The 70,844-nt window shown below is 46.1% G+C and overlaps 2 protein-coding genes, 1 long non-coding RNA gene, 2 other non-coding genes and 1 pseudogene across 8 annotated transcripts in view; 1 reads left to right on the top strand and 5 right to left on the bottom strand.

Annotated features, from left to right (window-relative positions):
• NCL (nucleolin) overlaps window positions 1-7,707 on the bottom strand; it is a 9,062-nt gene extending 1,355 nt beyond the window's left edge. The window contains exons 1-12 of the mRNA XM_036912321.2: window positions 7,514-7,707; window positions 6,299-6,415; window positions 4,699-5,182; window positions 4,130-4,324; window positions 3,940-4,026; window positions 3,622-3,763; window positions 2,942-3,066; window positions 2,222-2,345; window positions 1,575-1,732; window positions 997-1,120; window positions 613-746; window positions 1-32 (exon numbers count right to left, since the gene is read on the bottom strand). The exon at window positions 1-32 is cut by the window's left edge and continues 95 nt beyond it. Of these exons, the coding sequence (XP_036768216.2) occupies window positions 1-32; window positions 613-746; window positions 997-1,120; window positions 1,575-1,732; window positions 2,222-2,345; window positions 2,942-3,066; window positions 3,622-3,763; window positions 3,940-4,026; window positions 4,130-4,324; window positions 4,699-5,182; window positions 6,299-6,415; window positions 7,514-7,531 (1,740 nt within the window). The 5' untranslated portion in view covers window positions 7,532-7,707. The remainder of the gene's footprint in view (window positions 33-612; window positions 747-996; window positions 1,121-1,574; window positions 1,733-2,221; window positions 2,346-2,941; window positions 3,067-3,621; window positions 3,764-3,939; window positions 4,027-4,129; window positions 4,325-4,698; window positions 5,183-6,298; window positions 6,416-7,513) is intronic.
• LOC118927798 (small nucleolar RNA SNORD20) lies at window positions 409-488 on the bottom strand. The gene has a single exon (XR_005030977.1). It is a non-coding gene; the product is annotated as a small nucleolar RNA SNORD20 (small nucleolar RNA).
• Window positions 3,835-3,902, bottom strand: LOC118927795 (small nucleolar RNA SNORD82). Its single transcript, XR_005030974.1, has one exon. It is a non-coding gene; the product is annotated as a small nucleolar RNA SNORD82 (small nucleolar RNA).
• A 33,399-nt stretch (window positions 7,708-41,106) lies between the features above and the next one.
• Window positions 41,107-52,712, bottom strand: LOC118925401 (uncharacterized). Of its 4 annotated transcripts, XR_008998144.1 has the most exons (5): window positions 52,575-52,712; window positions 48,572-48,774; window positions 44,870-44,990; window positions 44,082-44,204; window positions 41,107-41,194 (listed from the first exon to the last, which is right to left on the bottom strand). It is a non-coding gene; the product is annotated as an uncharacterized LOC118925401 (long non-coding RNA). The 4 variants fall into 4 exon arrangements; XR_008998143.1 differs by lacking the exon at window positions 44,082-44,204; XR_008998145.1 differs by lacking the exons at window positions 41,107-41,194; window positions 44,082-44,204 and adding an exon at window positions 41,206-41,717.
• A 2,488-nt stretch (window positions 52,713-55,200) lies between these two features.
• On the top strand, window positions 55,201-55,824 carry LOC118925927 (T-cell leukemia translocation-altered gene protein homolog; annotated as a pseudogene).
• A 1,979-nt stretch (window positions 55,825-57,803) lies between these two features.
• Window positions 57,804-64,755, bottom strand: NMUR1 (neuromedin U receptor 1). Its single transcript, XM_036912287.2, has 3 exons — window positions 64,532-64,755; window positions 62,015-62,906; window positions 57,804-59,767 (listed from the first exon to the last, which is right to left on the bottom strand). Exons 2-3 carry the CDS (start codon window positions 62,865-62,867, stop codon window positions 59,385-59,387), a joined length of 1,236 nt encoding a protein of 411 aa, XP_036768182.1. The 5' UTR covers window positions 62,868-62,906; window positions 64,532-64,755; the 3' UTR covers window positions 57,804-59,384.
• Window positions 64,756-70,844: the final 6,089 nt, after the last annotated feature.

The raw sequence follows: 70,844 nt of genomic DNA, 5'->3' as shown, positions 1-70,844 counted from the left end.
CAGACCTTTGACAAACAAAGTTTTGGATGGCTCTGAGAAAAAAAAATGAAGATTTGTACATATTACTTAAAGTCACAATGCATAATAACCAGGTACTGGCCTTGCCCTAATATCCAGTGTATGATTACTGGCCAAGAACGCTGAGCAGAAGCTAGCCTCTAACCTAAATCGTATGAGAAAACGCAGGTAAAAGCAATTCAGCCCACTAGTGCTTTATTAAAAACAGCACCCATCAACCACCATCTCAAGTTTACACTGATCACCAGAGCATGGAAATCCTGCCTTGGGATCTTTTATGGAAAGCAGCAGCAGCATCTCAAACAAGTAAGAGAATAATCCTAAAGCAGGCAGCTACAACCACCATATAGGGCAGTAAACCATGGGCCAATTGCGCTGCTCAGAGAAAAGCTGGATCAGAACTTGACTATCTAGAGGAATTTTCTTGGCATTTCATCAATTATTTCTCAGATAATCAATCATCATATCCAACATTGCTCACTCAGCAGCAACAGAAAAACACATTAATCTCTAGATCTGACATTTAAAAAGTTCAAGCACGGTATTAAGGAGGGCTATCCCCTAAACCACAACACTCAGGTAATAGCAACTTACGGCTTCTTGCATTAGGGGATCCTCTGGGTCCTTGCAACTCCAGCCTGATTGCTCTGCCCTCAATTTCCCTTTTATTACAGGAATTTAAAGCTTCTTTAGCATCCTCGAATGAAGCAAATTCTATAAATGCATACCTGAGAACGAAGTCAATACCTAGAGTAAGTTACCAAGAACATGACTTCTCTATCGTATCTGATGCCGAGCCTTTTATTTTACCTCAAGCAAGTATTTAAATGATGTTATTTACTTTATACCAATTTGTGTAGCTAAAATGATTCATCTTCTAATATCCAGGAACACATCATTTTACACTTTTTTTTTCAAGACCTGTGCAGAACAGTTTTATAACCCACATTTGACAACAAAAGATAGTAATGACTTTACCCTTTAGATTTGCCATTTTGGTTCTGGGGCACTTTGATAAAAGTTGCCTTCTCAAATACTTCCTGAAGAGTTTCTTCTGTTGCATTGTAGGAGAGGTTGCTTAAAACTAGAGTTTTTGATTCACCTACAAATGAAAAGATGTAAATGAAGACCCTGAAACAGCTTCAGTCACAGCTGTACCTTGTTTAGGAACGTGTGTGCCTGGGCCTAGGGGGGAACAAGTTGATGATGCCTGCGGAACTCTAGTTGTTATTCAACATATCAAGATCTATAGACCGTTAGGTCCTGCTTCCTTCCACTCCTGTTGTTCAGATGTGTTAAGCGGACTACTGCTCTGTCTTCCTAGAACAATATTCTGATTAAAAAATACACATGACCTAAATCATTTAAAGTACAAAGGAAAATAGATTTGTCTACATTCTGATGTGAAGTCACTTCATACAGCTCTCACGAACTACTACAAACAGAGGATTTGCTTCTCTACAGCTACATCCAATCAACCAACTTAATAAAGCACAAAGATGCAAAGGATTTCCCTCCATCAATTCTGGACCTTGTAGGAAGCTCTAAATTCTTACCACTCCAAGTGCTATTTTTTCCACCTCTGAAGTCTTGACTTTGACCTTTCTCTCCAGTATAGTAAAGGGAAATAGATCGCCCATCTATTTCTGTTCCCTGCTTTTCCTCCAAGGTTTTCTCTGCATCAGCTTCTGTCTTAAATTCGATATAAGCAAACCTACAATAGAGAAAAAAAGTTAACTTGTTTCTAAAAACCATATTCTTTAACACAAATATTTTAACCTCAGCAATGAGTGTTTCGGATGACTACAGAAAAATATCCTTTGTTTTATACAGACCGAAATGTCTGAGGCTTCTGCCATCTTCCACTTTTCAATTAAAACTTCTCCCACTAGTTTGCCCAATACTTACAGAAAAACTAACTGTTCATGGTAACCCCACCTCACTGCGTAACTATTACTTAAAAAAGCACTTATGACCCAGGCACACTTCACAGTTCTTTGTATGTAACAGCCCATCTTTAAAAGTCACTATGAATTAAGTTATCTCCACCATATAGATGAGAAATCAAAGTATAGGTTATAGGTTGGTTCATTTGCCCCAAATCACACACCTAGGAAAACTGGATCAACATTTCTCTTACAAATCAAGCAAGTACATTAATCTTGTTAAAACTCGTAACATTCCAATAGATAATAAAACATACCCTTTACTCTTTCCATCCTTGCTGACTAATCTGATCTCCACAGCATCTTCAAACACTTCTTTTAATTCATCCTGAGTAACTTTGTAAGGCAGATTTTTAGCCAAAAGTGTTCTTGCATCTCGATCTAGGTTAAATTAAAAAAAGCTGGATGGCTTAAATGACCCCATTCCTCAAACATCAAAAACTGACGAATGGAAAAGTTGTTTCAGTAATTTGAAAGCCTGCGTATAGACAAAGCACTCCGCTAGTACGGCGACGCACAGTGGCAAAAACAGCTGCCACGAACACTGAAGCCACACCGAGTTGGGATACTTAGAGCTCAACCTAGAAGAGGTGCTCAGTATTTTTCAATTAAATACAAAAATCATGCACACACACTTTGAAGCATTAAGTATATAGAGAAAAGGTGATGATACAACAAGAGGAGTTATAGTGACCTAATCTACTTCCATTAAGGAAAGGCCTACTCTGTATTAACCGTTTTCTTTTTTTTTCGAGGAAGTCTACTTCTGCTCGCCTGACCCAAGAATTTTTAACACCAGCAAGCAGTGCCAGGCACTGTAAACCTTTAACATTCTAACCCATTTACTACTCACATTAGGCAGAAACCAAGGGAAAAAGAAACGACCTTGGCTGACTACTCAAGTCCACTTTAACCTATGTACATAACCATTAGCAAGCTGCTTATCAGTACTGCGAATTACCTGAGGCCTTACTCACCTTTCTTACTGTCTTTCCCCTTTGGTTTCTCTAGTTTAATTTCATTGCCGAATACTTTTAAACCAGTAAGTTCCAAAGCCTTTTCCAGGTCTTCAGCAGATTCAAAATCCACATAGCCAAACTTCCTTTAAGACGAAGGCAAAAGCACAGGTGAAAAGACGGCCAAGTAACATGCACTCTGGCTGAGCAGTTAACAGTCTGGGAGTGCAAAAGAGGATTAAGTAAAAAAGCACCTACAGTATTAACATAAGTCAAGGCTGAAGTAGGACAACCAGATTCAAGTTCACCTTTGAGGTCTTTGTTAGCTACACTGCTCTTAACAACTATAATAGCTAACAAAAGAACCTGTTGAAGCACTAAGTTCGAGAAGCCTGTCTGGTTACAAGCTTCTACCATTATAGCTATTCACACCTAACGACTTTAGATATTTCTAATAGAAACATCAAATACCTTTTAAGTCATTAAAATTTTTGGGCCATATCAAAAGTTAAGGAAGATTATGGAAACTTCAAATTTTGGGGGTTTTACAATTTGATAATGACTTAATTTATTAAACTCTAGTCTGAAGGCATTTACAAATTCCCGTTTTAAAGCTCTAAAAAAAAAAGGGGAGGGAAAATGCATGAGTGGACCCAGGAGTAACGCAGCAGCAGCACCATGGCCAACTCCCCCATACTTACCTGGACACACCAATTCTGACATCCACAACAGCAAGATCATTTTTAGCAAAAAGGTCACTGATACCCGTTTTTAATTCAGGAGCAGATTTGCTGAAGTTCAGGTTTCCAACAAAAAGATTGAAAGATGTAGTTGGCTCTGTGGCTGTACAAAAACATGAACACACATTGGTCTATAAAGTAAACCTAATTTCCAGCACAGAATTTCTACATGCAGCACATCAGCACACTGTGTGACATCAGGGCTCAGCATTAAGTCCCTTCGTTTGCTCATCACTTGTGCTCCTGGGCACCATACCCCAGTCCCAATCCCACTGTCACCTTCCACTTTCTGTTTCTTCGCTTCAGGGGCTGCTTTCTGTTTGGCCATTTCTTTCTTTCTTTTTCCAGGTGCTTCTTTGACAGGTTCTGGATAAGATTTCAAACAATCTGTCACACATGAGTAGCCACACATATTCAAGTGCCTCCTTTAAACAAAACTCGAGTCAATGTACTTCAGAATCTAAATTACCTTCCTCCTCTTCTTCCTCCTCCTCCTCCTCTTCCTCCTCATCATCTTCATCCTCCTCCTCCTCATCGTCGTCGTCCTCATCCTCATCGTCGTCGTCTTCATCCTCAGCTGTGCTCTTGGCCTTCACAGTAACTGCTTTTGCAGGTGGTTTCTTCCCTTTGGCTGGTGTTATCTCCATAGCTTCTTCTTCAGAGTCTAGAAGAGAAGCCACAAAATTCAAAAATCTAGACTTCTCCCAAAACCAGAATTCTAGGAAATTCTAAATGAAGGGAACTGTAACCCTGCCAATGCCACTGTGTTGAGTAGCTATGCCAAGAACAGATCACTTGAAGCAAAATTCTGCGTCACAAAAAATATTCCACATAATGCCACTCTAAGCATTTTCAGGGGCAGGCAAACGTTTATGGATATTAAGTCTAGTGTGCCACAAATGGTCCAGAAAATCCCCAGAAGGACATTTAGCTAAGCCCATGTGGTCATGGAAGGAATGTTAAGCACTGCTCCCAAAACCTCACCCCAACACACCTCACATAAAGAAGAGCCCAAGAACCACAAAGCACACGCATTACCATCCTCCTCATCGTCGTCGTCGTCCTCATCCTCTTCATCATCGTCATCCTCGTCCTCATCCTCCTCCTCATCATCGGAGGCAGGGGCGGCAGCTGCTGCTTTTATAACTACTGGCTCAAATTCGTCCTCATCTTCATCCTCGTCTTCATCCTCCTCTTCACTGTCGTCATCATCTTCCTCATCACTGTCTTCCTTCTTGGCATTCTTACCATTCTTTGCCCCCTTGGCTGGTGTAGCTACTCCCTTCTTACCGGGAGTTGCTACCAATGCTTTGGCTGGTGTGGCTCCCTTCTTGCCAGGTGTTGCTACTGCTTTGGCTGGCATAGCGGTCTTCTTGGCTGGTGCAGGGGCTGCCTTTTTGCCAGGGGTCACAATTGCCTTCTTGGCTGGTGTGGGAACTGCAACCTTTTTTGTTGGAGAAACCATCACCTTCTTTGCTGGAGTTGTGGTAGCTTTCTTGCCTTTTTTCTGCGGGATGATAACCTCAAAGATAATGAAAAAAAAGAAACCTAAGTCTGTTTGCAAACCCCAAAAGAGAGCCTTGATCCCATGAATGAGTACGAAATTCGGGCACTGGTTCTGTTCAAGCCCACATGCACTAAATATGCTAGCCATCTTAAACTGTAGTCATGTCACATGTCCTCTTGCTTACCCATGAAATCTGCCCTCAAATACGTCAGATAGGAACCCCTCAGCAATTCAAATACCCCCTAATTCCTGCACCTCATATTTTAAAGTAGGACACCCTTACACGGACCCTGAAGATAGACTGGATACCACCTGCCACTGTAAAGCCTTATACAAGGTTTTAAATCTTAAGCCTCCACCTTTTATTTCCTTATCTAATAGTTAGCTGCACCACCCTTATATACTGTTTTAAAGGATTATGGGTTGATATATGTACTGCCTTCAAGTCTTGTACATAGAAAGCTCTATGTGGTAATTGTTATTAAATCACACAGGGCTCTTACAGTGGGTGGTAGAATAAAGTCCACTGAAAACTCATTCTTAGGACCAGGGATAAAATGATCAAATAGGCTAGACTGTCAATCTGTGCAAAATTAATACAAAGCAGACTGGGCATGTTGGCTTAATAAAAAACATCATTATCTACATTTAAGTCATGCTCAAAGCCACTGTCAACATTAACACAAAAGGAGGTGGCAAACCTCAATCCACACCTAAAGTCACCAATAACTAGAATCACAAAGCTCACATACAATGGAACAATCCTGCTTGGAGGCTGGGAAAGGAATGTGGTAATGCTAACTTCTGATGCAAATATGCTCAGATCTGCCACTTACTGGACAGCTAAACTGCCCAGGCTGTTTCCTCATGCAGGATTTGGGGCTAACATGCCAAAACTGGAAAAATCGTAATGATTCAACACAACATAACACCACGACATGAAGACAGCACGTGAAAACTTGAGTTTTCTCTGCAACTCACTTAAAATACTCACCTTTTCCGGTATTGCCAACGAAGAGCTCTTTAAACACTTAACCATTAGAACAGCTCATCTATCTTATCTTTGCCAGCATTTTCAGATACCCAGTACCACCTATGTTAACTCTTCTGCGTTAAGTTGTGTATAATTACCTCTTCTCCACTGCTCTCATCTTCTTCATCTTCTGACATTTCTTCATCTTCACTATCTTCTTCTACCTCCTTTGGAGGAGGAGCCATTTTCTTGGGGTCACCTTGATTTTTACCAGCCTAAATAAAATAAGATGCTTATTAGCACATTACACCTCCAACATTCCAGATCATTCATATTTGCCATTATTCTTCACGGTAGTCGTTTTCCTTTCTTAGAATACACTTTTCATCCCACATATCTTTTGTCGGGTTTACAAAACACCCTGGGATGAAAAGGAATTTGAAGGAAAAAAATCTTTTCCCTTCTGATTTGTTGAACAGAACGGTTTTTTCAGCTTTACATCCAGAGTCAATAACTGCATCACGCTCGATTTTTTACTTCTCACTAGCTTACAAGTGGACAACTTTAACGGCCCCAACAATCCACAGCCCTTCATTAGGGATAAAACTACCTTTGAGAAACTTTTGGTAAATGATGGCACCTTACTCTGCTACTCCCGTCCGAATTCAAATTCGGGTGATAATCTTTAATAAGACAACCATTGAAAAAAAAATTTTTTTTAAAGAAACACACATCTTATCAGCACCTCTGGTCTCTCGTTTTTTTCTACCCACGGAAACCACTCCTCCCCTTCCAGACCTCGCGGAGCCACGTGGGGGTACCTAGCGGTCCACCACGTGCGCAGAGCGAAGCTAAGAAAGCACGAGGCCGGGCCTCCTTCCGAAACGCACCTCGTATCTACCCGCCTGGCCGGAGGAGATAGTAGTAGGCCGCCGAGCCTCAGACAAAAGCCACCCCGCCGCTGTCCGCGTCACGGCACGGTCCCCTCTGGAGGCCGGGACTCACCAGCCACGGGGCTCACGTGGCGGGCCGTGCGCCGCGGCACGTGCGTCAGGAGGCGGAGCCCTACCCGTGCGCGTCGCAGGAGTTTTACCTCACTCTCCACCCCGAGGCCTAGGCCCCCTCCCCGCGATCTGTCCCTTGCTCTTTCCCCGCCACGCGAGCCCTCCGCACCTGCCTAAGCTCTTAACCTCGCCACCATGTAGCAAAACAACGCGAGACCTCCCCCCCCCAACAATCGCGCGAGACTTCCCGCAGCATGGCGCCCTCGAACGCGCCCGGGACGGCGCGCGGGCCCTCCTCGCGGCGCCGCGCGCGCGCTCCTCGCGAAGCAGGCCTCAAACGTCCGTGCTTGCGCAGGCAAGGTTTCTTACTTTTGCGAGCTTCACCATGATGGCGGCTTGTGAGGGCGGAGTGTGTGGCAGCCTAGTGGCGCAGATGAGCCCAAGGGAACCGAAGCAACGTCGATGGCGGCCGCCGATACTGAAGATCTCGGAGCGCGTACGCTTGGCTACCAGCTAGAGCTCGAGACTGAGGCGAAAGACTGAGCCTGCCCAGTAATCGCCTCTGGAAAGGCGACGATGACACCCTCGTGACTCTATCTCGACCAACCAGAGTTTGCGCCTATCGATTGAGCCAATAGCGAGCCTCTACCAAGAATGGCGCGGGGCGGGGCGCAGCTGGAGTGGGAGGGCTGAGGCGGAAAGAGGAGGGGGAGGGGATTCGATGGCGGCGCCCTGGAGGCTGGACTAGCTTTGTGCAAGGCCAGCGCTGATTGGTCCGTGCCCTCGCGGTTCCTGAAGTGCCCCTCCGCGGCCCGCACTGGCGGCGCCTGCGCCGTGGGACGGACATTTTTTTGGCGCGCGTGTACTGCTTCCCGGGCGGTGGGTGCAGGCGGTTTGTGACTCCCAAACTTTACGAATCCTGTGGACTAGAGCGGCTCCACGCGCGGCCTCGGCCCTCACTCTACAGTGAACCACCCAACGACCGTGGAAGTAGTCCTTCGATCCTGCTTCCCTGCTTAGGAGCCCAAGAACCCCGTAAATTCAGGGACCACAAGGTTCACAAGGCCCGCGTCGGTGGCCCACCTCAGCTCCCGAGCCCGCCAACTAATCGGGGGCCACACAATTCCTCCCTCTGCCAGTGATTCTCTCCCGGATCACGCGCCTAAAGGTGCCTCCTGCGTGGTGATAATAAAGATAGTTGCTTGCACTTGTGAGATTCACTGTGAGTAATGCACAAACATCACATTTAATCTCAAGTAACATGTGCTAGGTTATCTCCCAGTGGGAACAGGCATGGAGAGTTGTAACTGGAGTAAGAAGACAGGTCGATCAGAGTCAGTCCTATGACTACTCAAAGTCCCCTTTTTAATTTGGGATTAAAACACTCATTAAAATGTGGTTTGAAGTCGGGTCAAAAGAGTCTAAGGAAGGGTCCCCTCTGGTACAGGAGATTCTTTGTATTATGTTTTTGCAATTATTCAGATGGATCACTGGGCAAACCTTACTGGGTGCCAAGTTTAACGAAGAGCACTTCAGTTTAGAACCTGCCTAAGATAATATCCTGGGCATATGGTACCTAAACGTTTCTACAAAACCAGGAGACTTTCGGCTATGACGATATTTCCCCAACTGAACTGATGTTCAGAATGACCTCTGGAAATTCTAATTAAAGACATCTGGGTTGGGGCTCAGGATTTTATATTTTAACAAGGGCCCGTGAGGATTCTTGTGAGCACTTAAATTACTCTGCGATTCTTACTAGAACACTCCTGGGACTGAGTGTATAGAAAACCCACAGCTACTCACTAGGGTTCTCTGATCAGGCTGGGGACAATTCTGTGGTCTGTACCCTGCTTTCTGGTCGTCTGGAGAACCTCTTTAGAGGTTCATGTTTTAAACTCTGGGATGGGGGCCAAGGAGACACTGGGTGACAGGCGACAGAAAAAACATCATGAGCCAAGTCATGGTGGGATTAAGACCCCTGGTATTTCCAAGCAGTTTGGCAAACTTAGGCTTTCTTGGGATGAGGCTGCAGGGATGAGCACTGGGCATGATGGGAGTGACAGGGATGAATTCTAGAACTATTAGCATAGTGGCTCCTTGTTATTCAGATCTCAGTTCATATCACCTCTTAAGAGGCCTTCTCCCAGTACAGCACAGAGAAGACAAGTAATGACTCTATAGCATCTTACTATGCTGATGGACAGTGATTGCAATGGGGTGGTGGGGTCGGGGGAGACTTGATAATATGGGTGAATATTGAAACCACGATGTTGCTCATGTGAAACCTTCATAAGATTGTTTCCCAGGGATACAGTAGAAAACAAAGTCTGCATTCTCATGGCTGGGAGGGAGCAGACAGACAAAAAACAGTCCAGAAAAATGCCAGATAGTGATAACTACTTTAAGGGCATTGAATTAAAGTGATGTGATAGGGAGTCTCTGGTGGCACTTCTCACTGGACAGGTGGGGAAGGCCTTTCTTTTTTAAATTAAGATATCATTGATATACAATCTTATTATGAAGGTTTCACATGACCAACATCGTTTCCACAAGAAGTGGTGGAAATTATTAAGTGAAGCGTGAAGCATTTAGGTAAAAGAAGAAATGGGGAGGCAAAACTGGATAGCTAGATGTAAGAGAATGAAAGTGGATTACTGTCTAACTCCATACACAAAAGTAAACTCGAAACGGATCAAAGACCTGAATGTAAGTCATGAAACAAAAGTAAACTCGAAACGGATCAAAGACCTGAATGTAAATCATGAAACCATTAAACTCTTAGAAGAAAACATAGGCATAACTCTCTTGAATATAAACATGAGCAACTTTTTCATGAACATATCTCCCTGGCAAGAGAAACAAAAGCAAAAATGAACAAGTGGGACTATATCAAGCTAAAAACTTCTGTACAGCAAAGGACACCATCAGTAGAACAAAAAGGCATCCTACAGTATGGGAGAATATATTTATAAATATTCATAAATATTCACCTGCAGCAGTGCTGGGTGCAGGTTCCCCTTGTAGGAGGCACTCCTGGGAGGCATGATGGCCCTACCCATGCACCTGGGGGAGGAAAGTGATCATTCTTATAACCTATGAGGAGGGAGCCGGTGGAAGGACAGTTGGAAGGTGAGAAAAGAAACAAGAGGACAGGATTTAGTGAGGAAGGATTCTTGGGGGCCACCCCTTGGTCCAGACCAATTTGAGAGTAAAGGTAAGAGTGCTTGTGTCACACACAGTAAGTGTAAGCCGGATCACAGCAGGCTGGCAGGGAGGTGGGGTGGTAGGAGGGGGGCAGAGGTGCGGTGCTCGCTGTCAGTCTGGCTCAGTAAGTACCTCCTAAGTGCACAGACACTGCCTGGTACATAAAAGATGCTCAGTAATATCCATTCAATGAATGGAGGGTGGGCATGAGAATCACAGTAATTCCTATTTGCTGGAGTCTTTTGGAAGACTAGGAGGCTGTTTTCTAAAAGGAAAGGTAAAGAAGGAGGGGTGGGAGTTTACTGAACACCAAGTGGCAGGATAAAAGGATGGGACACTTTCTTCAATTCCAAAGGGTTGAATTAAAAGGTGTGTAAGGAAATGTAAATTGGTGCAGCCACTATGTAGAACAATAGGGAGGTTCCACAAAAAATCAGAAATAGAACCACCATATGATCCAACGATCCCTCTTTTGGGTATATCCAAAGGAAATGAAAACAAGACATCAAAAAATATCTGCCCTCCCATGTTTATTGCAGCATTATTTATAATAGCCAAGCTATGGAAATAGCCTAAGTGTCCATCCATATGAGTGGACAAAGAAGATGTGTGTATGTATACAATAGAATGTTACTCAGCTGCAAGAAAGAAGAGCATCCTGCCATTTGCAATAACGTGGATGGAACTTGAGGCATTATGCTAAGTGAAATACACCAGACAAAAACAAATACTGCATGGTATGCCTTACATGTAGAATCTTAAAAAAAAAAATCAAAACTCATACAAGAGTAGAAAAGTGGTTGCCAGGGGCTGGGTTTGGGGGAAATAGGGAGAGGTTGGTAAAAGGGTACAAATGGCATAAATATGCAAAGAAATATAAAGCTAACCATTTCAAACAATAAGGCTTCTCTCTCACTTACCAACTTTACATTTCCCTGTATGGCCCCGGAAGATGACTGGTTAGCCAGAGATGGGTAAGATTCCTCAAGGGAGGAACAACCTAAGACAGGCACAGTCGCAGGGGGGTCGTCAGGTGAGAAATTGGGGATCAACAGAGGTGAGGCTTAGAACCTCACCCCCCCCTGTTCTGAGAGAAATCTTCTGCGTACGTGGATGTTTTATTGCCCTTGTCTAGCTTGGATTAACACATAGTCTACAGGCACACACCTGATCATCTATGTTTGCTCTCTTACAACACTAAACTACGTTTTCTACCTTTATCTTGTATCTACCTACCACTTCAGCATTTTATTAAAAATAATAATAATAAAGAGAGAAATGTGGTATTCACATATAAATCAAGTATAAAAATCAAATGAGTATTCATATTTGAACTGACTGTTTATAGTTCATAATGCATGAGCAAAACCGAAAGTTTCTGTGATGACTGCCCTTGTACTGTTCACCATGTAACTTATTCACTATGTAAGAATTTGTTCTCCATGTAAGAACTTGTTCGTTATGCTTCAGAAGATTGGAGACTGATGAAAATTAGGCTTGGGGTGGATTAATGATTGTGCATTGAGCATTGACTCCCCTATACAGAATTTTATTGTTGTTAACAACCATTTGATCAATAAATATGAGAGATGCCCTCACAAAAAAAAAAAAAAAAGGGTACAAATTTCCAGTGATAAGTTAAATAAGGTCTGAGAATTTAATATATAACAGGATGACTATAGTTAATATTTATATTATTAATATAAACATATGGATATACACATTAATATATCATATATAATAATGTATTATATAATTGAAATTGCCAAGAAAGTAAAACTTAAATGTTCTTACCAAAAAAAAAAAAAAACGATAAATATGTGAGGTGATGGATGTGTGGATTAACTAGTTGAGGGAATCCTTTCACAACGTATATGGATAGCAAATCACCATGATGTACAGTTTAAATGTCTTACAATTTTATAAGTAAATTATATCTCAAAGCTGAAATTAAAAAAAAAACACACAGAGCATCTAAAAATAAATAAAAAATGAAAGGTAAGTAAGCACCTGATGAAGCAAATTGCCTGCAGCCAGAACAAGGGAAGAACAGATTCTTTCTTTGAATGAAATGATGCCCTTCAGAGTGAATCAAAATGCACTGGACCTTGAATGAGTGGAAATCGTCAAATCCGAACCTGCCCCGGCATACCATGGGGGCAGACGAACATCAAATAGTGCCTTTTCACTACGTGACCCCTCTGCCTCTGTGTTTTTCATCTATTAAATGAAGGTGGGAAATGCTGTTCCCTGTTCCAAGGGCATGCCTAAGTACTAAGAATAAGGCAAAAAGGATCTGATCCACACCAGCAAGGGTTCTAAATCTGAGATTCTGGAAGGAAATGGGCAGCTACCTAAATGTCCAGAAACTTAAGAACTCCAGTTTTATTCGCTGGCCACTAGGGTCCAAATGCTCTCCCCCATTCCGAACCTGTAACGAACACCACAGGACCTGTGCGGGGCAAATTGATGCAGTCGTAGGAGCTTTGTTTCCAATGCTGCCTTTTGGGGATCTTTTTTTAGTTTCTAAAAATGAATTACTTTATTTGTTAAATTGCAAAGCACACACATGGTACAAAGTTCAAAAAGATACACAGTAAATTGACTCCTCCCTCCCAGTCCTCCAGGCACCCTGTCCCAGGACAGGGCCAGCAGCACTCACTTGTGTATCCTTCCAGATTCAGTCAATGCATTTACAAATAAATAGCAGGTGTATTTACTATATTTAATATAATGCAGTCATACTATATATACTGCTCTAAACTTGCCTTTTTTCTTTTATTCGCTAGATTTATCTCATAACTCATCCCACACCAGTGCACACAGAGGGGACTTGTTCCATCTAATAGGTACATAGCGTTCCTCCTGCAGAAGGGTCATTTATTTAACCAGTCCCCATTGCTGAACAGTTAGGATTGTTTCCTATGTTTTGCTATTATAAGCTACCTTAGTAAATAACCTTTTTACATACTTTATTTTGCACATTATATATGTAGAATACTAGAGTGTAGAACAGCAGGGTCAAGGGCATGGCCTTTCCATTTGGGGAGATGCTCTCCCAAGTGCTGCCTTTGTTTGGGGTTTTGGGGGCAGTTCCAGTAGAGGGTGATCCCACCTGCCCTGGCCTGCTGGGGCTTCCTGCTGTCCCCAGATCCAGGGCTGAGAGACAGCTCTGTACACTCTGGCGGAGCAGGGATCGTGTGGCAGGGAGAGGTGAGGCCACCACATGCACTGGAGGCATCGCTCTAATTCTTTTCCCTGAGTTTTCACACAGGGGGGTCTGACCAGCTTCTGACCACCCAGAGCCTCAGGGGCACTGCCTTAAGCAACCACTGGCTGCCTCTTCTAGCCACTCCCTGGCACAGCCTTGCTGCCATGGCCTGGCCAGCCCCACTATTCAAGGCACTTGTCTGCACTGAGGTGCCCACTGTGGGCACCATGAGCACTTCTGGGCCCTAAGACCCAGCTGGTCACCGTGGGTCTCACATCAGTGTGAGGGTCCAACAGCCCACTGCAGGAATTCTGCAGACCCTCAGAAGGGTTAACTCCAGTTCCCAAAGCCAGTCCTCAGGAACCCAACACCTCAGTTAGGCTCCAAGGAGCAAAGAAAAATCACAACAGGTATTTAAAACAGAGGGGGTTTAATGCAGGCAATTGGGTACGAGATCAAAAGGACTGCTGAGGGGCCAAACGGGATGAGGAGCACGAGCAGGAAGCTGCTGCCCCGCAGGCTGGGGTGCCCTGGAAGCTGTCCAGTGGAGGTGGGGCCATGGTGGAGGGACCAGGGCTGCATCCAGGGAAGGCATCCAAGCAGAGGGTGGGTCCAGAGGAGGGGAGGAAGGGTGCCAGGCCTTCCTTAGCCTTTAGGCTAGTGTTTCCAGCGGTGAGGAATCCTGTACCTCCAGGGCTCTGGGGCCGAACAATCCAGCCTTTGTCTCCCCTGCACAGCCTAAGATGTTTCATCTGCCAACTCAGAGACTGGGAAGTCAGCCCTCAGCTCCCCAACCACACCAGTGACAGGAGGGCCTTGAGCCTGGGAAAGCCGCCTGGTGGGGCCCGATTTCTGTGTCCCTGCTCCCCTGCTCCCCTCCTAGTCCAGTACCAGGTCAGCTCCCCTTCGCCAGCATCCAGGAGATGCGGCTCTGCTGGAGAGACCCTGCGACGACACAGAGAGGGGTCTCCGAAGGTCCTCCTCTCAGCAGCTGCCCCGAAAGCCTTCCGGGAGCTCCCGACCGGCTCAGGGGCTCTTACTTCCGTCTCCCCACACCCACGTCCAACGTCCTTCTCTCTAGTGGCCCCTCACCTCTCCTCCACTCCCTCTCAGTGGAGTTACCCTGTCTCCTATTCCACAGAGAATCTGACTTCCCACCTTCTAAGTTGTAAATGGCCCAGGCCTGAGCTTTTCCCTAAAGGAGCAGGGGAAGCGGGAGTCCTTCCCTCAGACGACACCCTTTCTGCCTCAGGTGCCAAGGAGCCCCTCCCGGCTGCTCCTGGCGCCCACCCATTACCTCCCTGCCACGCCTTCCCTTTCAATCCCCTCCTTCCCTCTTTCGTCCTTTATGGACCACGCTTACTGGAAGAGTTGAGAAAAGTTGCTGCCAGTCCTTCTCGGGCCCTGCAGGGGCTCCAGCCCGCATCTGTGAGGACCCCCAACATCCTCTTGGTTGTTAGCCCAAAGGACACTGCGGGACCTTATCTTTCTGGACTCACTGTGGCTTCTTTCTCTCATCCTCACCTTCCTTGGGACTCTCCCCCTGTTCCTCCTTCCTCTTTATTTCTCCTTCCTGCCATGCTTCCCCGGGGTCACCTCCTTGGCCTGTGGTCTCAACTCCCTTCTTTACGTACCTTCCTCCCCACTCTGGTGGGCACCCTCTCTGGGGGGGCGGCAGCTCCTCCTCTGCGGCTGCACCTCCCAGGGATGACTGCCACCTGTTGTGTCCAAACCAGGGTCCCCCCGAGAGCAACGGTCCTTCTGGGCTCCAGGCTCGGTAACCCAGCGGCTTGTCAGACACCTCCCCCCTGTTGGTGTCCCACACTCCTCACATTTAGAACACCCCAAACTGAACTCAGCTCTTCCTCCACCCTGAACTGCCATCTCTCCTACGCCTGTGCCTGACGCAGAGACCAGCTCTGCCAGCAAGAGCCGGACCTCGTCTCAGCTGTGCAGGACCTTCTCCCTCGGCGAGGCCTGGCCTTCAGGTGTCCTCTGCTCTTCCGCTTCTCCCCTCTCACTTCAAGCCTTCATCAGCTCCTGCCTGGATTAACACACCCCCGACAGGAGTCTTGCCCCCATCTAAATCTACCACACGGTAGCCACATCAGTGTTTTAAATCAACAGATAGAACACATTATTCTAATAAAAAATGTTCAATGACTTCTTATACCCAGCAGGATAAAATCCAAGTGCTCCTGCACCACCAAAAACTCACTTCCTGCTGCAGAGAGGGGACTAAGGTTAGGCAAGTGAAGTATTTGTCTGTCTCCCCACTCAACAATGAAATTCTTGAGGACATGTGGAATTCATCCTTCCGACCTTAGGCTCTGCACAGTGTTAGCAAACAGTTGGTGCTTAATAAATACTGATTCTGTGAATGATGCCCACACGGCTTAGAGCTACTGGAGGAACTTCAGGATTAGCCATGGAGATCCTAGGAACTCTGATGGGTATTCCAGAGACTGTGGCAATCCCATATACCCTAGAGAACAAGGCAGCTGTTTCCAGGCCCTCCAGCCTAATGCCAGCCCATGGCCACTTTGCTGGGGCTGGGGCACCTTTCCCAGCCAGGTCCTGTTTTTCCTGAATCTCCACTGTCCTCCACCTTGGCCTCAACCTCTGTTCCTGTCCTGTCCTCCAGTTGTCCTCCTTGGTCTAGGGGTCTGCCCTGTGCAGAGGATTGAAAGGAAAGTAGATGAGGGTATGGATCTCAGCTTTGTAGATTCAGAAATCTGAACTTTCCAAAGATAATTTATACCTCAAACCCATTAGGATCACTCCTGTCAAAAAATGGAAAACAAGTGCTGGTGAGGATGGGGAGAAATTATCACCCTAGTGCACTGTTGGTGGGAATATAAAGTGGTGCAGCTGCTATGGAGGTTCCTTAAAAAATTAAAAATAGAACTACCATATGATCCAGCAAGCCCACTTCTGGGTATTTATCCAAAACAATTGAAAGCAGGGTCTCAAAGATATTTGCACATCCATGTTCAATAGCCACATTTGGCTGTTATTTATAATAGCTACAAGGTTCCAAATGTCCATCAATGGATAAATAAAATGTGAAACACACACACACACACACACACACATACACACATACACGGAATATGATTCAGCCTTAATAAATTCTGTCACATGCCACAACACGGACGAAACTTGAAGATGTTCTGCTAAGTGAAGTAAGCAAGTCACAAGAAGACAACTTCTACATGATTCTATATGAGTTATCTAGAACAGTTAAAGTCATACAAACAGAAAGCAGAATGGTGGTTGCCAGAGCCTGGGAAAGATAGGGAATTACTGTCCAATGGGTACAGAGTTTCAGTTTTACAAGATGAAAAAGTTCCGGAGATCAGTTTTACAACAAAATGAATATACTTAATACTACTGAATTGTACCCTTAAAAATGTTTAAGATGGTAAACTATGTATTATGTCTACTTTAACACAATTTTTAAAAAGATAATTTGATTTTTTGAATAAGAAATACACTCAAGAACCAAAAAATAATAAAAGGATAGATAGTAAAAAGCCTCACACTCCTGTCTCCCATTTTCCTGGGTCCTGTTCCTCTACCTTACACAGGTAACTGCTTTTAAAAAAGTGTTAGAGAGGTGAAGGGGTAAAAGAGGCAGGTAAAGGCAGGGGAAACTAGTGAGAATGTTTGATATCTTGAGCTGGGTGATGGTTACATGAATGTATACATATGCCAAAATTCACCTACCTGTACACCAAGATTTGTGCATTTTATTGTATGTGCCTCAACAAAGGAAAAAATTAATAACTAAAAATATGTCAACCATAAGGGACAAAAACCATCTTCTCACCTCAATAGACACAGAAAAAGCATTTCACAAAACCTAGCACCTTTTCATGACAAAAACAAAGAAATAAGAATATTCCTCAGTTTGATAAAGGGCATCTGCAAAGAACTCACAGCTGATGACATACTCAGTGGTGAGAGACTGAAATCGTTTCCCCTAAGATCAGCAGTAAGTCAAAGATGCCTGCTCTCACCACTTCCATTCAACATTGTACAGGAGGTGCTATCCAGGGTAATTAAGGGGTACAGGCACCCAGTTCAGAAAGGAAGAAAGAAAACTCTCTCTCCTTGCAGATGGCATGATCTTATATATAGAAAATCCAACTGGATTCACAAAAAACTATTAGCACTAATGAGAAGTTCACCAAGATGGCAGGATACTAGACCAATATGTAAAAATCAATTATTTTCTATTCAATAGCAATGATCAATTAAAAATAAAATTAAGAAAATAATTCTGTTTACACTAGCATCAAAAAGAATAAAACACTTAGGAATAATTTTAACAAAAGAAGTGTAAAACTGTACACTGAAAACTATAAAACATCATTGAAAGAAATTCTTTCATGGATTGGAAGCTTAATTTTTTTAAGATGGAGATACTTCCCAAATTGATCTACAGATTCAACACAGTTCCTACCAAAATTCCATCTGTCTGGTTTTGCAGATATTGATAGGCTTATTCTAAAATTCATACAAAAATGCAAGAGACCCAGAATAGCCAAAACAATCTTGGAAAAGAACAAAGTTGGAGGACACACTTTTGAATTCAAAACTTACTACAAAGCTACAGTAATCAAGATTGTGTGGTACTGACACAAAGATAAATATAGAGATCAATTGAATAGATTTAAAGTCCAGAAATAAATCCATAAATTTGTGGTCAATTGACTCTGACAAGGTGCCAAGGGGGAAACAGTGTCTTCAACAAATGGTGCTGAGACAACTGGATAATCACATGCAAAATAATGAAATTGGACACCTATCTCATACCACATACAAAAATTAACTTAGAATGGATCAGTGACATAAACCTAAGAGCTAAAACTATAAAACTCTTAGAAGAAAACATAGGTATAATCTCCCTGATCTTGGAGTACACAATGATTTCTTTGATATAACACCAAAAACACAGGCAACAAAAGAAAAAATAGATACAGTGGACTTCAGCAAAATAAAAATTTTTGTGTTTTAAAGGACATTATCAAGAAAGTGAAAAGATAACCTGTACAATGGGTGAAAATATTTGCTAATCATATATCTGATAAGAGATTACTATCTGGAATACATAAAGAATTCCTACAACTCTATAACAAAAACAAAACACCCAATTAAAAAATGGGCAAAAGATTTGAATAGACATTTCTCCAAAGAAGATATACAAATAGCAATAAGCACATAAAAAGATGATCAACATCATTAGTCACTAGGGAAATGTAAATCAAAACCACAATGAGATACATCTTCACACCCACTAGGATGGCTATAATCAAAAGTCAGATAATAACAAGTGTTAGTGAAGATGTAGAGAAATTGGAATCCTTGTACACTGTTGTGGGTGACGTAAAATAGTGCAGCTGCTTTGGAAAGCAGTCTGGCAGTTCTCAAATGGCTAAACATAGAGTTATCATATAATCCATCAAATTCACTCCTAGATATGTAGCTAAGAAAATTAAAACAGATGAACATACAAAAACCTGTACATGAATGTTCAGAGTCACATTATTTATAATAAATAAAAAGTGAAACAACCTAAATGTCTATCAACTAATGAATGGATAAACAAAACGTGGTATACTCATACAATGGAATATTATTCAGCAATGAAAAGAAATGAAGTACTTATCTATGTTATAATATGGATGAACTTTGAAAATATTATGCTAAGTACAATAAAAGAAGTCAGATGCAAAATACCATACATTTTATGATTCCATTTACATGAAATATCCAAAATCAGCAAATCTTTAGAGACAGAAAGGAGATTAGTGGTTACCAAGGACTAGGGGAAGGGGGTTGGAGTGACTGCTAATGGGTATGGGGGTCCCTTTTTGATGTCATGAAAATGTTCTAGAAATAGATAATGAACTTATCTATATGGGGATATCATCTTTACTTTGTGGGGTTGTAAAAACAAAGAGGTTCAAGCTCAGCAGGTTAGTAGCTGCCATCATAATTGGGGTGCTGTGGCATGTGTGACCTTGGATAGAATGCCCCCCTATCCCCCGACTGTTTTGTTCCCACTCTTCCCAAGGTCCTCCTCTCCGAAGGGAGGCGCAGTGGCAGGATGTGGCCAGCAGGTGGTAGCGTCGAAGCATGTCCAAGTTCTGGCGAAGTCTTGGAGCCTGTCCTGTGCTCTGTGAAGAAGGCAGATGGGCATCTCTGGCCAGATGTGCTTCATCGGGAATCCCGACTCTCAGGTGGCAGCAAGGCCAGCTTCACAACAGGTGTGCGACTCACACTTAGAAGGCCACTGGGATTCATTTAATGTTCTGCTGTCACTGTTGTGAAATCTTAAATGTTGAACAGGAGCCCTGCATTTTCTTTTTTTTTAAATTAAGGTATTATTGATATACACTCTTATGAAGCTTTCACATGAAAAAACAATGTGGTTACTACATTCACCCATATTATCGTGTCCTCCCCTACCCCATTGCAGTCACTGCCTATCAGGGTAGTAAGATGCCACAGAGTCACTATTTGCCTTGTCTGTACTACACTGTCTTCACCATGATCCCCCCCACACCATGTGTGACAATTATAATACCCGTCAATCCCATTCTCCTACCCTCCCCACCCGTCCTCCCCCACCCCTCCCCTTTGGTAACCGCTAGTCCCTTCTTGGAGTTTGTGAGTCTGTTGCTGTTTTGTTCCTTCAGTTTTGCTTCGTTTTCATACTCCATAAATGAGGAAAATCATTTGGTACTTGTCTTTCTCTGCCTGGCTTATTTGACTGAGCATAATACCCTCTAGCTCCATCCATATTGTTGCAAATGGTAGGATTTGTTTCTTTCTTATGGCTGAATAGTATTCCATTGTATATATGTACCACCTCTTTATCCATTCATCTACTGATGGACACTTCGGTTGCTTCCATATCTTGGCTATTGTAAACAGTGCTGCAATAAACATAGTGGTGCACATATCTTTTTGAATCTAAGAAATTATATTCTTTGGGTAAATTCCTAGGAGTGGAATTCTCAGGTCAAATGGTATTTCTATTTTTAGTTTTTTGAGGAACCTCCATATTGCTTTCCACAATGGTTGAACTAGCTTACATTCCCACCAGCAGTTTAGGAGGGTTCATTCCCCTTTCTCTGCATTCTCGTCAGCATTTGTTCTTAGTCTTTTCAATACTGGCCATCCTAACTGGTGTGAGGTGATATCTCATTGTGGTTTTAATTAGCATTTCCCTGAAAATTAGTGATGTGGAGCATCTTTTCATGTGCCTGTTGGCCATCTGAATTTCTTCTTTGGAGAATTGTCTGTTCACATACTCCACCCATTTTTTAATTGGGTTATTTGCTTTTTGGCTGTTGAGGCGTGTGAGTTCTTTATATATTTTGGATGTTAACCCCTTGTCGGATATGTCATTTACAAATATATTCTCCCATACTGTAGGATGCCTTTTTGTTTTGTTGATGGTGTTCTTTGCTGTACAGAAACTTTTGTTTGATGTAGTCCCATGTGTTCATTTTTGCTTTTGTTTCCCTTGTTCAAGGAGATGCATTCAGAAAAAAGTTGCTCATGTTTATATTCAAGAGATTTTTGCTTATGTTGTCTTCTAAGAGTTTTATGGTTTCATGATTTACATGCAGGTCTTTGATCCATTTCGAGTTTACTTTTGTGTATGGGGATAGACAATAATCCAGTTTCATTCTCTTGCATGTAGCTGTCCAGTTTTGCCAACACCAGTTATTGAAGAGGCTGTCACTTCCCCATTGCATGTCCATAGCTCCTTCCTCATATATTAATTGACCATATATGCTTGGGTTTATATCTGGGCTCTCTATTCTGTTCCATGGATCGATAGGTGTGTTCTTGTGCCAGTACCAAAGTGTCTTGATTGCTGTGGCTTTATAGTAGAGCTTGAAGTCGGGGAGTGTAAACCCTCCAGCTTTATTCTTACTTCTTAGGATTGCTTTGACAATTCAAGGTCTTTTGTGGTTCCATATGAATTTTAGAACTATTTTCTCTAGTTCGTTGAAGAAGCTGTTGGTATTTTGATAACTATTGCATTGAATCTGTAGATTGCTTTAGGCAGGATGGCCATTTTAACAATATTAATTCTTCCTATCCATGAGCATGGGATGTGTTTCCATTTATTGATATCTTTTTAAATTTCTCTCACGAGTATCTTGTAATTTTCAGAATATAGATCTTTCACTTCCTTTGTTAGGTTATTCCTATTTTATTCTTTTTGATGCAATTGTAAATGGAATTGTTTTCCTGATTTCTCTCTCTGCTAGTTCATCATTAGTATAGGAATGCAACAGATTTATGTGTATTAATTCTGTATCCTGCAACTTTGCTGAATTCAGGTATTAGATCTAGTATTTCTGGAGTGGATTCTTTTTGGTTTTTTTACGTACATTATCATGTCATCTGCAAACAGGGACAGTTTGACTTCTTCCTTACCAATCTGGATGCCTTTTATTTCTTTGTATTGTCTGATTGCTGTGATGAGGACTTCCAGAACTGTGTTGAATAAAAGCAGGGAGAGTGGGCATCCTTGTCTTATTCCCAATCTTAAAGGAAAGGCTTTCAGCTTCCTGTTAAGTATGTTAAGTATGATGTTGGCTGTGAGTTTGTCATATATGGCCTTTATTATGTTGAGGTACTTACTCTCTATACCCATTTTGTTGAGTTTTTATTATGTATGGCTGTTGAATTTTGTCAAGTGGTTTTTCAGCATCTATGGAGATGATCATGTGGTTTTTGTCCTTTTTGTTGATGTGATGGATGATGTTGATGGATTTTTGATGAATGTGGCACCATTCTTGCACCCCTGGGATAAATCCTACTTGATCATGATGGATGATCTTTTTGATGTATTTTGAATTCAATTTGCTAATATTCTGTTGAATATTTTTGCATCTATGTTCATCAGGGATATTGGTCTATAATTTTCTTTTTTTGTGGGGTCTTTGCCTGGTTTTGGTATTAGGGTGATGCTGGCCTCATAGAATGAGTTTGGAAGTATTCCTTCCTCTTCTAGTTTTTGGAAAACTTTAAGGAAAATGGGTATTAGGTCTTCACTAAATGTTTGATAAAATTCAGCAGTGAAGCCATCTGGGCCAGAGTTTTTGTTCTTAGGCAGTTTTTTGATTACCAGTTCAATTTCATTCCTAGTAATTGGTCTTTTCAGATTTTCTGTTTCTTTCTGGGTCAGCCTTGGAAGGTTGTATTTTTCTAGAAAGTTTTCTATTTCTTCTAGGTTATCCAGTTTGTTAGCATATAATTTTTCATAGTACACTCTCATAATTCTTTGTATTTCTGTGGTGTCCATAGTGATTTTTCCTTTCTCATTTTTCATTCTGTTTATGAGTATAGACTCTTTTTTTCTTGAAAAGTCTGGCTAGAGGCTTATCTATTTTGTTTATTTTCTCAAAGAACCAGCTCATGCCTTCATTGATTCTTTCTATTGTTTTATTCTTCTCAATTTTATTTATTTCTGCTCTAATCTTTATTATGTCCCTCCGTCTACTGACTTTGGGCCTCATTTGTTCTTCTTTTTCTAGTTTCATTGTTAGTTTAGACTGTTCATATGGGATTGTTCTTCTTTCCTGAGGTAGGCCTGTATCGCAATATACCTCCCTCTTAGCACAGCCTTTGCTGCATCCCACAGATTTTGCAGGGTTGAATTATTGTTGTCATTTGTCTCCATATATTGCTTGACCTCTGTTTTTATTTGGTCATTTATCCATTGGTTATTTAGGAGCATGTTGTGAAGCCTCCATGTGTTTATGGACTTTTTCATTTCCTTTGCATAATTTATTTCTAGTTTCATACCTTTGTGGTCTGAGAAGCTGGTTGGTATAATTTCAATCTTTTTTAATTTACTGAGGATCTTTTTGTGGCCTAGAATATGATCTATTCTTGAAAATGTTCCATGTGAACTTGAGTAGAATGTGTATCCTGCCGCTTTTGGGTGGAGAGTTCTGTAGATGTCTGTTAGGTCCATCCGTTCTAATGTATTGTTCAATGCCTCTGTCTCTTTACTTATTTTCTGTCTGGTTGATCTGTCCTTTGGAGTGAGTGGAGTGTTGAAGTCTCCTAGAATGAATGCATTGTATCCTATTTCCCCTTTAATTCTGTTAGTATTTGTTTCACATATGTAGGTGCTCCTGTGTTGGGTGCATAGATATTTATAATGGTTATATCCTCTTGTTGGATTGACCCCTTTATCATTATGTAATGTCCTTCTTTGTCTCTTGTGACTTTCCTTGTTTTGAAGTCTATTTCATCTGATTCAAGTACTGTAATTCCTGCTTTTTTCTCCCTATTAGTTGCATGAAATATCCTTTTCCATCCCTTCAATTTTAGTCTGTGTATGTCTTTGGGTTTGAAGTGAGTCTCTTGTAAGCAGCATATAGATGGGTCTTGTTTTTTCATCCATTCAGTGACTCTGTGTCTTTTGATTGGTGCATTCAGACCATTTACATTTAGGGTGATTATCGATAGGTATGTACTTATTGCCATTGCAGGCTTTAGATTCGTGGTTACTAAAGGTTCAAGGGTAACTTCCTTACTATTTAAGAGTCTAATTTAACTCATTTAGTATGCTATTACAAACACAACCTAAAGGTTCTTTTTTTTCCCTCCTTTTTCTTCCTCCTCCATTCCTTATATATTAAGTATCATATTTTTTACTCTTTGTCTATCCCCTGACTGACTTTGGGAATAGTTGATTTAATTTTATATTTGCTTAATAATTAACTGTTCTACTTTCTTTACTGTGGTTTTATTACCTCTGGTGACAGCTATTTAACCTTAGGAACACTTCCATCTATAGCAGTCCCTCCAAAATACACTGTAGAAACAGTTTGTGGGAGATAAATTCTCTCAGATTTGCTTATCTGCAAATTGTTTAATCCCTCCTTCAAATTTAAATGATAATCTTGCCAGACAGAGTAGTCTTGCTTTGAGGCCCTTCTGCTTCATTGCATTAAAAATATCTTGCCACTCCCTTCTGGCCTGTAAGGTTTCTGCTGAGAAGTCTGATGATAGCCTGATGGATTTACCTTTGTATGTGATCTTTTTTCTCTCTCTGGCTTTTAATAATTTGTCCTTATCCTTTATCTTTGCCATTTTAATTATTATATGTCTTGCTGTTGTCTTCCTTGGATCCCTTGTGTTGGGGGATCTGTGCATCTCCATGGCCTGAGAGACTCTCTCCTTCCCAAGACTGGGGAAGTTTTCAGTAACTACCTCCTCAAAGACACTTTCTATCCCTTTTTCTCTCTCTTCTTCTTCTGGTGTCCCTATAATGTGAATATTGTTCTGCTTGGATTGGTCACACCATTCTCTCAATATTCTTTCATTCCTAGAGATCCTTTTTTCTCTCTGTGCCTCAGCTCCTTTGTATTCCCCCTCTAATTTCTGTTTCATTTATCATCTCCTCCACTGTATCTAATCTGCTTTTAAAACCCTCCATTGTGTTCCTCAACAATTGGATCTCCATCCTAAAATTCGTTCCTGAGTTCTTGAAAAATGTTCTGTACCTCCAGGAGCATGTTTACGATTTTTATTTTGAAATATCTTTCAGGAAGATTGATTAGTTCCATCTCACTTGATCCTTTTTCTGGTATTGGTGAGATTTTGCTTTCAACTAGGTTCCTCTGACATTTCATATTTGTATGTGGTTCCCTCTACTGCCCAGAAGCTCTACTCTCTGGAGCTGCTCAGCCCCTGGAGCGATGTTGGGGGTCGCAGGGGAGTGGGGCTGGTGCCTGGGGGGGGAGGAAGGAGCTGTATCCTGCTTCCCGGCTGCTGTGCCTGCCTCCATCACCAGAACCAGTGGGCCGAGCACACAGGTGTAAGCCTCTATGCTTTGTGTTTGTAGCTGCTGTAGGCGGGGCTTCCCTCTGGCTGGCCTGATGCCCTGCATTTTCATTTTGCTCTAGGCCCCAGAATTATGGGGCTAGGCAGAGGATCCATATGACCTGGAGGATCCCCATCCTATTATCCTGAAATGTGCCGGGTCCTTCCCTTTGCTGTGCCTTTGCTCAGCTTTCCTGGGGTTCCTGGCCATGGGGTTCCTGTAGCTCACTGTCTGAGGCAATGCCTGGAAAGAATGAGGACCCCACATGGGGAGCATGGGGATCCTACACAGGGAGGTGAGGTCCCTATATGAAGGGAAAAAACCTGCTCTGGTCAAAGTCATCAGTGGCCTCCTGGTTATTACATCCAATGGAAACCTTGTAGATTCACCTTACTTGACCCCAGCGGTATTTGATACTTGACCTCTCTGTTCCACAGTTTCAGGTCTCGGCTCAGGGACCCTCATTCTGCTCTGGACTCTCTCCTCACTGCCACACAGCCATCAGCATCCCCTGATTTCCCTCCAATTTTTAAAAAGTCACTTTCTGAGGTGTAATTTACATATAGCAAAACTCACCCTTTTTAAGTGTAGATTTCAATGAGTTTTAGTAAACATAGTCATGCTATAATCTGGATAGAATATCCCACCCAAGTGTCCCTTGCACTTTCTTGTTGGCAGTTCCCTCCCTCAATCCCAGCCCCCCACACACTGACACCCTGTCTCTACATTCTCACCTTTTCCAGAATGTCATACAAATGGAGTCATACAGCAGGTAGCCTTTTGGGTCTTTGACTTAAAATCATGCCATAACCATTTGGAACCTCGTTTATGGCATTCCATGCCAGTCATAGTTTAAAGCACCACTCTCTGTGATGGCACCGCCCCTTATCACTGCCCTCCAAAAACCTCTGTCTGTAACTCAATCAGCCCCTCAGGTTTCCTCAAACCAGTTCCTCTGCCTTTATTCTCTCCCTTGGTCACCAAGGTAGAAATCTGAGAGGCATCCCTGACCCTTTATCTGCTTTCCCTCCACACCCAGATGTCACCCTCCCCAGCCAGGCCCCAGCCCCTCTGCCACCATCTTGGTTCTGGCCCACCCTACACCACCGAGGAGTCTTCCTGTCTTTCTTGTCTTCTCACCCTGGCCCCCCCACTGCCCAGGCCATCCTCTACCAGCTCACTAGGGCAGCAAGCGCAGGCCTTGGCCTGACATCTGATCTCCTGCCTGACGTCTCTCCACATCCCTTCCTAAGGGCCTTGCACAGGGCAGATGACCACCCTCCGCTTCCCTCAGACATCCCATCCTGTCTCTCGTGCGCAAGAGGCAAGAACCTACTCAACAACTTCACAAACACTGACAGAGGAAAGTGCTGACAGGGAACTGCTGGTGAGCAAGCAACAGCACAATATGAGACCTCAAAATGTTTACTCAAGAACTCCAAAAAACTGCTAGGTGAAATGATGCTGGGGTTCTTGTTTGTGGAGTTGAAGAATGAACTTAGCAAACACTTAAGGTAGGAGAGCTAGGGAGAGGTGTTTATTGATAGATAAAGTGAAAGGACAGAGCTCCTGGCTTGCATCAGGAGGGGATAAGAGAGCCCATAGTGGCGCATTGTCTAGGGGTTCTATAGGCAGTTGAGGATTTGGGGGAACTAGATAAAGGCTTAGGGGTGTGGACTTGTTAAGTGGTCCCTGAATATTTAGAATTAACTTAACACAAGCAACTTCCTGCTCTGATGATTTCTCCCTGAGATACTGGTGTCTTGGTCTGGGAGCATATCAAACAAGGCCACCTTCCCAGCCCCCAAGGTGGGCTGAGATATTGTTTGCTAAAGAGTAAGTTAGGAATCTTACTTCTTAACTTCCTGGGTGTTAAAATGCAATCTTATCTTTAAGGTGGAATCCTTCCTGCCTTTTACTGTGAGGTTTACAGCTGGGTCTGCATGCTAAATCAGTTGCCCAGTTTGCAAATCACCTCATCAGGTCTGAAGGAGGAAAGACAGCACATAGGCCTGGGCCTTTTAGCATGCTAAAGTGAATCTTACAATTACAAATGATTAGCATAATAAAAACATGTGATCTGATCTCGCTGAAGAATGACTCTAGAGCTTAATGTGTAACACAGAGTTTTGGTAGGGGGGTTCCTTGCATGTAGTTACATTGCTCTGACTGTAAATATCCTGCCTTGCTTTTTCCAGAATCTCTCACCCTATTCTGTCTAAGCCCATGATCCCTGTCTCAAAAACAGCAAAGTGCAAAAGTGATCTAGGCTACCTTTCACGAAATGAAGGGGAACAAGGAAACAGGTGCAAAAAGAAACCACAGCGAGGCTGAGCCAGAAGCTAGTGAGATCAGTTGGCAGTAGGGCCGGTGGGGGGCACGGGTGGGAGGCACAGGGGAAGGGACACTCCTCTGAGTGCATCTGTACAGTTCTGACTTTTAGAATCATTACTATGTTCCATACAGTTAAAAAAACGTTCTAGTGAACAAGGAATTAGGTAAGAGGGAAGTGGGAACAATCCAAAGTGGAATATAAACCAGAACAAATGAAACCAACATACTACAAATGAGACATACCAGCACACGAATGCCAGAGGGCACTCATCTGAGTAACTTGAAAGAGGATTTTGTCTACATACTCTAAGATTTAAGGGAAAAAATGCACAATATTGCACTTTAAGCAGTAGGTTTATTTTCCACAGAGGTGTGAGTTAGAAATTCAGAATCTACTTATGTGTATTCTAGCACTAAGCAAGTTAAGTAAATATATTGTGACTAATGAGAGCCAGATTTCTATCAGAAAAATTAGTTAAAAATAAGGAAAGAGGGTAGGCTAGAATAAACACTGTGGTGCTGGATTGGAACTGGAGGCATCAGTGTGAGCTACGGTTTTCAAAACAGATGTAGATACAGAAATAACTTAGGATATGCTCCCCATAGAGAGAGCCTGAGCACCCTAGTGCCCAATACTGTTGAGCTCTCCTCTCCTGGCCACCAGATCTTGGTGTCTTAATGCCATTCTTCAATCAAAGGTGCCACGACTCTTTGAAGAAATGACTATTTCCAGGGCTGTGGCTGGGAAAGTACAAGATGAGTCTCCAACATCTTGTGGTGCCAGAAGGTAAAAAAGGGCTCAAGTAATAATAGGGACATATGGGGACATGTTAATGGACACAGAAAACAACTTGAATGGGCTCCTGTGCCAAATTGGGGATAATCTGACAGACAAAATAAATAATGATAGCAATGGATTATAACCCATAGAAAAGAACCTATAGAATGAAATAAGAACCTGTGAGTATGAAGCGATATACTGTGGGTAAAAATGTAATATTTCCAGAATATCTCACCTGGCTTTAGTATATCTGCATATCAACAGGAGCTCAGGGGTGGAGAGAAGTATGGCCTTAGTGCATTTGCATCATTCCTCAGGGGTGGAGAGAAGTTCATCTCCATATCAATGGGTAATTACCTGGGCAATGGAGGGCTTATCTGTACCTGAGAGGTGAGGGGAGGGCTGGTTTTGCTGCTGCTGGAGGAGGAAAGAGAGGAATGGCCCCAGACTGCAGTTTGTAAGCAATAAATGGATTTTAAACCTTATTTATCCCTTTGACTGATTTCAGTTTTTAGAGGTATTTTGCCCCAGGATTTCCTTTCCCTGGTCTTACATATACATACTTGAATGAGTGAAGAAATAAATAAATGAGGGTGAAGGGAAATGTTCCCTCAGAGTAGAATTCCAACCAATAAATGTAGAATGAGGAAAATTGAAAACCACCACTTGGCAAATGTCCCAGTAATTGTTTCAGGCAAGAATCTGCAATAAATGCTAAAATTAGTGGGGAAAATGGGATAAAAACAAGATATTTAGAAAGTCTCAAAGTTCTTTTCTGTAAGATACTTATAAGCAAGTAATTTTATACTGAAAAAACGTGATAGATGTGATCTTAACCAAATGATCAAAGTCAGCATCACCAGGAATGGGGCAAACAGACATCATGTGCCTCCAGATATGATGCACTGAGAAGGAAACAACATTCTTGAAGGGCCCCCACCCATAAGATGGCGAACTTCCTGCTTCTCTTCCGGGTCTTCAGTTCCCGCCGGCGCCACCCGAGGCCCAATCACCCCTCGCCCCCCTAATCCCAGCACCTGGCCAATAGCCACCAGTCCCGTTGAAGTGACACCTCAATCAGCTTATGTCCCTCCCTATATAACCCAGCACCTTTCCCCAATAAAGCGGAATTCTCCGGTGAATTGCTGCTGTGTGTCGCTCCTTCCTTTCATTTTGGTGCCAAAACCCGGGAGACGGGACACCCCAACTGGGCCCCGTCTTTCCCCCCCCGACACCAGCAGCAGCTTGCCCTCGTCCTCTTTTTCCGGCGCTGGCTCCTCACACTCACCACTCCTCTCTGGCCTTTGGGTAAGTTTTCCCCCAGAGCGGGCCGCTCTTCCCCGAGCAATCGCAGCGCCATTGACCGTGATCGTCCGGCAAGGCCCTGACGCTCGGGGACGAGGGGGAACTCTCCCCGCCTCAGGCCTTCACGGCTGCGGCGGACCCCCAGGCCCCTCCTCCAACAGCCATAAGCGAGGCGACTCCTTTGCGGATGAGAACGCTCCCTTCCCCCCCCCTCCCTCCTTCCATTCCTTCCGCCGAAAACTCCTAGTACCAGGCACCTCGTGACCCCGGCATCTGCCTTCCTAGAGGAGTCTGGGTGACGACCCACACTTCCTGAGAAACCGACTCGTATACGAGTTTCCGCAGACCCCCAGGGGTCATCGGGGACGCCCTTTGTCTCCTTGCCGTCTGCTCCCAGCCGAGGGTCTCCGTTCGTCTTCCCCTGTTTGTCTCCTTCTCTGTCCTTTGGCCATGGGAGCCCCCTCATCCCTCCCTGGAAGCTCACCTCTTGAATGCCTGCTCAAGCATCTAGCCACCCTCTCCCTGACGCCTGATATAAAACCAAAACTTCTCCGTAAATACTGCTCCCAAGATTGGCCGACATACCCCCTAGGCAATAACAACCAATGGCCCGCAGGGGGGACTCTTGATCCTGACATCACTCGCGATCTCTGTAACTACTGCCAGCGCCTGAAAAAATGGAAGGAGATTCCCTATATCGAGGCTTTTCGCCTCCTAACCCAAAACCCCGGCCTCTGCACCACCTGTTCCCCGCCCCAAGTTCTCCTAGCCTGCAGGCCGCCTCCCTCCCCTCCACACACTCCCAGGCCCTCCTCGATTACCTTTGACCCGGCCGACGAACCTCCGCCATACAGGCTTCCCCTTCAGCCCCTCCCCCTCCTACAACCCCTCCGCCCTCGTCCGCCCCGTCGCCGCCTCCCCCTCCTCCCCTGCAGAGGCCCCCGCCCACTCCCTTCCCCTTCTTCTCCTACAACAGCCCTTCCCCCTTCCTCTCCCACCATCTCCTCCCCCATCTCACCTCCTCCGCCTTCGCCCCCCTCACCTGCCCCTCCCCCGCAGATTGAGCCTGAGCCTTTTAGCCCCCCTTTAATTAGGTCCCGGGGGCCTCCTCTGTCTTTGCCCTCATCACCTGTTTCTCCCCCACAGACTGAGCCAGAACCCTTCAGTCCCCCTCAGACTCGATCCCGGGGGCCTCCCCAAATTATCGCCCCCCCTCCAAGAGGTGGTGGGACCTGAAGGCATCGTGCAAGTTCACGTCCCTTTCTCCTTAGGGGATTTAGCCCAACTTGAGAAACGCCTTGGTTCCTTTTCCACTGATCCCACAACATATATCAGGGAGTTTCAATGGACCCTCCAGTCTTACAGCCTCACACATCATGACATTTTCATGCTTCTGGCCAATACCCTCCTTCCTGAAGAGTGTAGACGAGTTTGGGACTTCGCCCAAACACATGCTACTGAAACCCATAGGACTGACCCCACCTATCCCACTGGCCCCACCGCTGTCCCCGAACAAGACCCACACTGGGATTATAACACCACTGTAGGTCTCCGCTCTTGGGATATTTTCGCCTCCTGCTTAATAGCAGGTCTGAAAAAGGCAGCTCGTAAAATAGTCAGTTTTCAAAAGCTCCAGGACATAATTCAAAAAAAGGAAGAAACTCCCTCCAAATTCCTAGATAGACTCACCCAAGCCCCATTACAGTATAACAGCCTAGACCCAGAAACGCCGGACGGAAAACATGTCCTTATGACATACTTCCTGGCTCAAAGCTACCCCGACATTAAAGCTAAACTCAAAAAGTTAGATCAGGGCCCCGCTACCCACAGACTGAGATCCTAACAGTGGCCTTTAAAGTCTTCCATAACCAGGAGGAGGAGAAAGAACGCCGTAAACAAAAGGCTGATCAGGCCAATTTCCAAATGTTGGCCCAGCTGATAAAACCACAACCTGGGAGCCCCTCTACAAACAAGCCCCCCCCAGGAGCTTGTTTCAAGTGCGGACAAGAAGGACATTGGTCAAGGGCGTGCCCCTCCCCCAGATCTACTACCACCCCATGCCCCAGATGCCACAAAAAGGGCCACTGGGGGGTCTGATTGCCCAGCCACCCGAAGGGGAGGCTGGACGAACAACCCCCATCCTAAGCCCGCCGTAGTGGGGCTGGCAGAAGAAGATTGACGGGGCCCACAGGCTTCTCGCCCGACCATTTCCATCACCAAACAGGAGCCCAGGGTTACTTTAATAGTAGATGGTCTCCCCATCTCCTTCCTCCTAGACACAGGGGCCACCTTCTCGGTCTTGAGAGAATACGGGGGCCCTACCATGCTTGCCATTACTCCTATAGTCGGGGTAGGAGGAAAACAGATTTTCCCATTGAAAACCCCTCCCCTTTTATGCACAATCCAGGACAATCCCATACCTTTCTCCCACTCCTTCCTGGTTATGCCCCAGTGTCCCATCCCCTTACTAGGACAGGACATCCTTTCTCTCCTCCATGTTTCCATAACTATATCCACTCCCACAGCCCCCAGTACCCCCTTTCTGATGGCCCTCATAGCCGACGACCCCCCTCTACCCAATGAAAGCTCCAGTTTCGCCCTCATACACCCTGTAGATCCCAAGGTCTGGGACATTACAAGTCCCTCCATGGCTCTATGTCCTCCTGCCTCTATTTAATTACGGGACGCCTCACAGTATATCTGTCAGGCCCAATACCCCCTAACCACTTTGGCCCTCATAGGCCTCCAACCCATCATTCAGGACCTTTTCAACAAAAATTACCTCAGACCCACTCACTCTCCATTTAATATCCCCATATTAGCTGTTAAAAAAGCCAATGGATCTTTCCACCTAGTCCAAGACCTTCGTCTCATTAACATGGCCATCGTCCCTATCCATCCCTTAGTTCCAAATCCATACACCCTTTTATCGCGGATCCCTGCCTCGGCCTCCCACTTCTCAGTCCTAGATCTCAAGGACGCATTTTTTTCTATCCCTCTGGACCCCTCCTCCCAAGATTTTTTCGCCTTCACCTGGACAGACCCATACACAAGACATTCTGAACAACTCACTTGGACAGTTTTGCCACAAGGTTTCCAAGATAGTCCCCATATTTTTGGACAGGTCCTAGCTCAGGACCTCAAACAGTTTCATCATGATCACTCCGAGTCCACCTTATTACAATACGTGGACAATCTTCTACTCTGCAGTCCCTCGTGGGAACAGTCTCAACTTGACACTGCCTCCCTACTTAACCTTCTAGCTTCCAGAGTTTACTGGGTATCCCCCGTCAAAGCTCAAATCTCTTCCCCTTCTGTCACTTACCTCGGATTCCTTCTATCTCAGCGAAGAAAGCCCATTACCTTGGACAGAAAACAGCTCCTCTCTGACCTGCCCATTCCCAAAACCAAGACAGAAATCCTTTCCTTTCTAGGCCTGGCTGGCTATTTTAGAGCGTGGATCCCTAACTTCTCCCTGTTGGCAAGACCCCTATACGACCTCAGCAAGGGCCCCCCTGAAGAACTATTATCCTCCTCACCCCGACACTCCTTCATTAAGCTCCGTCGAGCCCTTGTGGAAGCCCCAGCTCTCCATCTTCCTGATTTGTCGAAGCCCTTCTCATTATACATTCATGAGAGGTCCAGTCAAGCTCTAGGAATCCTAGGCCAATATTATGGCCCATCCTTTGCCCCAGTAGCTTATCTTTCCAAGCAATTAGACCCCACAGTTCGGGGATGGGCCCCCTGCCTACGGGTATTAGCCACTGGACAGCTCTTGCAGAAGGAAGCTCATAAACTGACATTCGGGGCGCCCCTTACCATTGTGTCCCCACATCACCTAAAAGACCTCTTAACCTACAAAAGTTTACAGACTCTCCCTCCCTCCAGACTCCTGCCCTTACTGTCCTCTTTCCTCCAAAATCCAGACATTTCTTTCCTCCCCTGCCCGCCCCCGAATCCGGCCACTCTTCCTCCCCTACCCTACTCTCCTCATACTCCCTCGCATGATTGCCTGGGAGCCCTTCACAACTTCCTTCTATGCCACTCCACGATCTCAAAAAGAGCCCTCTCACACTCCGACCTCATCTGGTTTACTGATGGGTCCTCCTTTAAACATGAGGGCACCCATTACGCAGGATACGCAGTAGTCTCCCTCAAAGACGTCATCGAAGCACAAGCCCTACCACCCGGTACAACCAATCAACAGGCTGAACTCATTGCGGCCACCAGAGCTTGCACTCTGGCCCGGGACACGTCTCTCACACTGTGCACTGACTCCAAATATGTATTCCACATTCTCTTGTCTCACATGGCAGTATGGAAAGAACGAGGCCTCCTCACCACAAAAGGAAATTCCATCACTAATTCAGCCTTAATTACCAAACTTATAGAGGCTTCACAACTCCCACACCGACTGGGCATAGTCCACTGCAAATCACATCAAAAGGACGACTCCCCCATTACAAGGGGTAACAACAAAGCTGACAGAGTAGCCCGGTCGGTTGCCCTTTCAGAAGAAGCACCAGACAGCGATCCATCTGCCCCTGCGGTGTTAGCCTTATCACAAGACACCCTCTGTTCCCTGGACAAAGAGTCCCTCTTCCGCCTCTTACACGATCTGTTCCATCCTAGCCCCCAATCCTTGATCCATTTTTTACAATCCTTTTTCTCTCTCTGTCCTGAAGACAAAACCCTACTTAACCAAATCACCCGCAGGTGCACCATCTGCCAACGCACTAACCCTAATACCCTCCTCAAGGCCCGACCCTTCCCGGCTCATCAGGCACGGGGTAATGTCCCCGCTGCAGATTGGCAAATAGACTTCACTAACATGCCCCCCGTACGGCGTACCAGATACCTACTTGTCTTAGTAGATACATTTTCAGGATGGGTCGAAGCTTTCCCCACCACTAACAAACGAGCGTCCGCAGTTGCCTCTATCCTCCTCACCCAGATCTTTCCTAGGTTCAGGATGCTCACATCCCCCCAATCAGATAACGGCCCTGAGTTCGCTGCCCAAATCATTCAGAACCTCTCCAAGTCGCTCTCACTCCCCTGGCATCTACACTGTCCTTATCGACCACAGGCTTCGGGAAAAGTAGAAAGAGCCATTAGGACTCTAAAAGACATCCTGACCAAACTATCTCTAGAACTACACCTTGACTGGGTTCACTTACTTCCTTTAGTTCTACTCTGCATTCGGGCCCTCCCCAAAAAACCTTCCTTCTTGTCACCCTTTGAGATCATGTACGGCCGCCCAATTTTACCCCCGGGGCTCCCTCCCCACAAAGGACCAATTCCTCCCAACATGGCCCTTCCGCTACTCTTTCTCCTCTGCACCGAATTATGGAAATATCAGGATTGGCTCCTCCCGGATCCATCCGCTTCCCAAAACCCACCTGTCTTACGACCCGGCCAACTAATGTTTTATAAGCCTCCAGAAAATAAGCCCCCTCTCACCCCAAAATGGGAAGGTCCACACCCAGTCATTCTCTGCACCCCCTTGGCCACTAAGCTCTCACTGCCTGATAACTCTGTCACCCCTTGGATTCATATCTCCAGGTTGAAACCAAACACCCAGGACCCACCTCCTCTGGACACCCAAGACCCAACCCAGAGTCCTTCAGATACAGCCCAAGACGCTGTCTACTCTACCACGCCTCATCCCTCTGATCCCTTGAAACTCCGTATCTCCCGTTCACCCCCTTTGCCATCAATGCCCGAATCATGACCTTTTCTTCCTTTACTGCTCTCTCGCTCTCGTTCCTCATTTCTATCGTCTTCTCCACCACCTCAGCCTCCTTTGTATGGCGATTCAAGGTCAGACAGACTTACACACAGCATCAAACAAAAACCACTGCCCTCATTACCACATCAGACTGCCCTCTAAAAGGCTGCTCCCAGCCTTTGTACCTTCACTTTCCTCCCTCCACCAAAGTGTTCACTAGCAGGCCCCTTTTCACTCCCTACCTCTGCTTCCTCTATGACCAAAAACAAGCCTCATGCAGACAGTGGCCAGACACCTATGGGGGATGTCCCTACTGGTCTTGCGCCATTCACTACATGGGTGACTCTCAGTACCCACAGTATTACTCCTCCAACCGTTTCATAAAATATCCCAACAGCTCATTCTCCTTATCAATCCCTGATCCCTGGGACCCTCGATGGGCCGCCGGAGTCACAGCCTGTTTACTACGGGGGGTCCTGGACCCCCCACGGTACCCTTCATATCTCTCGAGAGTATGTTCCTTCACATTCCCAGATCTCTCAAGTTGCATCAGATATCGGACATTCCAAAAAAAGTCATTATTCAAACATTTGACGGCGCCTCTTCATCTTCCTATCCCCGCCCCTCTTCCAATTTCTCCTACTCTTGGTTACAGCTCATTCAAGACACCACCATCTTTCTCAACCACACCCTCAACACCGCCAATTGTTTCTTGTGCGCATCACTACAGCGCCCACTGCTGGCCGCCGTGCCCCTTAATATTTCCAACTACTTCCATGCAGGACAACCCCTCCGCCCCCTGGCAGACATACCCCTATGGGAACCAGAATACGCAGATAATCTCACCATCCACCACTGTGTAGGCCCAACCCCTCCCCCATCCAGCGCACTTCACTGTCTCTCTATCTACACCCCCACCTCCGACTCTAAGACTTTTACACAGCCAGGTCACTTCTTTTGGTGTAATGGCAGTCTTTTCAACTCACTGCCTCCCAACTCCAATATACCCTGCATTCTCGTCACCCTAATCCCACAGTTTACACTTTACAACATGGCAGAATTCCTTGAGCTCCAACCTCCCTTGCCCTCACGCACAAAAAGGGCTGCTTTCCTTCCCATCATGGTCGGGTTCTCTTTGACCACCTCATTGGGGCAGGGTTTTCGGGAGGAGCCTTGGGTCACTCTCTATGGGCAATTAGAGATCTCAACGCCAAACTTGAGGGAGCCCTGACATCCACTGCCGAGTCCCTGGCCTCTCTCCAAAGACAGGTCACTTCGCTAGCCAAGGTCACCCTTCAAAACCGGCGGGCCTTAGATCTGCTTACAGCCGAGAAGGGCGGCACCTGCGTCTTCCTTCGGGAGGAGTGCTGCCATTACATCAACGAATCTGGCATTGTAGAAACTGACATTACCAAACTCACCGACCTTGCCTCCAGCCTCCACTCTGCTTCCAATTCCAACCCACTCTCTTCAATACTAACAAACCCCCTCCTTACCTGGCTCTGGCCCATTGCAGGCCCCATAATAATCATTCTCCTCACCTGTCTCTTCTTACCTTGTATAATAAAGTTCATCAAATCCCAAGTCGGAAAAATCTCTAATCAAACTTTCAACCAGCTTTTACTCAGGAACTACCAGCTTTTAGCCACAGAAGATCCCTCACCCTCACGTGACCTCCCCACCACACGCTGAGGTGGACCCCTCTCTCCGCTGGAAACTGTTCCTGGAAACAATGGCCGCAGACGCCTGGCTTCTGGCACCCGTATCCTCTTGGCACCATTGGAATCAACAAGTCCTCGACCTATGGTTACAGGGAACCTTCACTGATTTCCAACCTGAAGAAGCCCACGTCTACTCGTCCTTACTGTGGGGAGTCCTACCAACCCTTTCCCCCCAATCCTCAAGCCCTCACTCCCTTCTCCGCCCCCGTTCAGCAGGGAGCAGTCAGAGAGAAAGCAACGTCCACAACCCCATAGAGGAGAAAGGGGGTAATGAAGGGCCCCCACCCATAAGATGGCGAACCTCCTGCTTCTCTTCCAGGTCTTTGGCTCCCACCGGCGCCACCCGAGGCCCAATTACCTCTCGCCCCCACCCCCAATCCCAGCACCTGGCCAATAGCCACCAGTCCCGTTGAAGTGACACCTCAATCAGCTTATGTCCCTCCCTATATAACCTAGTACTTTTCCCCAATAAAGTGGAACTCTCCGGTGAATTGCTGCTGTGTGTCGCTCCTTCCTTTCAATTCTGGATACAAACGGTTACGTGGGATGCTGACCAGGAACACCCACTGCCGACTGTGGCATGAGTGAGAAGTAAACGTTTATTCTGCTGGGCTACGAAGAATTCAGGGTCCATCTATTACAGGAGCTAATCTAATACACTAGTTAAAGAAATTCTTGCACATCCATACAACACTAGAACTGTAAAAACAAAGCAGCCTTTGCTATTGATATGGGATGATCCTTAAGATGCTTTAAATGAAAAAAGCAAGGTCCAGGGGAATGTATAAACAATAGGTGGGAAAAGAATGTAAACATCACTCCTGTCCAGGCACACAGAACACAAGAACCAACAAAACCGGTTACTTCCATACAAAGGAGCTGGGTGTCCAGGGATTCAATATGTACCTGGTTGAATTTTGAACTAGTGAATGGCCTAATTTTAAAACGTTGTTTTAATTAGGTATTAAAAGGTATATACCAGAGACAGGGGCATGTTTAAATACTTACAGGTGGAAGGAACTGGCACAAATTAAAATCCCCAAAGTCCTGGAAGACAGGGGTCAGAGGCAAGCCCTGAAGAGGCAGGGCAGAGAGACTGGAGCACGGGGGGCAGGAACCTGCCCGGGGCAGGGGCAAGGGGCCTTAGGACAGGAAGGGCGGAGGCTGATCCAGACCCAGGCATGTGTCAGTGGGAAGGGAAGGGGAGGGTGGGCGTCTTCTCAAATGGCTATTATTTCTGAGGTGAAGTTACCAAGTGAGAATGCGCAGAGTGGCTGATCTGACTTGGCCTGTGGGAAGAACGGGGGATCATGTGGATAAGGCTACGTGGGAAAGGGAAGGCTTTCAGGGAGCACCTGAGGGGCCCATCAGCCAAGACCAGAGCCATGGATTTAGAATCCGGCCCCATCCTAAAGCCACCCAACACTCCACTTTGCTCTCCTGTGGCTATTCCAGCTGGGCCTCTTCACACTCAGCAGGGTCCCAGGGCCTCTGCAGGGAGGCTGTCCTGGCGGTCAGCAGATCCCAGCCGCCTCTCCTTCCTGGAACAGCAGGCTTTTTCTCTGGCCTTCCCAGAGCCCAGCAGAACACAAGAGGGACCTCACACCCGGAAATCAACCCTATGGCTTATGTGACACCAAAGCAGTCACCCAGGCTGGCAAAGCCCATCAGTGCACACCTGACAGAATCAAATAAACTCAGCCTTGAGCTTGGAAGACTGACAGATGTTTAGGATTTACTGTTAATTGGGGGGTAGGGGTGAGGGGAGCGGAATACCACATGGGCCACATACAGCACACTCAACCACATAAAATAATGCATAGGAAATTGACAGGAAGAAAACATGCCCAGATATTTATAGGGTTTACCTCTGGTTGTTGAGATTATAGGTTTTCCCTCTATTGCTTTATAGTTTCCAAATGGTCTACAATGAGTATAAATCACTTTCAAAATTAGACTAATTTTTTAAGACACAGTTTCTGCAAGAGTGAGTGGTCCCGTCCCAGTTCCACAATGGAAAAACATCTTTTGGGTCACCAATCTCTTTAAGACTCTGATGGCAGTTTGGGCCTTCTTCCTGGAAAAATGCTCTTACACGTACCGACGCCCCATCCTGCATCCCCTTGGGGTGGCCCAGATGCCAGGGAGACGCCCACCCCTGCCTGGAAGAAGCAGAATTGCTTGGGGGCCAGCCGCAGCTCTCTGTACACTGACCAACAATGCTGAAATTTCACACGAAATGTGTAAATTCAAAATGGAAGCATCACAAAAGAAGCCCAGGAGCAGTACTGACTATATGCCACCTCAGCTCTGCCCAGATCCCAGTGGCAGGTCTGACATCCTTGGGGACACGGCTGCACTAAGCATCCAAACATTTCATCTCTCCAGCTGACTCCCTGGTTCACAAGGGCCTTGAGGAAACATGTGGCTGCTTTTAGGGCAGAGGTTTCTAGCTCTCAAGGCCAGAGGGACCAAGTATAGGAAAAATAAACTGCCATGGTATAACCAAACTTTGTAAGTTACAGAGTATAAACATTTGATGCCAGAAATTGTACATTAAATTTAACATTGAAAAAATATGATTTGGAAATAGAAATAACTATTCAAAGTTTCTGAATTTATTACTCCTCAGATCTGAAATCCAAAATCTGACATTCCTTTCTTATGCCCCAAGGTGTCAGTCAATGTCAAGTTGTGAACCTTGTGTAGCAACATGCAGGAGAGAACTCATCTTTGAATCCTTAACTGGGAGCAGATTTACTTTTATTCAGTTTCATAACATTAAATAGCTGTTCACAAACATAGTTACTTCCAAACATGGACAGAATCTTTGCACAATGGCTTTTAATACTGAGGGTGACCATCCCAAGATATTTGTAAAATTCTGGGATTCCAACATCATCATATTTCGTTTTCAGTAAAGTGTTGCACCGCAACTTGATAATTTCTATTTGTAGCTGTCCCTTCACGTTATTAACTGAGAAAGGTGAAATGAAAAACATTAGTTCATTTTCATAAACTTTGAAATCAGAGAACCTTATTTGGAATTCCGTCTTCTACTCTTTAGTTTTTGGAATACAGTTCAGGCCATCACTTTCCTTTTCAGAAACTACTTTCAGTGTAGGGACGTGGGCCACAGTGTTCCTTGCTGAATGCATTTCCCAAAGACATAATTTCTCCAGGAATGAGCAAACTGAATGATACATTTGTGTAACCACTTGTAAACGCCCTTGCAAAGAAATATCCAACATGTTTAGGTAAGCCATATCGTCAGCTAAAAAGGCTAAATAAGTCTTTGACCCAATCTATGCTAGTTAAGCTGAGGCACAGGTTTTCCTTCAGAAGACAGGAAAAACTCAATTTTTTCCAACAGTTCAAAAAACTTCCTTAGCACCATACCACGACTCAACCACTTAAGGCACACAGAGCAGAACAGGCTTCCACACTGTGCACCTAATTCATTGAACAAAGCACTGAACTTCCTGTGGTTCAAGCCATGGGGATGTATCCAGGTTATGCTAAGTTACTATGGCCGTGACTAAAATGGCAGTGTGGGCCTTTTTTTTTTTTTTTTAACATTTTAGCACAAATTGATTCTGGAGAATGTGGCTGTGTACAGACTTAAATTCTACATCTTTGCAAAGCCCTGACACTTTAAATTTAAGGTGTGTAACAAGTGTTTAACACCATTCATCGCAGAATTACTGTCTGTGCTGATGCTAATTTTGACCAGTCTACATTAAATTTTTAAGACTTTTTTCAACACATTTAAATCAATCATCTCCTAAGGTTGTGCTAGTCTTGGTTCTTCGGTTATATCAAAAGTTTCATCAACATCATAAATAAATACAGCCAACTGGGGAGCATCATTTTTATCAGCGTTTTCAAGAGCTGCAATAGAGAAAGCCACAAATGACTTAGCTTTTTCTTGCAACTTGTCCTGTAAGTTCTCAGTCATCTTGTCCACATGTTGTGCAACATATAACCAGTCATATACTGGCAAATGCTTATCTCTGTTCAGGGCACATAATTTCTGCAGCACTCAACAGACATTATTTTATAAACTCACCATCTGTAAAAGGTTTTGATTCACTGGGGAATTTTCTCATTTAATACATAACTACATTTCATAGCAACATCACTATTTTATTCCCATTCAAAAGCAAATCATGTTGAAATTTCAGTCCTTTTTTCAGTTTGTTAAGTCTTTTATCATGCCTCTTTTCTGTATATCCATCACGGTTCTTACTATGGTTTGTTTCCTAATGGTGTCTTAGATTATATTCCTTTGACACAGACAGACTTTGTTTGCATATCAAACAGGTAGGAACATTCTTTACCTCCAAAAAGAAATGAGCTCACTCTCATTTTTCTTGAAACAAGTGGCTTTCTTGCTCTCACTTTCATTTTCCCACTTTGAAAGAGACAAATGCATAAGAAATATCAAAATGTCATGTTTACTAATAGGAAAAAGTACTACTTTGTAAGAAAAAAGTATTAAGTCTTCTTTTTCAAAACCTAAGTGTGATGTTCGCTCCTTCAGAGCTGGGGAGGACTCTGGGAATGGTAGGGGTCGCAGCAAACCGAGCTGCTTCCCCGGGCGGCTGCCAACGTGTAGGAAAGCAGCCCAGAGCAGCCAGGCTTTCTGATGTCACAAAAGAAGCTGGAAATCCAGATTTTAGTGTGAAATTTCTTATTTTTAAAAATATTAATAATAAACTCAATTTTCTGTCTGTAAATACTGTATAAGCCACCATGTCTACTCATCAGATTAGGCAGATTAGGACACTGGTTTGGGGTCTTTGGTTTAAACCTGGCAAAAATTCTACTTGAAGGTTCCTCAAAAAGCTCAAAATAGAAATACCATTTGACCCAGGAATTCCACTTCTAGGAATTTACCCTAAGAATGCAGGAGCCCAGTTTGAAAAAGACAGATGCACCCCTATGTTTATTGCAGCACTATTTACAATAGCCAAGAAATGGAAGCAACCTAAGTGTCCATCAGTAGATGAATGGATAAAGAAGAGGTGGTACATATACACAATGGAATACTATTCAGCCATAAGAAGAAAACAAATCCTACCATTTGCAACAACATGGATGGAGCTTGAGGGTATTATGCTCAGTGAAATAAGCCAGGCAGAGAAAGACAAGTACCAAATGATTTCACTCATCTGTGGAGTATAAGAACAAAGCAAAAACTGAAGGAACAGAACAGCAGCAGACTCACAGAACCCAAGAATGGACTAACAATTACCAAAGGGAAAGGGACTGGGGAGGATGGGTGGGAAGGGAGGGATAAGGAGTGGGCGGAGAAAGGGAGTATTACAATTAGCATGTATAATGTGGGGGGGCACGGGGAGGGCTGTGCAACACAGAGAAGACAAGTAGTGATTCTACAGCATCTTACTATGCTGATGGACAGTGACTGTAATGGGGTTTGTGGGCGGGATTTAGTGATGGGAAGAGTCTAGTAAACATAATGTTCCTCATGTAATTGTAGATTAACGATACCAAAAAACAAAAAAAATCTACTTGAAGAGAATTAAATGTCTGACGAGAATGAAATACATACTTCTGAAACCACAGTTTAAAAGCTTCTTCAAACAGAATCCTAGAAGGTACCCAAAAAGGAATCTAAACTGATGTGTCTCAAGGGCCATGTCTTTTGCAACATCAAGGTCACAGTTAACTAGGATAATACTCATCAGCTTGATCTGATTATGAGGATGACTTACACGTTTCTGATACAGGGAGAAATTGTACTTCAAAGTGCCAAGTACCCCTAAGCTAGGGAACTAGCCCCTCCCTAGGGAACCCTGACAAGTCTCACTCTCCAGAGCTCCAGCATCCCTTACCTCTCTAGGTGCTGTTCTTCCTGTCTAGTTAAGTCCTTTGCCCATTTTTTAATTGGGTTTTCTTTCTATTATTGAGTTATAAGAGTTCTTTATATATTCTGAATACAAGTCTTTTATCAGATACATGATTTGCAGTATTTTCTCCAGTCTGTAGAATTTCTTTTGACTTTTAGGTGTGTCCTTTTTAGTACAAATATTTTCAGGTTTGATAAAATCCAACTTCTCCATCTTCTCTTTTGTGGCTTGTGCAATACCCTAACCCAAGATCACAAAGATTTACTCCTGTGTGTCCTTTGTAGTTTTCTATTTTAGCTCTTTCATTTAAGTCTTTGATCTGCTTTGAGTTAATTTTTGTGTATGGTGTGTCCTCCGATATACTTAATCATGCATATTAGAGATTATTTCCCATCAGTACACAAAATACTGTTTCATTTCATTTTACAACTGCATAAAAAAAAAAATCTTCTGAATGTACCAGAAAATTTTAACCAGTTTTCTACTGATAGATATTCAGGTCAATTCTAATTTTGCATTGAACAACTCTGTAATATTATTTCACCCATGACTGACTTTTAACTGTAGGACTGATTCTTAGGAGTGGAACTGCAGGATAAAATGATATGTGCAACTGTAACTGATAGATACTGTTAGGTAATTAATCTCTGTACAGACTTCACTGATTGCACTTCTGTCAACAAAGTATAAGCATTTCTCTATGACACCACTACAGTTTTCAAGAAGTTTTAGGCTGTCCATTTATGATGTCCCCTTCATCTTTTCATGCCTGCTGGTAGAAAGGCTGGATAATACTGTTTCCTTCTCTAAAATCAGGCATAAGTTATTTGGGGGAGTGAAATGAAATTCTGTTATGTTTGAATCCAGTGGACACATTCACTTTCAGCACAAGATACAAAACGTACCTTTTACTCATCCCATCCTTGCTCATCAATCTGATTTGAAAAGCATCCTCAAAGACTTCTTTTAATTCATGCTGAGTGACTTTGTCAGGCAGGTTCTTGAAAAGAGTGTTCTGGCATTTCTATCTACATAATCCCCAAGAGAATATTTTTAGTCTGAGTGTTGATCTCATAAGCAGAAAAAATACTAAGAAAAAACAATTCTCAGAGTTGGAGACTGGAAACGCTATACAGTCTTTCAGTTAACAAATACTTGAACACAGAGTCTGGGTGAGGGTCTGTGCTATGTGCTGGCGATGAAAATACACACTTGGCTCTTGGAATGGTGGTCTTACTTGGGGGGAAGGCTAGTAAACAAATAGTCACATAATTAGGAACCATTGTAAAGGGCCAGGAAGGAAAAATTAAAGGGGCAAATGAGAACATCTACTAAAGAAAACTTAACCTAGTCTGGGGAAAAGGAAACATTTTTCTGATCTAATTTAAAGGAAGTGACTTTAAGCTGCAATTCTATGAATGGGTTGCAAATAGCCAGGGAATGAGTCCTGGAAAGAACGTTATGCAGAGAATGTAAGGTAGAACACGATAGAGAGTAAGGTAATAAAGAAGGTGATGACAGAGAAGGGGAGCTGTGCAGCTGTCGGAGGGAATGAGGGCAAGGTGGGTAGTCTGTGTGGTGGAAGTAGGTGACCTGTTGGGAACTGAAGAGTACTTGCCCGGAATCAGAAAAGGATTGATATTCCCACCTGAACCAGAGCCAGGTAAATTCCCAGGTATCTATAACAAGTCACCTCGTTTGCATTTCCCTTTGGTTTCTTCAGTTTAATTTCATACCCAAGGACCTTCATGCCACTAGGTTCCACAGCTTTATCCTCAGCAGCAGCAGATTTAAAATTCACATAACCAAATTGCCTTCAGAGATGCAGAAAAAAAGAAGAAACACACACAGGTTTCTGGCTGGCCAATCACACTAGACACAAGAGCAGAAATGAGCATTGAGTCAAAAACAGCTGCCAAATTTACAATTTAAACCAAGGCTCCACCAACTGGCAATATCACTGTCATGAAGTAACTGGGAGCAGTGGTCCTCATCTGGGGGCAAACTTGCCAGTGGAGGCATTTTTGGCTGTCATACTGGGGGAGTGCTAGTATCTGGTGGATAGAGTCCAGGGACGCTGCTAAACGGCTTATAGTGACCCGGCCAGCCCCCCACAACAAACAATTATCTAGCTTAAAATGTCAATCATGCCAAAATCAAGAAACCCTGTTCTGAAGCAAAGAATCAGTCAGTGCAAATTCATCTGTGCAAGTCTTTATTAGTTTTCTATTTAACTGACCAAATTTAACCGCAAGCTACAGAACATGAAGTTTGAAATCAAGTTTTTAAATTTTTGTTTTAGCCATCACATTTGTGAATTAGAACAACAATCTTATTACTACTGTGGAATGTGTTAGGAAACCCAGGGGCATTTACAGTAAGAACTGTTGTAATGCAAAAGGAATTCTTATTTACTGTAATTGTAACAATATTTCAAAACACAGTGAACAAAAACTCTAAGAAGAGGAATGAAACAAAAGTTGTGGCATAGGCTCTGGAGCCAAGAGTGCTGGGCTCAAGTCCTGGCTCTGCCACATTCTCACTATGTGATGTTGCACACGCTACTTAATATCTCTGTGCCTCAATTCCCTCCTTTGAAAAATGGGGATAATGACAATCATTACCACTGAGGACTGTCTTTGGATTCAAGGAGTTAATATAAAACAAGGAACTAAGAACAATGCCTGGAACAGTGAGTGCTCAACAAATGTTTACTATTGTCTTCTTATTTTTTACCTAAGCAATTCTGAGTACTATTAAATAAGCATGCTCAGACCCAAAACATACGTCTCTGATGAGAAGCAAGTGGGAAAGGAAGAAATTCAACTTGGCAAAAAAGCAGAATTCAGACAGAACCTGTATTTGCCATCAGAACTAGGGATTTTATGATTAAATTTGTGACTTAGTTTAAAATAATTCTAGGAAAATAACATTGCCCATCACTGGAAAATAGTGAAAATATGTTTCTGTAAAGATAGGGGAAGATCTTGGAATTATTTTTAACATTTTTGTTGGAAAAAATGGGATAGCAAAGTTTATTATAATGGATCTCCTAAATAAGCCACATAAATACAGCAGTCCTCCCCTATCTGCAGTATCACGCTTTCCACAGTTTGTTACCCATGGTCCACTCCAGTCTGGAATCAGATGGTCCTCTTTCCGATGTAGTCAGAAGGCCAATAGCAGCCGAAAGCTACATCACAGGGCCTACGTCATTCACCTCACTTGATCTCAGCAGTAGGCATTTTATGATCTTACATCACCACAGGATGATGGGTGAGTACAGTACAGTAAGAATTTTGAGAGAGATCACACTCCATAACGTTTATTACAGTATGTTGTATAATCATTCTATTTTATCATAAGTTGTTATCAATCTCTTACTGTGTCAAATTTATAAACTTTATCATAGGTATGAATGTGTAGAAAAAAACATAGTATGTATACGGAAGGTTTAGTACTATCCACGGTTTCGGGAATCCACTGGGGTCTTGGAATATAGTTCCCCCTTAAGGGGGGGGGACTACTATACTCATTTTGAATGGCAAAAGACTGAGGTAAAATCCCACCAAAGGGTGAAGAGTTGGTAAAAAAAAAAAAAAAAAGGATCTGACAAGACAGAAGTCTAGCAACCCACAATGAAAGACAAAACTACTGGAACCCCTAAATTCTCCAGGGATAATAAGTGCCGGGCTGATAAACTCTTAACAAGATTCTCAATTTACCACTATTTACCTGGATAAGCCAATTCTGACACCAACAACTGGGAGATCATTTTTAGCAAAAAATTCAGAGACCAGCTTTTAGTTCAGCAGAAGTTTTTTTTGAAATTCAGGTTTCCAACGATCTGAAAGTTACAGGTGGCTCAACTGCCATACAAAAAGCTAAAAAAAGAGAGAAAACACTCAAAAAGTTCTGAAAGAATGAAGCTGCAAGTTCACTGAAGACTCTAGATTATTAGAACCCCAAGCTGCAACAAAAATCCCTTTGCTCATGGTCGGGGCTAACAGAGATTTAGTTTTTGCCAATACGAAATTCTTCATGTGTCTCTTGGGCTTTAAAACACAGCAAAGAAATTTACCTTCTAATTTCTGGTTTTTGGCTTCATGGGAAGCCTTCTGTATGGCCATTTCCTTCTTCTGTTTATCAGGTATTTTTCTGGATAGGCTCTGTGGGCAAGGCCAGAATATGGTATTTTTAATGATCTGTGTGCTATTAATGAGTAAACCTGGCAGCTTTTGCTCTATCCACGAATATCATAACTACACTCTGCTTATTTCTCACAAGACACACAAGTTAAATCTGGTTCAGAGTACTTCTGAGAGAATTTATAAATTGAGAAGTTTCTTCAAGTTCATAAAAGAAATCCAACCACCGCTACCCCAGGGCTTTCCTTAAATTCAAATTCCTTGATACTGGCCACCACTTAACTGAACTGCTTTAGGTCATTCAGACCTTCCTCACTGCCTTTGTCACCAGCCTCCCTGTCCTGTTCATCTGCCTCAGCCCCAATAGGAAGGCCTTTTCTCCCTCTGGCTCATGTCAAACACACAGTTCTTTTTCAGAATCTAAATGAAAACCCACCTCTTCAATTACTGCCCACAGACTTGTTACAAATGAGAGTGACAAACTGTTAAGAGAAAGTGCTCACAAACCTGACTATATACACAAGTATCAGGAAAAAATTCACTGCCACTGAACCATTTATCTTGAAATAATTTAAAATGTATTGCTGTTGTATTTTAATAAAAATGGTAAGAATTACTGCTTTGGAATAAGGGGCATTATGACTAGCACACATAATGTAGGGGGGGGCAAGGGAAGGTGGTAAAGCACAGAGAAGACAAGTAGTGACTCTACAGCATCTTACTACGCTGATGGACAGTGACTGTAATGGGGTATGTGGTGGGGACTTGGTGATGGGGGGAATCTAGTAACTACAGTGTTGCTCATGTAATTGTATATTAATAATACAAAAAAAAAGAAAAAGAATTACTGTTTTGGAAGTAATACCATTTAAAATATTACACAGACTGTTGAGACAAAAAAAAAAATCACCAAGAATTGTGTTTGAGGGACAATTAACCTGCTTGGCTCATTAACACAAAGACAGAAACAATTAATGGATAATATTCAAAGAGAAAATTCTGACTCCGGTCATGTGGACAGCAGAGGTCAAATGTCCACTGAGACTCCTCCCCAAGGAAGCCACGCCTGAAGGGTCGGCCAGGCACGGTCAAGGCAATCTTCTGAAGGTGGTATTTTCACAGAATCCCTCCAAGAGTGATGTAGATTGGCACACGGGCTGACCCTTGGCATCTTACACTGCTAGCGGGAACGCCCCTCGAAGAGGGTTCTTTACCTTCCTCTTCCTGGCCCGGCTCACTGTTCTTACCTTCATCCTGTAGTTCTCATTTCTCCTCTCGTGGTGCTTTAGCTTGGTGCTACTCCTGTCTTTTGGCAACGTGGCCCACGTGGTTCCCTATGTGTGTGGTGATACCAGTTGCTCAGCAAACATGAGAGGCAGAGATTTTCCCCCTCTACTTTATTTTTTGGAGCAGTAGTAACCTTCTAACCATTCTTCTGAGGGATGACAACCTGAAGGAGAAATACCAACAGTGAAGGATGTCCTTCCCGTGAGGTTACAATCACGTAATACACTCGGCAAGTGCAAGATTTGGTCAGGCATGAAGGTAACACCTATGTTCTTCTCTCTACGACTAATTTCTCAATGTGTAGTAAGAGAGCTCGCATCACCAGAATCAGCTGGCATGCTATCTAAAAAAAAGAAAACTCCCGAACTTCATTTAGAGCTTTCAAATGAGAATCTTTACAGGGAAGGATCTCGGTTTCTAGAAGTATGCAAGCTACTGCCCTAGGAAAAAAAAAAAAAAGTCAACTACTGTTTAAGTAGTTCCCAAGGCTTTAGAGTCCCACCTCTTTGCATATAAGTGAAATACCAAAGAGAGCCCCCCATAGGCAACTGGAACATGTATAGGAATGACAGCCAAGCCCCAAAGATTGGACCTCATGCTTCCTACTTACACCATCAATTATCAGCCCACAGCTAATAACTAGGCATGGTATTGTAAAACTAAATGACTCAAGATTTTAGCAGAATACTGAGTAAGTCTCACTATATACAAAAGAACAAAATGAAGAAATATGGGTGATAAAATAGAGCAACTGTCTTTATCTGTTGCCAGTATTAACTAGGAACAATGTCATTTTGGAGGGAAGGCACCACTGGTATTACAGTATGACTATATCCCTCTAAAATCTGGATGTTGAACTCCTAGTCCCCAGAACATAAGAACATGACTGAGTTTGGAGATGGGGCCTTTAAAGAAGTAATTAAATTACAATGGGGTCATGAGTCTGGGCCCTAATCCAATATGACTGGTGTCCTTATATGAAGAGATTAGGACAGAGATGAAGGAGGGATGTGAAGACACAGTAAGAAGGTGGACACCTACAAGCCCAGAAGCAAAACCTCAGAAGAATCCAAACCTGCCAACAAACTGCATCTTCAACTTCGGGCCTCCAGAATTGTGAGGAAACAAATTTCTGTTGTTTTGGCCACCCAGTCTCTATTTTATTACAGTAGTCTTAACACACTAATACAATCAGAATATATATATAGCTCTCAACCCACATCACAGGAAGAGATAAGTAACTATAATATGACATAATTAGTATTGCTGATTATGAACAAAATTTACAGGCAAACAGATGAGGGATATATCCAACTGGCATGAGAATGATGGGGGATCAGGGAAGGCATGTGAAAAAGACCAGGGCTTGAATTAAATGATTTCAGTAAGCCAACATTAGGGGATAGTTACCCTGAAAGTTAACCTAACTGTGGTATTACCACTATATGTTGCACCAATCCAAGTAAGCAGGTCTAGGACCCACATTTTGAAGAGGAATGACCAATGGTGACCAGTGTGAACAGTCTAGAACACTATCACATGTGTATCAGCCTCAGGAAAATGTAAAGTGAATACTCCTGTTTTCCTTCAAGCTAACACAAAAGCTGTATTCATCAAGAATTTTCTGACTCTGATTGGTATAGAAAGCTTTTGCATTAAATTGTTAACATCATAGTATAGCAGTTGCTCTCTTAACTATGTCTACTTAACTATGTCATACTAAACTATGTAGTTTAGTCTATGGCTGGATTAAATGACAGTCTCAATTCCAAAGAGGACTTACTAACTTGATGCCCATGATATGCCAAGCATGTGTGGCTAGTAGGTTACTCTGTGGTACTCCTAGTACACCTGGGCATTTCTGTTCCCCTAAGTTGAAATGTATCCTTAATAAGTATCAATTGCGCTTGTTCACAAACCTATACATGACCACTGGATTTGCAATTTCAGTTACATAATAAACATCATACAAACCAATCAAATCAATGCAAAAAGTAATTTTTTTTGAATCTATGAAAGCAAATTTGAATGCTTTGGACATCCTTGACAAAGCTTAAACAACCACAGTCAAATTAGGTGTGGGTGAGCAACTGTAAAAGGATGGAAAAGAAACTACAAATGTGGAAGTCCATATTCAAATTGCTTTAGTAGGGTTTTAAAATTTTTTGTTTTGCTTTAAAGAAACAAACTTTAAATTGTGGAAGATGTACTATGGGTGTACATTATACAGGAAGAACAAGCTAACTTCAATAGTGAACTCAAAGTCATTTAGACCAACATCAAAAACTTGACAAATGACTGTATTTAACACGCTTTAAATTAAAATCAAAAGTTGTATGGGTAATACACTTTTGAATGATTATAAAACAACTACTAGACTGAATAAGGTTAGAGAAAGTTTCTGTTACACAACTAGCTGCTCAAAGTGGACACTGAATACATGCTACCTGCCTCTCAAAACAAGATGGCTTGGCAGGAAGACTAAAAAATGAATCAGGAAAGAGTAAGGGCTTTGAATTCGGCAGAACCTTGCAAGATCCCTGCTCTGTCACTTATTAGTTGTGAAAGCATGAGCAAGTTAATTAATGGCTAAATCTGTTTTCCTGTCCTTAAAATGGAGCTAATGCCTACCTAATATTGCTGCTGAGGATGAAATGACAATGCATAAGGCCGTAGCAGAGTGGCTGCATATATGAAGCATTCAATATTCATTAGCTGTGTTGTGTACCCACTCATCCACCTCAATTCTTTTTGGACTCAAACCAATCTATATTCAAAGACCAATGCAAAGGATCCCCAGCTAGAAGCAGAACATAGTAGGGACCTAAATATCAAAGAATAAATATGGAAACATGTTTTCCAGGCACACAAACTAATGCAATTCAATGAAGCAATTTTAAGAATTAAGAAATTATTTTCAAACCAGTATTTCCAGGCAACCATATCACTTTTCAAACAAAAACACTTCTGCATTTCCAAAAATAAACTGCACTTTGTCATGATGTATTAGTCTTTCATGTAACACTGATACGCAATTCGCTAATACATTGTTTGAAATTTTTTATCTATGCCAATGATCTGTAATCTTTCCTAAAAATGACCTTGTCAGATTTTGCTACCAAGTTTTGGGTAGGCTTGTGAAACTAGTTGTGATGTGTTCACAATGCCACTTTTGAGATTAAACAGTGCAGTTTAATTTACTCTGGTTTTTGACTGTTGACATGTTATTCTGCTCCACCTTGTACATGTTAGCAGTGTTCCACCTCATCTCTACTGCCATTGTCCTCATCTTCTACTTGCTTTGGGGAAAGATTCGTTTTTTTCAGTTCACCTTGATTTTTTTCCTGCTTAAAAGGGGCAAGATTATTAGGCACATCACAGGGCCTTCAACACTCCATGCTCTGCATGTCTTGCCTCTAGAATCTGCATTTCCATTTGTAATGAGTTCCTGTTAGGCATCATTCTAAAGTTAGGATTCCATTTTCATTCGGATTCTTTCACTGGTAACACCAAAGAATATAAAAATATATAGAAAAATACTTTTAGTATGTTTGTAGGTAAGGTCTCGCATGATCTAGAAATGTAAACTCCTCAAGGTGAAAAAGGCAACCTTCCAGTTATTTCTCTTTTCCTCTCATTCTGCTCGCTTCATCTTGCGTTTTCAAGTAACTGATGTTTTCTAAAATTTCACTACCGACTGTTCACAGGGAAGCACACAGGGACAAAATGAAGCCACCATACGGGAACAAAACCAGGACCTACATTTCAAGTGTCTTTACGTCTCCAGACTGAGCGCTCAGGGTCAAGTGATGCAGCTTCCATCTCTAACTCCCACCAAAATTTACAACACAAATAGGGAGTTTCAAACCAGAACCTACAGCCCCCACTTCCCAAGGTAACCCGCACAATCTTGCCCCGGATCAGTTCTCTGTTTAAGGCTATCTCCGGTTAAGCCCCGCCCACCTAGAGTGCTGCAGGCCACCACGCGCTGTAGATCCGGGTAGGACGTCCCGGAGGGGCCTGCCGCGGCTCTCAAGGGCCAACCATTAGAGGGCGACCTCCCACCAGCTGCCCAAGACTCGAGGCCCGGGAGGAACACAACCGGAAAACGGCGCCCCCCGTGACTCCGCCTTAACCAATCAGAGCCCGCTCCGCCTCTGGGCCAGTCCCGAGCCGCTACGCCAGGAAGGGGCGGGTGGGGCGCGAGCCTGGAGGGTGGGTCTCAAGTGGAGTCCGCTAAGTGCTTGCACGCAGGTTAGGTTTCTGGGGATAAGAATGTTCCTGTTTTCAGGGTGCAGGGAGGGCACCTCTCATGTGAGGGTCTAAGACCTGCTTCAAGGAAGGTCTGAAGGCCCTTCCTACATGTGCCATTTCTCAAATTCCTTCAGTTTAAAATATTCAGTATGGCAAAGTGCCAAATTTGGGTAGTTTGTCTTGAACCCCCTCATTATAAACACCTGAGGAGAAATTTGGCTATTTCCAGCTGAGGTAAAAATTATCATTTTTTACATTTAGGAATTCCATTTATGAGTAACTTAGATAAACAGTTACACTGAATGAGAGATAAATACGTGAATCTTTATTGCAAACAATCTTTTTATTATAGACATTTTCAAACATATACTAAATAGAGTACAAAATGAATCCCCTTTTACCCATCACCCAGCTTCAAAACTTCAATATTGTTGCCATTCTTTTTTTCAACTATTCCTTTCTCTACTTCTTTCCGCTTTCCCTCGCTCCTTCCCTTTTTTAATTTTTGAGTTTTTTTAAGTTTAAACTGAATCCCAGGCATCCTGTCATTTTGCCTGCAAACACTTCATTATGTACCTCTACTGGATATTGGCCTTGATAGCATCTAAGATCAAATCAGTGCTCAATTTTCCATCTCAAAAGTATCTTTTTACTGTTGGTGTGTTTAAGTTAGGATTCAAAATTTTCCACTCATTACATATTGTTGATGTCTTAAATCTTTTTAAATCTATAACACTCAACCCATCTTTAATGCTATTTGTTTTTTGAAGAAACCATGTCATGTGTCATTCTGGATTTGGCTGATACCTTTGGGGTGTCTTAAACATAGTTCTCCATCTGCTGTGTTCTTGTAAACTGCTAGTTTGATCTGGAGGCTTCATTAGATTCAGGTTAATTTTCTTTCAAGAAGACTTCATGGTGGTTCTCTTGCATCCCTCTAGGAGGCACTTAATGTCTGGTTGTAACACTTAGAGTGATGTTAAAATTGACCAGACAGTTGGGTGTTGTCAGCTTCATCCATCCATTATGATCATCGACCTTCTACCAGATGGTTCTAGGCAGTTGTTTTGTAAAGTAAATAATTGAAAACAATCTATTATTCATTAATGGGGGAAGGAGATATGTGTGGGGAAGTGATAGCAATCAAATTGCCAAAATGTTAACAGTGGTTAATTTAGATGTTGAGAATAGAAGTAATTATTTCCATTTCATGTACTTCATTTTTTCAAATTTACTAAAATGGAAACAAAAGAAATCCTGCCTATGCATGCCTGACAAAGGGGTGACAGACAGGGAAAAAGATGAGAGGAAAGGTTCCAAATCCAAAATTCTAGGCAAGGGCAGTCAGGAAATCCAGAGAATGAGGCTAGGTACTTAAATATTAGATTTAAAAATACCAGCTCCTCTTGAAGGTGATCCAGAGAATTTGGTAGCAGCTTCCAGGTCCTCCAGCCTCACCCAGCCTGTGACCATCTCTCCTGAGCCAGGGCACTGTTATCTAGCCAGGTACAGCCTCACCTGAATCCCTACAGTCCCCAACCCGAGCCTTGGCCTTTGTTCCTAAACAGCCCCCCAACTGTCCTGCCCTGCTCTGTGCAGAAGCTTAAAGAAGGTGAGGCTGGGGTGTTGCATTTGAAGAGGCCACACAAAGAGATATTTACCTTAGAGAATAACTTCCATCCTCAGACTGAACCTTATAGATTTAGTAACCTGGACACTGTTTGGAAGGACACTGCTGTCAGTGTTGGACTCTGAATCTCTTATTTATGTGCGGCCAGGTTGTATATTCCTTCTTTAGAAATGTCAAGACCTTTCAAAGTCCAGTCTGACTTTGGCCTAAGGCCATTCTGGCTTTTAAAGGTAATTGGTGGCTGAGGCAGGATTCAAACCTGGGCAGCCTGACTCCAGCGCCCTTGCCCACCACCTCTGTACCCTACTGCTTTGTCAGTAGAAACACTCTAAAGTTCTTGTCTCCTGTTGAAGAGGTTTAGACTGTTAGAAAAATATATTTCCAGGATCAAATTCCTTAAATCTGTCCCCAACGTTCTTGCCTCTTAAAAGAAGAGAGATAGTTTTTAAAAAGAGTGAGAGAGAAAATAAGAATGATTATTAAGTATTATGCCTATAGTTTGGGGTTTTAAAAAAAATCTGTTCATTCAGAAATGTGTAAAGATAAGCACTAGCAGAACAAGCAGAACGTGTGACCTTCAACCCAGTGGACGGATGGGTCCGTTAAGGTTCTTGGTTGCAGACAAAAGCAAGCAACTGACCAACTCAAACAGCAAAGGGATTTATTGAAAGGCTCTCAGAGACCCTGGTGGGGCACCAGCCGGCCATGGCACCATCTTAGTCTGGGCAGTCCTTGCAGGCTCTTCTGGCCACAGTGCTGGGCATGCTGGGCATGCTAGGCACCCTGGGCAGCGACTTCCAGTGGGAGTGGGACCCTCTTCAAGCTACTGCTGCTGTTAGCTCACGTTAAGTCTCCTTGGCATCCAGCTGGCGTGGGGGTTCTACAGGATCACGGACACTGGGCTGTATCACCACCCAGGTCCAGGCAGCCAGAACGGATCCAGAGCTGACGGCTCCACGCCTTTCCCTTCATAGGAAACAGCAATGAACGAACCTCTCAAAACCCACAGGGAGTAAGAGAAGGCAGCAGAGGGGTCTCCAGGGACATCGCCAGGGCTGCTCGCTCCCACACTTGGCTCTGCTACTGCTCAGGCCCCAGGGACAACGGCAAGGATGGTCAGAGTTGAGAGCAAGCAGTACCCCAGTGCGTGCAGGACCGGGCTTCCACTGCGCCTGGCCTTGCTTGAAGCAGCCCCAGGCGCTGGGCCAGTAAAGTTTGCCTCTACCTTGACAAAAAAAGGCTCGCAGTAGGTCTGACCCTCCACATGAAGGCTGGAAAACCTGGGGGAGAAAATGGGCAGAAACCAAGGGAGACTGAGCAGCAGGAGCCCCCGGGCGGCCCGGGCAGGATGCTGCTGTTAGCGCTGCTGTCCTGAACACGTCTGCTCCTGTTGTTGTGGGTCTCAGTGTCCCTCGCTCTGGGTAGGAGTCCCGAGTAAGATCATCCCGCTGCCTGAGTGCAAGTCGTGGGCAAAGCAGGGGTGTCAGCGGTGGAGTCCAAACCCTTTCAGCTTCTGTGATGGGATCTTCGGCTTGGCCTCCCACCAATGGACACACACTGAGGGTTTCCCCCCAGTGGGAAGGGAGTGCAAATGCTAGGAAGCCCCCCAAAAAGGCAACTTTTACCCACAAGGAAAACTTGGGACCAAGAAAATTTGGTGAATCCATTAGAAGACAAGAACGGGGAAGGAGGACACGCTGAGAAGTGTACAAAATGAGATGGGCTCCCAGATGTCAGGACTGATTTGGAAATACCATCTGACTATGTACTTTAAGACTGTGTACTTGACGTTTCCTGAGCAGATACTTAACAGAAGAATGGTGGGCAAATGCATTTTTGTTGATGAGACTAATCTTGAACTTTGTATTCCTAAGGAAAATAACCTTTTCTCGTTTTTGAGATGGAAAGGATGATTCCAGTATGTTCACCTTTGGCCCTCAGCAATACTGGGAGAGGTTGTGTGCGACTTGCTGTGGGCATGGGATCTGGGACCCGTCAGAGAGGTGGTGAAGAGCAGAGGAATCCGACGGATTGGGAGAAAGCAGAGCAGGAAAGGGAACCAGGAAGGCTAGATGAGGTTGAAGAATACATTTACCATGGAGACAGCAGTCATGATCAAGAGCTCACATGTCCTGAACCAGAGACGCTCCTGGAGGTCCCGGGAGTGAGGGTGTGACGGAGGCACCAGAGGCCGGGGTGGAGGAGACGTCTCCAGAGCCTGCAGGGAAATTTTGCCGTCCACGTGGACTTTGACGTCACCCAGGATGACGGCAGGAGTGCAGGAGGTGGAAAGAAGAGAGGGCCCACATTTCTGAACATGGGAGGAGCAGGGGTGCAGCTGGTGGCAGCCAGGAGGGGAGGACACGAGCCCCAGAGGGGCCAGACACTGAGATGGAGTCTCCTGGCCTGGGGTGGGGGAGGCACCAGGCACATGGGGGATTGCTACCCAAGCTTCAGGAGGGGCTACTTCCGGGCAGGTGGGGTCTTGCTGCTGGCCTCTCCACCTCCACCCCTTTTTCTCAAGGGCTGAGCCCTGAATTGCTGTTTCCATTTTTCGTGGTAACCACTGACCTGTGATAAATGGTACCTATGCACTGACATGTAGAGACACTTAGGAGACATACATCAAGTCTACACTAATAACTAAGTTTACACTGATAACTCACATCTCCCACCTTCCCTGGTCCACCAGGTGCTTGTCTGCACACAGCAGGCCCTTCAAAAATGCACGCAGAACCAAATTCCTCAGAAGCCTCAGTCATCTCTGACTGTCACTTAAGAGAGGCCCTCAGGGAGTCCACAGTTAGTCTTTGAGAACAACTGCAAGCTCCAGCTTGAAGTGTGGGGTCTGGATGCTCCCCCACTCTACCGAAGGCCCCCCAGAGCTCAAGTCAGAGGTGACACTGGGCACGGCTGGACACAGCTCCTCCTACGAACCATGTCCCCGCCAAGCCTCAGCTTACATAATGTACAGGGCTCCCTCTGGAAAGTAAAGCTATGGGTGACTTTTATTTTTTATTTTTAAAAAAATTTTTATTAAGGTATGATCGATATACACTCTTATGAAGGTTTCACATGAAAAAACAATGTGGTTACTACATTTACCCATATTATCAAGTCCCCACCCATACCCCAGTGCAGTCACTGTCCTATGGGTGATTTTTAATTTTTTTCTTTTCCTTGAGATTTAATCCTTTCTTTTAAAAAGTTGTGGTACAATATACATCACATGAAATGTACCATCTTAACCATTTAAGTGTACAGCTCAGTATGGCTTAAGCATTTGCACACTTATTTACACATTTACACAACCAATCTCTGCAACTTTTTCATCCTGCCGACCTGAGACTCTGTACCTAGGAAGCAACTCTCCGTTTCCCCCGCCCCCCGCAGCCCCTGGCAAGGGTGGTTTGTAATTATTTAAAACTGTTTTCACTTTTGCTCATCTGTACTTTCCAAACTTCCCACAATGAACATTTGTTATTTTTACAATTGAATTTCAAAAACTCCAGGACATTTTGTGCAGCCCTGTACAGTCGCTTCCACTTTACAGGCAGGGACCTGGGGCCAAGCTGGGGAGGGTCTGCAGGGAGAACTCAGGCCAACGGAGCCCACAGCACGCTGCCTTCTCCTGCCTGGGCACCCGCTGCTCCCACCGAGGAGGCCGGGAGGCCAGGGCTCTTCCTGAGCAGTCTCCCCTCAGGAGGAGGACAGGGCCCAAGCGCTTGCAGCAGGACAAGCTCCAGCCACTAAGCACGTGCTGGCCAAGCACCCCACTGGGCCCCAGGCATCTGGGCTGGGCCTTCCTTTCAGGACCTACTGGTCCCTGTCTCTCTTCTCACCTCACTGAGCCCCAAGCAGAGCTGTCCTCACAAGGTCACTCCTTGCCCATGTCTCTTGTCCCCAGAGATCCTCTGGCCAGCCAGGCCTAAAGCTCTGCTCACTTCAGACCCCCAAGCCAGCCTGCGAGGAGGTGAGGTTGGAGGCAGGTGGGGGCCTCTGCTCACTTGCTGGCTTTCCATTAGTCCCAAGCCCCACCTGTTCTAGATGAAGCAAAGAATGTGCCCTGAGTGGCTTTCAGAGGGTGTGCTGAGGGGCCTGGGGCAGTCGGGAGGGAGCTAGAGCTGGGAGGTGGTGAGGATGTAGACAGTAACCTCCACCTTGTTAATCAGAGGATTTCCATCAGCTTCGTCACAAGCAGTGACGTATGCACGTGCACAGGAAACCACAGCTAACGTGCCAAAACGTGACACTGTAGAATCTCAGGCTCCCTTTCATTTTGCAAACAAAATGGGACCAAGGCTTAGAAAGTGAGGCAATTTGCTGTTGGATGACACACAGCAGGGTGGTGGCAGCAGGGCTGAGATTGGAACCAAGTCCCCTGGACCACCTGTCCCCATCCACCACCCAGAAGCTCCATCAGGTAGAGATCTCAGAGCAGAACGAGCCGACACAGGCCGTGGGGGTGCCAGGGAGAAGGTCCCAGGTGCAGGCTGAGCTAGGGGGGGCCAGAGGGGCAGGAACCCACAGAAGCTCAACCAGAAATGAGGAAGGTGGACTGCATGGAAACACTTCAGAAATTGAGGGTGGGAGTGGGGGGGTCTCCAGGTGGAGGCTTGCTCTGTCAGTAGCCGACTGCCACGTTTCTGCGGGGGAAGGACTTGAACTGTGGCCCTGGTGGTCTGGAGGGCAGACAGCGACCTCATATGCCTTCGGATACATGGATGGGATAGGAACACTGAGGTACTGGTGAGAGTTTTTTAGGCTAAGTGGTGGCAGGGCACAAAGGGGGACAGGTCATGCAGACACCCCCGCAGAGGAGGCAGGTACGGCTCCTAGAACTGTGTGTGGCCCTTTTACCTCAAGATGAAGTGGTTTCAAGACGCCACTCAGAAGGAGTCAGTCTCTTGCTGCCCCTCTGGGCCGCTGTTCCCAGCCAGAGGGTGGGCCCTGTCGCCCGGGGACCCCAAGTCACACAGGATGCTACCCGTGGTCACCCTGCTGAGGCTGTGGGAGTGGCGGTGGGGTCTGCGACGGCGGGACCGGGTCCCCAAGCACAGCGCTTCCCGAAAGGTCTCCCGGAAGCGGCTGGACATGAGGCTGTAGAGCACAGGATTGGCGGCCGAGCTGAGGTAGAAGAAGACGCCAGAGACGACGTGCACGTACTGGAAGGCCAGGAGCAGGCCCTCGGCCCGTTGGGACACGAAGCCCCACATGAGGCGGTCAATGTGGAATGGAGCCCAGCAGATCCCGAACACTATGACGAGCACAACTGTGGGGAGAGAGGGAGACATGGGTGCCTGTGGAGCCCTCTCAACTCCCTCCCCGGCTTCAGTGTGGTCTGCCATTCTCGCCTCCTCTCCTATCTCACAGGCCACCCACACCCGTCACCCATCCGGAAGTTTCTAGAAATTTGCCTGCACGGCCTCACTCCTTTTGAGGAGGCTGCTCTCATCACTGTCACCGACTAAGCAGTGGGCATGTCCTTGCCCCCTATAGCAACTGGACCAGCTGTGGACACCCCAGCCACACTGACCCCATCCCCCTCTCTCACCACAGAGTTTAGAACTGGGTACCGCTTGGCTGTGGACGCTGAGCCCCAGGGTGACACAGACTGAGGAGCCAAGGCCCCTCTGGGAGCCCACGTGGGGGTCATGCTTGCTGATGTGGAAGCAAGAGAATGGGGCCAAGCAGTAGAACATAACAGGAGGCTCCAAGCAGGGAGAGTGACCCAAACCCGCTTGCCTGCCTTGGTCCTGGGGGCCTCCCAGCACCAGCCCCCAGCTCCCCAGGCCCAGCTGCATGTCCTGCCCCGCAGTGACCCCTCCCTACTCAAGAGCCCCCAGAAGAAGGCAGGGCACCCCGGCCAGGCCCTCACTTTCTCCCGAGGTCCCTCCAGCCCTGCTCTTAACCAGCCACGACCTTCCCTAGGTCTCTGCCATCAGGCCTGCCCTGATTTTTGTTTCTGTTTGGCTTCACTGACTCCCTATCCTTCCCCTGCAGTGCCTTCCGCTTCCCACCCCAGCGTGATTCTTCCCCAAATCCCGTATTTCAGTCAGGATTTGCTTACAGCAGACCCTGAGCACAGAAGAACCTCAGGAAGTGAAGCTGGGGAAGGAGGAAGGGAGGGAGGGAGAGAGGAGAGCAGGGCTCCAGGCCAGCAAGCAAGGTGGCCTTAAGGAAACACCCCACCCTCCCAGGGTGAGAGCCACCCCAGCTGAGCAGCCTTGGCCAGCAGGGCAGGGGACCAGCAGGCAGGGGCAGGCGGCCAGGGGCAGTGGCCCGTGCAGGCTTCACGGTTCAGCGCGAGGCAAGCTCAGCGCTCTGGGATCAGTCCCATTTTAAGGGGCTGCACACCTGGGCTCTGGGACACTCTTCCTGGGGGTGAGAGGAGTGGGTCTTTCTCTGGGACTGGGGCAGTTCCCAGGTAGCTGGCTACAATCCTATGGCTTTGACCAAGGTCTCCCCGAGGCCCTGTCCTGCCCTGCCCTGGCTAACCCCACCTACCTGATTCAGGTCCTGTTGGGAGGGATCAGGATGGGGAGGGAATCAATGATTGGCTTAGTATCCATCTGTGTTGCTTCCTCAGGGCCAGTGTTTCGAAACAGAGCCACGTTAGGCCACAGTAAAACCCAGAGCCTCAACCCAGCCAGGTATGCCACGGCCTGTCCCATCCACACTTCTGCCCTGGTTCTCTTTGCCTTGCACACCAGCCCTCACAAACATGCCTCCTGATGAGCCTCTTTTAGACAATGGCCACTGTTGTCCCTCAGGAACCACAGACAGTGCATGGAGGACATTCGTCACCTTGCTTCTCCAACACCCTGTTCTCCTTCTTTCGGGAACTCGGCTCCCTGCAGATACCACTGTGTGGGTCTGGGGGTGCTGCTCACTTCAGCATCCTGCTACTCTGGCCCAGGGGCAGGCCACAACCTAAGCCCACCATGGGCTTGGAATCCTTCCCTGGGACTTTTCAATAGCTACTCAGGCAGAAGGCAGTTCCCTGGGGAACTTTGTGCCCATGGCCATGCCCCCAGGGCTGCTGTGGAGGACAGAGCTGAGACACGCTGAGAAGCAGATATCCCACAAATAGCCGTCATACTGGACCTACCCACATGCCCCTGCCCTGTCTGTGGTTTGGTTCTGTGAGCCAAAGCTGGCTTCATGGCTGTGCCATCTGTGCATTTGCACAGGGCCCTGAGCTAGAAGGGCCCTGGGCATGGTTTAATGCTCTACTGTTGCTATCTGGACATTCTTAATAATTTTTAACAAGGGATCCCAAGTTTTCATTTTGTACTGGACCCAGCAAATTGTGCAGCCAATCCTGTCATGACCTATTAACATTTATCTTTAGTGTGAGTTTCTAGCAAGATAGTGGCACACACAGTGCAAGGGGGGTACTTCAAGCCTCACACTCAGCCTCCATCATAAACCTAGACACTCGCCCCTCCCCTAGGTCCTGGAGACCCCAGCCTCATACCGTCTAGGCTCAGCCCCTCTCCCCAGCAGCAGCACTTACACAGCATCTTGGTCACCTGGGTCCGACCCCTGTCCTGTAGCCGCTGGAGCCTGTAGCTGCTGCTGGCCCTGGCCCTGCCCTTGGCCTCCCTGCTGCCGAGGGGCAGCAGCCTTTCACGCTGCAGCTGCAGTCCAATGAGCAGGTAGAGCACAGTAATGGTGGCCATGGGCAGGCAGAAGAAGAGCAGAGCTGTAGTCTGCACGACCAGGTTGTAGAGGGCCAGGGGGCGGACCGGAGTGCATATGGCCGAACCAGGCACTGTGCCCCGGCAGGGCACGTCCAGCTGCCGGATGCCATGAAGGCTGGTGTTGGGCAGAGAGCAAAGCACGGCCAGGCCCCATATGGCCCCGAGCACACGGCGCACATGGGCCGGAGTCACCATGGACCTGGCCTGCAGCGGGTGCACCACCGCCAAATAGCGCTCCACGCTTAGGGCAGTGACATTGAGCACCGAGGCCAGGCAGACAGTCTCGAAGAGCAGGGTGCGGAAGTAGCAACCACCAGCACCCAGCAGGAAAGGGTAGTTGCACCACATCTCATAAAGCTCCAAGGGCAGGCCCACCAGCAGCACCAGTAGGTCTGACACAGCGAGGCTGAAGAGGTAGTAGTTAGTGGGTGTGTGCATGGTCTTATGGCGCAGGATGACCACGCAGGTCAGCCCATTGCCCACGGTGCCCACCGCAAAAATCAGCAGGTACGTGGCACAGATGGGCGTGAACAGCTCTGTCTTCTGAGGCCCCAGGTACTTGAGTCTCAGCTCTTCGTCAGTCAGGTTCAAGTTCTCAGGGTCAAAGAACCCCCAGGTGCTACTGCCATTGCAGGGCACCAGGCTCCTTGCATCCCCCAGGGACATGTCTCAAGGGAGGATGGAGCAACTGAGGCAGACGGGAACCTGTGGAACAGAAGAGACACCCTGAAAAGTCACTCAGGGAACCCTGGCTCTGCCGTAATTCATCAAATCGAAGGTGCCATGGACACTAAGAGCAACATTAGTTTATGTACCACTGGGAAGAAAAGCTGTCATCCAGTGTAAGATGTAATTTCAGAGACATAAAAATGTACATCTTAAGAATGATAGAAAAGGGGACTTCATATTTACATGTATGATCTATTAAAACCTTTGAATAAATGACAGATCCTTTCACTCATGGGCTTTGCTATCAGCAGTCTCCCCTTAGCTGTCTCCCCTTTCAAGCCATGGGCTTTGGGAGAGGCACTCAGGCTGGCCATCTGTAGAATGGACACAAGGTGTAGCATGGACACAAGGTATTGGGGTTGCATGGTCTTTAAGAACAAAGGCTCTAGAACAACTGCCTGGATTCAAATACAGCCAACTCCAGGCTGTGTGACTACTCGTACGGCAACTTCTCTGTGACTGTTTCCTTATGATAAGGACTTGCGGAGTTTAATGATCAAAAGGTGTTAACACAGGGTCTGCCTGACTGACACATGGAAAAGCCTGGCTATTAGCCATCGCAGTGTGAGAACTGTGTCACTGTGGTGTGAAAGGGCTAAAAATTATAATGCTGATCCAAAAGTTAGTTCTTAGGTGTTTTCTGTCACCTAAACTGTTCAAAGTTGAAATATCTGATGCCCTTGACACTGCCAGTTCTGGAGTTCCCTCTCCTCTCTTGGGCTCCTCATCTCTGCCAGTCTACCGGATACAGTAGTTAAGGACCCAGGCCATGCCAGCTCTACCATCATTCTAGCTGTGACCTCCCCTCTGTGCTTCAGTCTCCTCATCTGTAAAAGGTGGTGCCCTTGGTGCCTACCTCGTGGTTTCTGCAAGAGAATACATACAAAGTTCTCAGGAGAGTGCCTGGTACATTTTAGGTGCTCAAGTTCAATGCATAGGAACATAAACCCATGTTCCTACATGGAGGAGGAAGGACGGTCCAGGGAGATGGGGAAGGGCTGAAACGGGCTGGACTGGGCATGTGGCTGGGCTCCCGGCCCCAAGTGAGCAATGCTGGACTGTCCTCCTGAACCTGTCCCCCAAGCCCACCACCCTCCCCTGATGCAGGCTGGGTCCCTGGATTCACTCCCTAGCCCTTCAGCTCCACGGCCTCTCCTCAGCCAGGGTCTCGGGACCTCCCGTCGCCCATGTTTCTGTGCACCCACCATTCAGCTTTCTTTCCAGGTTCTTCTTTCTCCCAGACCCCCAAAATTCTTGATCTTGGCTATCTTCCTCTTCACCCAAACCTCCACCCAGGCTTACCCAGCCTCCCTGCCTCTCCCACACCCACTCCCCACACGCTGGGATGGAAGCGCATTTTCACCCACGAGCCGCGGGAGTGGGCCTGGAAAGCGCAGTTGACCAGGGTGCCAGGTAGGCGCCCCCGCCCCGGGGGAGGATCGCGGCACCGATGTCCCCAGCCCCTCGACGCGCTGCTGGCAAAAGATGGGAAGAACCCGGGAGGCTGCGAGTCCCCCGGGGAGGGGGCGCCCCGAGGGCCCCGGGCCCCTACCGCCCTGGGGAGACCCTGCCCGCACCCGCGCCAGCGCCCGTCCACCTACCAAGCCGTCGGCGGCCGGCGAGATGTAGGTGCGGGAGCCACCCTCCGGGGCGGGGCGGGCGTCCACCGACCCACAGACCGCGGACGCGGCTCCAGCGGCGAGCGGCTGCGGGCTGACTGCGGGCTGCCCCCCGCGGGCCCTCGGGCGGCCGGCCCCATCGCCCAGCCCGGGCACCCGCGGGGGGAGAGGGGGCGGGGCAGTGTCGAGCCCGCGGGGCCCGCGGCCTCAGGGCCCCCCCGACGCACTCATGGGCTCCCCCCGGCAACGCCCCCCCGCAAATGGGAGCAGTTGTTTCCAAGCGTTTGACGGGACGCTTCCGGGAGCACCGTTACCGCTTGGGACGCCCACGACCATCCATTTTACAGACGAGAAAACTGAGCCTCAGCTCAAGTTCGAGTGATCTGGACTAAAGTGATCAGGCTAAAAGGCTGGCTCCCGGGCCTCCTCCCAGGATCCAATTCGCTTAGTCTGGGCAAGGTCCAGCAATCCCCTTTTTTTGGCAAACAGGTTCCAAAGAGCCCCAAGCCCCTTCGAGAATCACTCTTTAAGAAGCCCCGAGAGGGGTTAACTACAAAGACCCGGGCCCCAGAAAGGCTGGCTGTGTGCATGGGAAGACGCAGCGCCTCTGGGCCTCAGCTCCCTTCCTGTAAACGGTACCACGGTGACCGCCACTGTAAGCAGGCTGTGAGACACCAGCGCAAAGACACAAAGACGGAGCACAGGGCCCTCGTGGCCGGCACTGGAGAGCGGGATGGGATATCATCAGTTAATAAGAACAGGAGGCAGGACCTTTCCCCAGACTTCCCCTGCCCCACCCACCACCCCATGAGTCACTGTCTGGCCTTGAGGACTGGGAGTTAGACCCTCTTGAGTTGCCTCCATTGAGATTTCCCAGGAACTCCACATGTAAACAGCCCCGAACCCAGGGAGGATGCAGGCAGTACAGGGGCAGACGGTCCTCATGTCCTTAGGGGAAAGGATTCTGGGCTGTCCCTGAGGGTTAACTACTCGGCCCCAGATGAATGAGCTTTCAAGATCCTGGCGGCTGTCAACCGGATGAGCAGTGGGGTAGGGAAGGGGGGCAGTGGGAAGGGGCCCAGCAGTGCCACTGGGAAACGGCCCACTGCGGAGTCCCAGAGAACATTTCGCATGTGATGAGCATTGTTCACTCCTGCCCCCATCACAGCAACACACTCGTTCACACCACTTTGCACACACTCCGAGCATCCTGAAACCCCCCGTGGACACTTTGGAGGTGCTCAGAGCGCAGGAAAGAAGGGGCAGAGACCCACCCCTGCCCTACAGAGGCAGAATGGCTCCTGCCAGTCGGGACTTCCTACAGCTGGCTGCATCACTTGCAGCGCTAACTGCCATCCCAGACCATGACAGGCCAAAACGGCCACCCTCCAGAAGAAGAGGCCCCGCAGCCACCATGGCAAAAGCCACCCCTGCATGGCTCTGAGGCCCCTGGGTGCACCTGAGCTCAAGACCACCACGGCAGCACGTCCCATCAGAACCTGATGACGTCGTTCTGCCTCCCTGCTCTGTCCTGAGGTGGCTTCCCAGGGCTGTGTCCACTGGGAACACCACAGAGCTGAGGTGTGGAGTAAATGGATTACCCAGGTTTTGGGGGTATACAGCTCAATCTCCTGAGTTTAGCTGGTGGGCATCTGCTCAGACCAGGTGGTAAGGGCCCAAATCCTCAAGACAGAAAATCTGCCAAGAGACAGCCACTGGGACCTCCCAGGTCCTGAACCCTTGCAGGGCTAAGGGGCCCAAGGCACTTGACTAGCCCTGTAGCCCCTCCTCACCCCACTAACTCCTGTGGCCAGACAGCTGCCCCAAGCCAGACATCTCGGCAGCTCCTGGAATGCCCACCATTCGCCCACCCTTGCTCTGCCTTATGCCTATAGAGACCAGACAGGAAGGACAAGATGAGCTCAGGAACACTGAAGCATCAGAGGGCGGGAGCCTGGCAATGTGGGCAGCCCAGGACCCACCAGGAATCAGGCTCAGCAAACATGGAGACCTGGAAACAGCAAAGGTCTGGAGTGGGAGCATCACTGTGTTTACCTGGGCACTTCCCCAGGTCAGAGAACTCTCCACTTGGCTCTGCTGGGGGGACCGGGCCAGGCGACGGCCAGGAGAGAGAAGTGGAAATGTCTGAGCCCGCCTGGCTGGCGGTATCCCCAGCACAGGGGCTGGGTTTGCGCCTCAGTAAGATATGCAGCCTGTGTGTGGTCATCCACACTCCCTGAACCCCCAGGCCCAGCTCTGTTCCCCACAACTGGCCCATTCCCCAACAGAGAGAAGGTAAAGGAGGACGGCCTGGATGCGAATCCTTGCTAAAACTACTTGAACCTCCAGTGACCATTGCCTCTTCCTCTCTGGCCCATGGAGAGAGCCCCTTGGGACCAGTGGGCCTCTTGCCACCTGGGAGCAATGTGGAGAACCAGCCACCTCCTCCCTGAGTGTCTGGCCAGTGCCCCAGACCCCAGCCTCCACTCACGGTCAAAAGGAGGGGACACTCGGGTCATGCAGCAAGGGGACCAGGAAAAGCCTGTGTCTCTAGTCCTGGCCTGTCTGTCCCTTATGCCACCCTGGGGTGGGGCCAGCTGTTCCTGGTGCCCTCGGGGTGTTCCTGGCACCTTCTCATCCACACAGCCTTCCACAGCTCACACCACGTTCGGATGCATTTTAGAGGCCCCTCTGGAGAGCTCCCCTTCATGAATGCTCATGGTTTGCTCAGAACCAAAGTCCCCCGACCTCCACCAGTGACCGGTGTCCAGGGTGGGGGTGGGGGGACTGGGAGCTTGTTTGTCTACAGCTGTTTGCTGTGTCTAACTTAGTGGGGTTTTTTCCCTTTAGCTTCTCCTACTGGCGTGATTTCAGACCTACAGAAGAGTTGAGAGAATGGAACCAAGAATTCCTGCACACCCTTCCTCCTGCCGCCCTGTTCCTCTGAGCCACAGCCTGGACGCCCTGTCCTGGGTGAGACTCTGGGTGCTGCTAAGTTGGGTCCTACCCTGGTGCTCTCGCTGCTCAGGACAGGTGAGCCTTCATGCCACATGGTGGGTCATCCGCAGACAGCCCAGGTGCCAAGTAGCAGAAACAAAACTCACATGTCCCTGCTGCTCAGGGGTTTGGGGCCTGTTCGGCTGTGACAGAATCAGAGAGAGGGTCCAGCAGCTCGTGTGGACGCCGTGCAGCCTGGTGGTGGAGGCGGCTGTGGGTTGTCCCGCCAGGCTCACAAAGTCAACAAAACCTTTTTGGAAAAAGATAACCAGGAGAACATGTGTCTGCGAGGAAGATAAGAGACCCCAGATTTAGAAACTCTGCAGGACCAGCTCACACTCCTATGTGGGGGAATCAACCTGGGAGCTGAAAGTTTAAACCCTTCCTGGTCCATTCGGACTCAAAAACCAGCAGACTTACCAACAGCCTGTTCTCAAGGAGAGTGTCAGTTACTACTCTCTGCTGCTTTTAGATGGAAATTATAACAAATTGGCTTTAAACATAAGGAAGCAAATTCTTGAGTTGAAGTAACCCACAGCTGTAAGTGCTGGAGCTGGGATTTGAAACTAAGTTTATCTGTATAAAAAGCTCTCCACCTTTTACTCTACAGTTCTGACCTTAGTTTCCAAAGAGCATCAGATTTCAAGTCTAGACTTAAAAACCTCCATGGGCCATATGTACCCCATTTTGGAGACATGTCTGGCCTGGTTCCACTTCTGAAGCCCATGTTGCCTTTCCCTCATTGAGTTATGAGTTTTCTCCAAGAACTGCCCCTCCTGGGTGCTGTTCTTAGCCCTGGACTGCTGGTGGGCAGCACCTTCCATGGGCTAGCCTGGCACCCTCTGGCCCATGGGCAGCTACCAAGTGCCTTTCCCCAGGAAGCGGTGTTGGTACCTGATTGGCTCTAGAACTTACTGTAAAAATGCAAGAGCTCCCTAGTTAGGGTCTGGTGCCTTCCAAGGGGTTACAACATGTGGTTGCAGCTCAGAGAGGAGGTGCAGTGAATTTCCAAAGACAGAGTGTTGTTGTCGTCATCATTAGCCCATTGGGGGAAATGGTGCTTCGACTTTCAATGCCTCCATTTCCTTATTACTGTAAAATGGGTATGACAGCAGACTCTCTTCACAGGGTTATTATGAGGAATAAATTAAAGGATGCAGAGTGCCCAGAAAGCACTTAGCTGGCACTTGGCAACTGTTTTTCAAATGAACAAGAATAGGTACATGTCTCCCAGAAGCTTAGTTTCTCCTGAACAAAAAGGAAGTGATTTTAAGTACTTTTCTTCCAAGGAAACAAGGGAATAATATAGAAGTTTCTCTCTTCATCCCCTGGAAAGAAGGGGGTATGGAGAGAGAAACTGAAGGATAAAGAAGCTATGGATTAGAGGCAGGCCCCATCCATAGGTAGGTACCGGGGCCTTGTCCTGCCTCAGGCTAGGATCCTGCCTTCTGGCCACTCATGTTCCCAGAAAGCCCTCAAGTGTGTTTGTGCAGAGGCTCCGTAAACAAGGACAGGATAAGTGGGCTGCAACCAGCAGGCCTTTACTGGACCAAGCCGAACCCTGCCACAGGAAAACTACCGACTCTGCAGGCCTCCCAGGACTCTGAGTTAACAGTGGTCATCTCTGAGCAGTAGATTAGGGCAGGAGGAGGGGAGGTATTTCTTTTGTTTTCAGTCAAAAATTTTTTTAATAGTCAACATTTGTTCCTCCAATAATAATTATACACACACACACACACATACACACGTAGATACGTATTTTTTTCGTTTGCAAGGCAGTTCCTTGTTTAATCCTGGTGGACCATCATTAGGCCAAATGATGACCATCATTAGGGTCAGGTCTAGTCTGGTCAGAAGACTTCCAAGGACACTTGGAAAAGATGGACACAGAGATGCACGCGCTGTCACCTCCAGCCAGTAACATGCCCTGGGGTGCACCTGAGGGCCCCTCCATATTGTGGCCATTTTGTCACCCTAAATATCCCAACCTCCATCCTCTTAGCCCTGTCATACACCCAGGACCCCCAGGCCTAGTGTGAGAAGGGAGGGCTGCACACAGCCTGCTCCCCCCACCACTCCCAGGTGGCCGGCCTTCTGCTCCACAGCCCCACTCCCAGTGCTGTGCAGGGGCCAGGATGGAAGGGCAAGCTTGGCCCAGGCTGAGGCACCTCTGGGCCACCAGGGGCACACAGGGGCCTCTGGCCAGGAGCCCCAGCCTAGATCATGTCCTGTGTGGTCCGAATGTGGGGGTAGGACCCTGCAACCCCTGGCAGTGTGGGTCTGCGGGCACTTACAGTATTGTTTCAGTTTAGCCAGTGAGGAGGACACTGAGGTCCCTATTTCTCGGAGGAGGTAGCACAGCTCCCACCACTCCCCCTGCAAAGCGCTGTTCTTGATAGACCACACACCTCGTTGAGTGACCTTGAAGGACAGCGCAGCCCTGGCCAAATCCCATCAGCCTGTGTGAGCTGCTGGGCCTCCTTCCTCATGTCTATCAAGTGGAGATAAACATCCTTACCCAGTTGCTGTGAGGATTAATTGAGATAATTCTTAGAGATTCCTGGGAACATGAGGCATTTTTAACCACAAAGCACATTCCAGAAAAATGTTGCAAGAATAGTAACAAAGAATTTTTGTCTGGAGAACCCTTTGAGAATAAGTTGCTGACCTGCAGCTCAGGCTCCCTGAACGCTTTAGTGGGTATTTCCTGTAGGCGAGGACCCTCTCCTGCATCACCACGCAGCCATCGGCGCTGGGAACGGGGCACTGAGGCATTACCACCACTAATCCTCAGACCTTTCAAGTTCTGCCAGTTGTCACAAGGAATAGCTCCTCAGTCTTCCCTAGACTTTCATGACTTTGACATTTTTTAAGATTTCAGGCCAGTTATTTTGTAGGATATTTCTCAATTAGGATTTGTCTAATGTTTCCCAGTGACACATATGGGTTATACATTTTTGGCAGGAATATCGTAAAGGGAATGTGCTCTTTTCACTGCATCCTATGAGGCAGCATGCATGCACTTTCACTCTGTCCCATTACTGAAGATGGTAACTTTATTCCCTTGATTAAGGTGGCACCTGCTAGATTTCTCCTCCGGACAGTTACTACTTTTCATTTGGAATTAATATGTGTTTTGTGGGGAGGTACTTTGAGATTATGCAAATATCCCATTTCTCAACAAACTCTTACCCACTCACTTTAGCATCCATTTGTGATTCTTAGGTGAACGAATTATTACTATGATGGTTGCCAAATGGTGATTGTAATTCTATCATTCCTCCCTTGATTTGCTGAC

Source organism: Manis pentadactyla, chromosome 6 (assembly GCF_030020395.1).
Source record: "Manis pentadactyla isolate mManPen7 chromosome 6, mManPen7.hap1, whole genome shotgun sequence".
In the NCBI taxonomy this organism is placed as follows: domain Eukaryota; kingdom Metazoa; phylum Chordata; class Mammalia; order Pholidota; family Manidae; genus Manis; species Manis pentadactyla.
This window is presented reverse-complemented; position numbering and strand designations above follow the sequence as displayed.

Coding starts and splice junctions, on each gene's coding strand:
- NMUR1 (XM_036912287.2), bottom strand. CDS start 62,867: ATGTCCCTGGGGGATGCAAGGAGCCTGGTGCCCTGCAATGGCAGTAGC. Junction 59,768..62,014: donor CCAGGTGACCAAGATGCTGT/GTAAGTGCTGCT, acceptor CTCTCCCCACAG/TTGTGCTCGTCATAGTGTTC.